The following is a 72089-nucleotide window of genomic DNA, read 5'->3' as shown; positions in this document are numbered from 1 at the left end:
TATCAGGATGACACTGGCCTCATAAAATGAATTAGGGAGGATTCCCTCTTTTTCTGTTGATTGGAATAACTTCAGAAGGCATGGTACCAGCTCCTCTTTGTACCTCTGGTGGAATTTGGCTGTAAATCCGTCTGGTCCTGGACTTTTTTGGTTGGTCGACTATTAATAATTGCCTCAATTTCAGAGCCTGTTATTGGTGTATTCAGGGATGCAGCCTCTTCCTGGTTTAGTCTTGGGAGGGTGCATGTGTCCAGGAATTTATCCATTACTTCTAGATTTTCTAGTTTATTTGTGTACAGGTGTTTATAGTATTCTCTGATGGTAGTTTGTATTTCTGTGGGATCAGTGGTGATATCCCTTTATCATTTTTTATTGTGTCTATTTGATTCTTCTCTCTTTTCTTCTGTATTAGTCTTGCTAGCAGTCTATCAATCTTGTTGATCTTTTCATAAAACCAGCTCCTGGATTCATTGATTTTTTGAAGGATTTTTTGTGTCTCTATCTCCTTCAATTCTGTTCTGATCTGACTTATTTCTTGCCTTCAGCTAGTTTTTGAATATGCTTGCACTTGCTTCTCTAGTTCTTTTAATTGTGGTGCTAGGGTGTCAATTTTAGATCTTTCCTGTTTTCTCTTGTGGGCATTCAGTGCTATAAATTTCCCTCTACACACTGCTTTAAATGTGTCTCAGAGATTCTGGTATGTTGTGTCTTTGTTCTCATTGGTTTCAAAGAACATCTTTATTTCTGCCTTCATTTCGTTATGTACCCAGTAGTCATTCAGGAACAGGTTGTTCAGTTTTCATGTAGTTGGATGGTTTTGAGTGAGTTTCTTCATCCTGAGTTCTAGTTTGATTGCACTGTGGTCTGAGAGAGAGTTTGTTATAATTTCTGTTCTTTTACATTTGCTGAGGAGTGCTTTACTTCCAACTACGTGGCCAGTTTTGGAGTAAGTGTGATGTGGTGCTGAGAAGAATGTGTATTCTGTTGATTTGGGGTGGAGAGTTCTGTAGTTGCCTATTAAGTCCACTTGGTGCAGAGCTGAATTCAGTTCCTGGATATCCTTGTTAACTTTCTGTCTCATTGATCTGTCTAATGTTGACAGTGGGATATTAAAGTCTCCCATTATTGTCATGTGGGAGTCTAAGTCTCTTTGTAGGTATTTAAGGAGTTGCTTTATGAATCTGGGTGCTCCTATATTGGGTGCATATATATTTAGGATAGTTAGCTCTTCTTGTTGAATTGATCCCTTTACCATTATGTAATGGCCTTCTTTGTCTCTTTTGATCTTTGTTGGTTTAAAGTCTGTTTTATCAGAGACTAGGATTGCAATCCTTGCTTTTTTTTGCTTTCTATTTGCTTGGTAGATCTTCCTCCATTTATTTTGAGCCTATGTGTGTCTCTGCATGTGAGATGAGTCTCCTGAATACAGCACACTGATGGGTCTTGACTCTTTATCCGATTTGCCAGTCTGTGTCCTTAATTGGAGCATTTAGGCCATTAACATTTAAGGTTAATATTATTATGTGTGAATTTGATCCTGTCATTGTGATGTTAGCTGGTTATTTTGCTCATTAGTTGATGCAGTTTCTTCCTAGCATCGATGGTCTTTACAATTTGGCATATTTTTGCAGTGGCTGGTACCGGTTGTTCCTTTCTATGTTTAGTTCTTCCTTCAGGAGCTCTTGTAAGGCAGGCCTAGTAGTGACAAAATCTCTAAGCATTTGCTTGTCTGTAAAGAATTTTATTTCTCCTTCACTTATGAAACTTAGTTTGGCTGGATATGAAATTCTGGGTTTAAAATTCTTTTCTTTAAGAATATTGAATATTGGCCCCCACTCTCTTCTGGCTTGTAGAGTTTCTGCTAAGAGATTCACTGTTAGTTTGATGGGCTTCCCTTTGTGGCTAACCCGACCTTTCTCTCTGGCTGCCCTTAACATTTTTTCCTTCATTTCAACTTTAGTGAATCTGACAATTATGTGTCTTGGAGTTGCTCTTCTTCATGAGTATCTTTGTGGCGTTCTCTGTATTTCCTGAATTTGAATGTTGGCCTGCCTTACTAGGTTGGGGAAGTTCTCCTGGACAATATCCTGAAGAGTGTTTTCCAACTTGGTTCCATTCTTCCTATCACTTTCAGGTACACCAATCAGACATAGATTTGGTCTTTTCACATAGTCCCATATTTCTTGGAGGCTTTGTTCATTTCTTTTGACTCTTTTTTCTCTAAAGTTGTCTTCTTGCTTCATTTCATTCATTTGATCATTAATCACTGATACCCATTCTTCCACTTGATCAAATTGGCCACTGAAGGTTGTGCATGCATCACATGGTTCTCGTGCCATGGTTTTCAGCTCCATCAGGTCATTTAAGGTCTTCTCTACAACTGTTTATTCTAGTTAGCCATTCATCTAATCTTTTTTCAAAGTTTTTAGCTTCTTCACAATGGGTTAGAACATCCTCCTTTTGCTTGGTGGTTTGTTATTACCAATTGTCTGAAGTCTTCTTCTCTCAACTCATCAAAGTCATTCTCCTTCCAGCTTTGTTAGTTGCTGGCAAGGTGCTGTGTTCCTTTGGAGGATAAGAGGCACTCTGATTTTTAGAATTTTCAGCTTTTCTTCTCTGATTTCTCCCCATCTTTGTGGTTTTATCTACCTTTGGTCTTTGATGATGGTGACATTCAGGTGGGGTTTTGGTGTGGATGTGCTTTCTATTTCTTAGTTTTTCTTCTACCAGTCAGGACTCTCAGCTGCAGGTCTGTTGGAGTTTGCTGGAGGTCCACTCCAGACCCTGTTTGCCTGGGTATCACCAGCAGAGGCTGCAGAACAGCAAATATTGCAGAAGGGCAAATGTCGCTGCCTTATCCTTCATCTGGAAGATTCATCTCAGAGGGGCACCCGGCCATATGAGGTGTCAGTCAGCCCCTGCTGGGAGGTGCCTCCCAGTTAGGCTACTCAGGGGTCAGGAACCCACTTGAGGAGGTAGACTGTCCGTTCTCAGATCTCAAACTCCATGCTGGGAGGACGACTACTGTCTTCAAAGCTGTCAGACAGGGATGTTTAAGTCTGCAGAAGTTTCTGCTGCCTTTTGTTCAGCTGTGCCCTGCCCCCAGAGGTGGAGTCTACAGAGGCAGGCAGGCCTCCTTGAACTGCGGTGGGCTCCACCAAGTTCGAGCTTTCCAGCCGCTTTGTTTACCTACTCAAGCCTCAGCAATGGTGGACACCTGTCCCCAGCCTCACTGCTGCCTTGCAGTTTGATCTCAGCCTGTTGTGCTAGCAGTGAGTGAGGCTCTGCGGGTGTGGGACCCTCCGAGCCAGGTGCAGGATATAATCTGGTGTGCTGTCTGCTAAGACCATTGGAATAGCACAGTATTATATTAGGGTGGGAGTGTCCCAATTTTCCAGGTACCATCTGTCAAGGCTTCCCTTGGCTAGGAAAGGGAATTCCCTGACCCCTTGTGCTTCCCAGGTGAGGTGATGCCCCACCCTGCTTCAGCTCATGCTCCGTGAGCTGCACCCACTGTCCAACAAGCCCCAGTGAGATGAAGCTGGTACCTCAGTTGGAAATGTAGAAATCACCTGTCTTCTGTGTCACTCATGCTGGGAGCTGTAGACTGGAGCTGTTCCTATTTGGCCATCTTGGAACCTCCTCCCAAAATTTTCTACTTTAAAAAAAAAAAAAACAAAAAACTATACCTTCTAGAAAAGGAGACTTCTTCACTGATTTTATCACCTCATTTCTGGAATCTTTTATTTATATTGTCTTTTTACGTTCTGCATGACTTTCTTGTTTTTATAATTTGGCTTAAAGTATTGCATTCTAATTTTTATCTGTTTTGGGGGGATATATTTTTGGTGGTGTGTTTTCATAATCTGTGGGAATTTTGTGCCAGTACCTATTCTCTCTTTTTTGACAATAACTACATATGGTTATAATCTTTTCTGTTGCTCATTCATCTGTGGATTAGTTTTCCTGGACAAAAAGGTAGAATGTATCTGGATAGCTGTGGATCTTTTATCTTTGTAAAGTGTTCAAAAATGTAATATTGTTCTTTCTGATTCTGTTTTTCTCTGTTGCTTTTACTTGACTTTCTCTTTTCTTTTGCTTCTACTGCCTCTGTCCTGTTTAATTTGGAATCTATTCTCAGCTGTTTCTACTCACTGTAGAAACGTATTCTGGAATATGTTAAATTCTATTTTCATAAGACTTGGTCTCTTCCCTTTCAGTTCCCATGCACAATCACCTGAAGGTGTGAAAACCTCTTCCAGTTTAATTGTTTTGCTGATACTGTCCCATCATGCTTTGTAGTAGGTGTCTGTTGTCATTTGGCTTTCCTGTTCTCATGTCTGATAGATGTCCATTGCCTCCCCTGCTTCCTTCAGTACACATGTGCGTGTACCATGTGAGTCTTATAGACATGGGTGGTATGTCTCCATCCACTAGTATTTTGGGGTTTGTGAAATACCTCGTCACTTAGTTTTGTTTTAGGTCCTCCACATTTAGTTTTGCTGTCTAGGAACATCTCTTTTTATAGGAGGGTTTTGGTGAGAATAAAAACTATGCTTCCACTTTTTCAGCCACTCTGTCAGAATCCTCCCAAAAAGGAATTAATGATTATTCATTCTAAATGTCTTGATTTAGAATGAATAAACAAGAATTCATTCTAAATCAAAACTTATTTAGAATAAATTATTGATTTAATAACTGTTTATTCTAAACCGATTATTTGAAACTAGTCTTTACTAAATTTTCTTCTTATCAGTAAATGGTATCGCTAATCAATTCCACAAGCCAAAAATCTATGTGTCAGCAATAATGTATCCTTTGCCTTCATCCTTCACATGTGATAGTTATGTCAACAAGACCATCAACAAATCCTGTTTCATATAGCTCCAAGATACATATTAAATTTCTTAATTTCTCTTCATCTTCACTATTATTACTCAAGTTCAAACTGCTGTCATCCCCTCCCTGGATTTCTATATATCCTCTTTTACTGGCCTCTCTGTTTTCTCTCTTTTCCTGCTACAAAAGATAGAGTGGCCTTTTAAAATTATAAATCAAATTGTTACCTTTCTGTTTAAAATGCCTATTAATACAATTTCAATAAAATAATTTTTTTCTGTAGTATAAAATCCCAATTCATTTCCAGGTCTAAAAAGTCTGTATGTAATTGGATCTCCTACCTTTCCCCTATATTCTACTCTCACTAATCTCTAGGCACAATGGTTTCCTTTTTGGATGAAATAAGTGCTGAATAGATTGGGGGAAAAAAACATGGAAGTAAAAGCCTGATGACCTCAATGAAGTAGAATAACAAGTGAGATTGCAGAGCAAAAGACTATGAAAATTAGGACATTGTGGTCAGGAGAAAAGATGCTTGCAATTACATTTTCTGTCATGAGGCAGTTTTGGGTGAAAAGTTTCATCGGCGTTGCCTCTGTGTAGGTGGTGGTCATGATGAATGCTATTGGAAACATTGGAGTTGAAGCAATTAATAAAATAAGACGCTAGAGAGTGGGATGGGCTAACTGCGTGAAGATGGCTTTTACTCAGTATGATGACAGAAGATAGAATTAAAAAAACAGTGATAGGCACTCAAAAATATCAAATTTTTGGTTGATAGGTCCACTCCAGAGGCTTTTCTGTCTCTATAAGTGAGAGATGTTATTGAAATTATTGAACAATTTCCAAAGAAAGCACTGGAGAAATATTGATCAGGTCTGAGTTTCCAGCTCTCATTTTTGTAGATTTAGTACAGGTCATGTTCTAATATTAGTATTGTCACTAAACAGTCTTTTTATTCAACAAACACTCATAGATCACATCCTGAGATAGGCTCTCTGGAGGATAATAAAATGGTTCCTGATTCCATGATTTTTTTCATTGAGATATAACCCACGTACCATAGTTCCCTCTTTTGAAATGTACGGTCCAGTGGCTTTTAGTATGTTCACAAAGTTGTACAACCATCAACACTATCTAATTCCAAAACATTTAATTATCCCGAGAAGAAACTCTGTATCTATAAACAGTCACTTTCCACTTCTTCCTATCTCTATGGATTTGACTATTCTGGATGTTTCATACAAATAAAAATATGTGACCTTTTGAATCTGATGTCCTTCACTTAACATCATGCTTTTAAGGTTCATCCATGTTGTAGCATGAATCAGAACTTCATTACTTATGGCTAAATAATATTCCTTTATATGGACTGATAAAGTAGGACTTAAATCTACTATTTTGCTGTTTGTTTTCTACATGTGTATGCCTTTTTATGTTCCTCTATTTCTCCATTACTGCCTTTTTTCTGAAATAAAACATTTCTAGTGTGCAATTTTAATTCCCTTGTCATTTATTTTACTGATTTTTGGTTGTTAGTTTCTTAGTTATTCCCTGGTGTTATAATTAACATCTTCACTTATAGCAACCGAGTTTGAATTAATACCAACCTAATTACAATAGTATATAACAATTTTGCTCCTATATGGCTTTGATTTTTCACCATCTTTGTGCTGTTATTTTCATATGAATTATATTTTTATACAGTGTGTGCCCCTCTATACAGATTTATTGTTTTATAAAGTTTTTCTTTTTAATTTTTTAAAATGCAATTTTCTTTTAAATCAGATACTAGAAAATAGTTATAAACAAAATATACATATATTTATGAGATAAATGCATACATTTATTTATGTAATCACCTTTACTAGTGCTTTTTCTTTCTTCATTAGATTTGAGTTACTCCAAGGACTCTAGTATTTCTTATAGGCAGGCTTCTAAGTGATAGATGCTCTTAGTTTGTGTTTATCTGGGGATATCTTAATCTCTCCACCTTAAGTTTTGAAGGATAGATTTTCTGGATATAGAATTTTTTATGACAATATTTTTTTCAGCACTTTAGACATGTCATCCGTTTTAACTTCCATGGTGTGTAATGAGAAATTGGCTTTTAATCTTGTTAAGGATTACTTGTATGTAATGAGTCACTTTGCTGTTGCTGTTTTCAAGGTTCGTTCTTCATCTTTGTCAACAATTTGATTATAGTATGTCTTCATGTGGGTCTCCTTGAATTTATCCTACTTGGGTTTCATTAAGCTTCTTGGATATGCAGATTATTTTTTAAATCCATTTTGAGCTTTGACCTTTTTTTTCCAGATAATATTTTTGAACCTTTTGCTTTCTCCCCTTCTTCCTGTACTCCCATTACACCAAAGTTGGTACACTTTATCTAGGAATATTAAGATATCACCAGATAAACACAAACTAGGAGTCCGTTCATTTTTCCTTTTTTCTTTCTGTTCTTAATGTTGAATAATCTCCATTGACATACCTTCAGGTTTGTTGATTCTTTTATCCCCATGGTCACATTTGCTGCTGAGCTATGCTAGTAAATGTTTCATTTCAGTTGTTATATTCTCAACTCTAGAATTTCTGTGTAAGAAGTAATTTTTCATCTATTATTGATATTTTACATTTTGATGAGATATCTTTTTTTAGGTATTGTTGTCTTTCATTCTTTGAACACACTTAACATAGATTATTTACAGTCTTTTGTCAAATAAGTACAATGTTTGATTTTCCTCAGAGACTTCTCTATTGATTGCTTTTTACCCTGTGTATGGAGCATAATTTTTTTTTCATGTCTAGTAATTTTTTTGAAAACTGAATATTTAAAATAATATGATGTAGCAAATCTGAAAATCAGATGACCCCATCTCCAAAGAGGAGGGAATGTTGTTTTTACTTAGTGTTTTTTCTGAAAGAATTCTACAAAATCCATATTCTTTATTATATGTGGCAACTGAAGTCTCTGCTTAATTAGTTTGTTAGCTTAGTGGTCAGTTAAAGATTGGACAGATATTTTCTTAAGCACTTGAAATCAATGTTTTCCTATCTTGGGAAAGGGCCTTGTGTATATGTTGGGGCATACCTTCAATACTCAGCAAGGCCTTCTTACTTGTGCAGAGCCTCCAAGTCAGCCCACAGTGACAGCTGAGGGTTTTCTCAGGTCTCTTCTGACTGTGTGCACAGACATGGGCATGTGCACAACTCTGTGCATCATGTTACCTTCTAGATTCCAAGAAATATGTTGGAGCTTTTCAATACCTTTGTGGGTATCTACTTCCCCAGGCTTTCCTTTTCAGCATTTTGGTTAGCCTATTGTTTGCCCCAACTGTTACCCATTGCCTCATACAGCCAGAAAGTTATTCAATTGTTGCTCATTGTTTTTGGAAAATGCTCCTGAGGAAACTGAATGAGCTCTGGGTCAAGTCAAAAACAGACAGCTGTGGGTATAGGGTCTTCCAGGGACCATAAGACAGGCAAAATAATGATAGTGCTTTGAAAATGAGCCTTTAAAGAAGCTTCAACACTATTTTTCCCTCTCTGGCAGCTGTCAGCTTACTGGTTTTTACTGTGATTGCAGGCTGTTGGTATTCAAAGCTACTTCAGAGCTGTGGAGGAGAGGATTGGACAGGACAAGTTAAAATGCTGCAAAGCTTGCTGTTTACTGAGATTCAAACGTTTTCATTTGTTTCCCAAATAAGTGCTCCCCAGGTTTCTGCAAACTTTTGACTAATTTCTAGAGTTCTGAGCAAGCTGATTCTGATCATTTTTGCCAGTTTTCTCATTGCTTTTATGGAAGAGAGAATTTTTTTAAGTCCTAACTCTGCCATTTTTGCTGATACCATCTCTCCAAGATTTTATCATGTAGGTTATATAACAAGTTCCAATAGATATTCTTTTGAACACATATTCATATGTTATAGTCCCTAAGATTAGTTTTTTTTTTTCCCCCAGCTGATTCTTTAAGTTAAATAGTGAGAGGAATTTAGTTCCTGGGAAGTGTGTGCTCTGGCCATAATGATTAATAATATGTAGAAGACTACTGACAACAAACTGAACATTTTTATTCAATTTTCAAAAATGAAGTTAACCAACCTCTGTCCTATTTTATGCAGTTCTGGTTTCTATCTGTTAAGAAATCATAATGGCAATAGAGAATATGCATATGATATAACATTAGGGCTTTCTAGTTTTAAAAGATAAAAACTCAAGGAAATTTATCTGTGACGAATGAATTTATGAAGGTTGTTTTTCAAGGGCTAATAGAGGCTAAAACATAGATAGATATATGTCTTAGTCTGTTTGTGCTGCTATAACAGAATATCTGAGACTGGGTAATTTATAATGAACAGAAATTTATTGTCTCATAGTTTTGGAGGCTGAGAGATCCAATATCAAGGTGCTGGCATCTCGGGAGGACCTTCTTGCTTCATCATAACATGGTGGAAGGCATCATGTGGTGAGAAAAACCAAGTGAGAGAAAGCAAGATTGGGCAAAACCATTCCTGCAATAACAAACCCACTCCCACAATAATGACATTAGTCAATTCATGAGAGCGCTGCCTCTAAGAGATCCCACCTCCCAATACCATCACAATGACAAATTTCAACATGAGTTTTGATGGTGACAGACATTCAAACTATAGCAATATATTGAATTATCATATCAAAAATATGCCTTTGCTCTCATTCCTTCAAGAAATCAGACAGGACAGTAGAAATGAATTAAAATTTAGAAAATCATTCTTACCTGAATGTAAATATTGTAAAATTTAGGTTTAGTAGGATTTGGCCCTTGTCTCTAATGCTGTATCAGATTTGGAGATTATACTTTGATATATTGTTCCATTCAGAGGAATCATGATACTACTAAAAGTATAAGGAAATACTTACTTAAGAACATTTTCTGCCATCAGCAGGATAAAGTTTGATTAAAAATCTAGAAAGTATTTTCTTGCTAATTGAAAGGAGATATCAAATCCTAGGCCTAATACTTTAGCAATGTTCATAAAATCCCTGCCAAGATTTGGCTTCCCCCATGAATCATGGGGAACTGTGATGTGCTAAGTCTGACCTTAGAAGATCTATATTGATCTAAGTGATTGAAAATAAACTTTGTTTTTAAAGTTTAATTTCGGCCAATTGAATTCCTGTGTTTTCTATGTATGTGTGTATGTAGTATGCATTTTGAGAGAAAAAAATGGAGAAAGCTTTAAGTATTATTTTTAATTCAAAACAATCAGAATCTTCAATTTCAGTTCTGAAATTAATTAATATCAGCATAAAGGACAAAAATATACATGCACTTCGTGAAATTATATTGTACTCATGATATATATGATGCAAATTATCTGCTAATTTTATGTAAAACATAAAACATTACTGTAGTGTTGCCCTGGGCACCTATGTGGTAGGGGTAGGGCGCTCTTCAGGTAAGAAGTATTGGTAGCCCATGTGAGGCTGGTGACAGTGTGAGGGTAAGTAGAAGTGGATGGAGGGGAGATGTTTAAGAAGGCAAAAACACCAACATTTGTAACCTCCTTTTCCCCACTTAATATAATTCACTTCACCCAGATTGTAAAATTTTATGGCATTAAACATTCCATTACCTTCCAATAAAATGAACTATCTTCCATGTCATTCTTTCTCAGAAAAAATGCTATGCTCTCTAGCCACACATTTGAAGAATTCTTCTGAAATGTCTTAGGAGAAAAGCCTTAATGTGGAGACCTTCATACTAAACTAACAGAATCATTTTCATTTGGACTAAATTGAATTAATTGGCAACTTTTAAATGTAGGGAGTTTCTTCACATAGAAATACAGATTTTTAAGGCTTTCCTTGAAAATGTGGGTGATCTGGCCACATGGGCTCTCTTGGCATGAAACTACCAGTTGGAGCAGAGTAGCTGCTCAGAGACCATGTGTTCTCCAGACTCTGACAGTTCCTACATATTCACAGGACCTTCCTGCTACTCCTTTTAAGTTGGCGATTTCTGCTGCAAGGTTACAAAAAAATCCCCAGTTGAAGTTATAGGTGGTTTTGAGAATACTTCTTTTCCAGTTTGGGTCAAGAGTGATGAAAGCTTTATATAGCTAATGTTTGTTCTGTGAAGACAGGGAAGCTATAAAACATTAACTTGACATCTCTGGGCCACTTGAAGCTGAGAAGCCCAGATATGTGACTCAGGAGAAAGAGAAGTGAAGGAAAGAAGAAAGAGAAGTGATAATCAAAGAATATATGCAAGGATTTGGAGGCATGGAGAATTCAGAATTGACCTCAAGTGTTTGCAGAGGGCAGCTTTTAAAAAATATATTTGCCAGTTAGAGATTATGGGAGGAGGAAGCTTGGCAGAAGTTGTTAATTAGAAATTTGGGGTCCATAAAAAAGACAGACTAATAGAGAAAAATTCCTGTAACTGGGCAAATGTTTCTTGATTGGAAATTTTTATAACTAAAGATAAAGCGATTTTTCCGTTCTCTGAGGGTAGATTTGGGACCCAGCAAGAAAGAAAGTAACCAGGAAACAAATAATTGGTGTTTCTGAGAGAGAGAAGTCTGTCTGTTTCTTTTTCCTTTCTTCTTTTCTTCCTTCCTTTCTTCCTGTATTCCCTCCTTCCTTTCTTTCTTCCTTTTTGCTTCCTTCCTCTCTTTCTTTCTGTCTCCCTCCCTCTTTCCTTGTAACCCTCTGTCTCTCTCTTTCTCTCTTTCAGTTTATTTATTTGTTTTGAGTCAGAGTCTCACTCTGTCACCCAGGCTAGAGTACAGTGGCACAATCTTGGCTCACTGTAACCTCCACCTCCTGGGTTCAAGCGATTCTCCTGCCTCAGCCTCCCGAGTTGTTGGAACTACAGGCACCTGCCACCATGTCTGACTAATTTTCGTGTTTTTAGTAGAGACAAGGTTTCACCATGTTGGCTAGACTGGTCTCAAACTCCTGATGTCAGGTAATCTGCCTGCCTTGGCCTCCCAAAGTGCTAGGATTACAGGCGTGAGCCACCACGCCCGTCCTTTCAGTTTATAAAGCACATGCTGTCTTCCTGGTGTACTTGTACGTGACTGACTGTAAAATGAGGCAATAAGTGTTTACTACTATACTGGAGGTTCAAAGTGCAATAGGAGAGGGCCTAGGTTTAACAGGGGAGAGGTAGTATGATATAAAAACAAAGGGATTTAGAGCCAGACTTATCTGGATATCATTAGATACTACAGTTTCCTAGATATGTAGCTTTGAATGAATTATCTCAAAGTCCTGCTTTCCTTGTCTGTTAACTTGGTGCATCAGCATTTATTGAGCACTTACTACATACTAAGTACATGCCATCTATTATTTTAGCTTATCTTCACAGGAGCCCTATTAGACAAGAAATATTGTCCTCTTTTTCCTCAGGAAGACATGAAGGCAGAAGTTCTGCCCCATTTCCAAGGTCACAGAGCTGTTTCAACATAGGTTTTATTGTTATTTAGGCATAATAAAGCAACAGACCAGGAGGTGACTGCTATTGAAAAGATAGTTTGCTATACTCATAGATTCCAAGAGAAGTGGCATGCCACACTGTTGGGGGTTACGTGGGGAAGCACTACATCCTGTTAGGAGGCAGAGGGGCAGAAGAAATTATGAGCAAGGGCCAGTATTGTCGTTTCCATGGGAAGGAAGGAGTGGGAAGGAAGGCAGGGTAAACAGGCTTAGGATTGGCTGGTTTGAATGATTTCAGTGGGCTTTTGGGTAGAGGGACTGTCCCTGGTTGTCTGGTACCTGGCCCTGGGGTGATTAGGGCAGTTGGAGTGTGACAGCCCAATCAAGGAGGTGGTTGGGTATATGAGCTCTAGATTGGTTGGTTTGCATTTGAAAAGCAAGCTCTCACGTTTACCATCTCTGAATAGCTAGCTCTGGGAGGGACAGACTGTCCAGGATCAGTGGGACCCTACATGTCAAAGAATCAGAATATAGAAAATTAAAAAAAAAAAACATGGTTAATATAACAGGTTTTAAGTAAGTGATGGAACTGGGATTGGATACTGATTTCTTGACTCAAGCCCAAGTCCCTAACATTCTATGATGGATGTATGAAGGGGCCTAGGTGAAGAGATTTGAGATGACCAGAGGACTGAGAATTAAAAATCTGTTAATTAACTGTAGAATTTAGTTGAGCTGATTTACTATATGAGATCAAGGCTCTGCTTCCTTGTAATTCCTTGAACAGTGGCCTTTCATTACCCTAAGTATTGTTAGTTTTCCCCATCAGAATAACAAAGCCTATGAAGTGCTGCAGGGAGATTAGCAGAGAAGATAGCAGAGAATGAAGAGGAAGAATGTGTTGGCCATTCTGACCTGGCTTTGTGGAGACAATGCCTCCTTTTCTTTTAGAAGGAATTTCCAGAATTACTAGTACAGGAAAGGCTCATGCTTTGAGGGCTCCTTTGGGCCCATTCTATCAGAGTTCCTTGAATTGAAGGGAAGTTTCTTGTCCTAATTGTTTCCTCTTAAGACCTCAGGCCTAACAAGGATCACCTCAGTTGGAAAGGGAAGATGAGCAAAGAAGGGAAGCTGGCGCCCTGTTCAGGTTGCTCTGCGACAGCCCCGACAGCCCCATCATTCGGTTAGGCCCCACCTGCTTTTCTTCATCATGGCGCCTGTGCAGTCCAGGTTCCTTGGCCAGATGTTGGAGGGAGTAAGTAGGAGGCAAGGATTAAAGAGTGAGACCCCACTTAGAACAGTACACTTAAGACAGAACTGCTAGTGTTTTTCTGAATTTGGGAATGATCACCCCAGAGTTACTTTGTAGAGAAAAGTAATTGAAGGAAAATCTGTTTTTCATTTATTCAGCAAGTTAATTGTGTCTTTACACATGTAGTTCTGAATTGTTTACTAATGTATAACATTCCTGGAATTTCACAAACTCTCTTTAAATAGTACACTTTATTTTCAGGCATAGTTCAAGAACTGAGTTAAAATCAATTTTGCTTATGAAACTAGATTCCATATTATTTATTTACTGCAACTCAATGACTTGTCATGTATGAGGAAAATATAAGCTACTTGGTTTCTTTAAAGAGTATCTTTCACTAGAAAATTTGCAGTCTTTAGAATGAAAGCTTCAGGAATATGAGTATATTTTATCTCAATATTGTAAAAGGTGGCTTTAAGAATGAAAATATCAGGGTGCTTCTAAATGAATCCTGCCAGGAAGATGGAGGGAATTTACCAAAATGACAATGATTGAGTACAAATATTGTAGTCAATACAGTAGACTCTTAAGATGGAATGATGTTCTCAGGGCAGCAGAAACATTTGAATAATAGAGCCAATAATGTCACTTTTTTAATTGGCTCCGTTACTTGGCCAATAAAGGAGTGACAACCACTGTGGCAGTGGTATGAGTTATGGGTTATTCTTTGAGGTTTAAATATGTAATTTCAAACAAGAGTCACTACTGTTTAGAACAAGCTCTTTTGCTATGATCACTCTCAGAATTTAATCAAAGACTGGTTCCCTAAAAGAATATACTGGGAGTATAGCTGAATTTTGATTTGGGAAACTTTGTTAGAAAATAACCCTCTTTGGAAAGACTGAATTAAGAGCCAATTTTGTGGCTTCACACATTTGCTTAATTTTAAGGCCAACTTGAGTCTCTTGTAAGATTTGGGTTTGGGGTTGAGTTTCGGTAACAGCTTCCTCACATGTATGATTTTGTTGGCAGTTTAGCATCTACAGAACATGGATGGATTTGCATCTAAAGACGAAACGTTAGCTTTGAGTTAGAGGATCAGGCAGACCAAGAAGAGGGAGGAAAGAGAGAGATTGAGACAGACAGATGCTAGTGCAAGGGGTTCTTGTTTTTCATTTCATCCCCTGAATCCCAGGATTAGGCTTTTCTATTGTTTTCTCTTTTAGACTGCGGTGGTCTTTATAAATTTAGTACATATGTAGTCATTCTTAATAGTCTGTCAGAAATATCCAACTAAAAGGTTTTAATCAACTTCAGAAGTTTTAGAAAAGTTTTTGTGAAGGTTTCATAATATGTTGATCGGTAAACAGGGCATCTCAGTTTGGAGCATTTTTGTTGATGGCCAGGGACCCCAAACAAATCTGAGTGTTTTGTTTATCATGTCAATGCCTTTGATTCAGTAAGACAATTCGTATATGTGTGCAGGATAAGAAAATAATGTACATAAATCCCCTCAAAGGTATTTGATCTTCAGAGGTACTGAAGAGTCCTTGTTCATTGCAGTTACAAATCTGTGATTCATCCGGTTAGCTTTGTTATTTAGGGAATGGCTCTGAGATGTCACCTGAGGGCAACATTGATGACTTAGATGGTGGGAGTGATCATGTACGTGTTGTGCATCTTGAGGCTGTTGCTAAACCTTCTGTGGAGACTGAGTAGGTTACAACAGAGAGTCACCATGCTCCCTCAGTAGCCATGGCTCAGCTCTACCTAACGTCTTCCCGAGAGGCACTGGAACAAGAGTAACTTTGGGCACATTTCAGATTTGGAAACTCACCTATGAAAAGCTCACCTATTCTTCCTGGCTTGGCAGAGTTGGGAAGTTGCACTGATGTAACCTAGCTTATCTGCCCTTCCTTTCTTTTTATTGCTTTCTCCTTTGTTATTCTGTCTATATTCCCTGTTCTATGAAATAAAACCCTGCCATCTTGGTTCCCACTAATTCTTTGATGCTTTTGACACACAGAAAGTTTGCTATGAGGAACATTATTGTCTAATATCACTCTCACTTGTGAGCCTGTTCTTCACCCCCTTTAAATCTTACCTTTTTTAACCTGGTTAAATTCCCTCTATGTATATGATACAATAAACACAGATTTTGTTAATGCCTCTACCTGGTTAGATCTCCAAAGTCATTTAGAATAGTGCAAATAATAGGGTTTTAAAATTCACAGGCCGGAGATGGAATAAATCCAAAGGTGCATTTCCTTGTACTTCAAATAGAAATAAGTGAATGTGTGTGGCCAGTGATGCTTTTCAAAAGCCTTATACAATGCAGTCATTTGAAGTGAATATTGCTCTCACTATAAATATACACACTCTCTTCGAGTGTATGTGAAGACATAAATAATTTCTAAATAGATAGGATGCTGTTTCAGCTTTTACTGTACCTTTCTCCATAGCTAACCTATTGTTTGAAAACAAAGAGAAGATTAGCAGGACTATTTTGAAAGACATTTTCACAATCATTGCTCTTGGGAATGTAAATTGCAACAAAATTTATGGAGGACAATTCAGCAATATATTTTAAAAGGCTTGAAAGGCTCATACTCTTTGAACTCAATAATTTTACTGTTTTGAATTTACTTTAAAGAGAAAAAAAATCACAAACATGCAGAAAGAATTATATTCCAGGATTTTTTATTGCAGAGGTAATAATCATGAAAAATAAGATCCCCTCTATGTGTCCAACAATTAAGAGTGATTAAATGGATTATAGAATATACATATGATGAAATACATATATGCTTTTGAAGTTTTTTTATATACAAAAAGTTAAAAGAAATAACTGACTCTTAATAATGGTTATTTCTTTGTAGCATGTGGGAAAATTTTATTTTCATTTCTTTCTTTGTTTTGTAACTTATTCTGCCTTGTATTACTTTTTAAAATGAGAAAATAGCATAAAAACCAAAATAAAGAGAACTCATTCTTCTGATTATTCTTAACCAGAATAATCAACTATATTATTAACTTGAATATTTTTCAGGAATTGTTCATCTTTGTGATGATCTAAGAACCTTATTATTTTCTTTGTTTATTCTCAGCTTCTGTTGATTTAACTATTTATTAGTCCTGTGCTTCACAGTGAATGAATGGGGATGCTAGGAAGCAGACAGACTCATAGGACTTTATTATGGGCTGGATTTGAATATAACTTTTATTAATAAAAGTTGGGGGAAAGTCTTTTAGTTCAATAAAATAATATTTTAAAAACAAGCTTGTTTTCACAGAGATCGTTCAAGTGATGAGATTACATGGGAATTAGTAGCAAATCTTCAGAGTGACTTCTGATTCTTTGTCTCTTTTAAGGAGAATTCAGGAGCGCGATCTGTATGGGTATAAAATCAACATGGCTTCCTTCTGGGTAAGAGTAGCTTACCTGAGGATTTCTTCCCTATCTGATCCTGGGGAGAAGTACTGTTGACCTGACAGAGAGGACTCAGATTTTTTTTTTTTTTTTCTCTCTCATTAACTTCCTTTTCCTCTATCCTAGTCTCTCTAAAAGTTTCTCAGCCACATAGTTGATATGTTTGAGTATTTAACAGACTTCAACTATAGAGTACTGAGCAAGAAATTACTTTTAAAATGCCTGTTCCATATAACGATAATGATGGAGGCCAGAAAATTAAAGTCATATTATTTGTGAAAAGAATCATGCTCCTTATACGTGTCCATTCTCTGTGAAGGCACTTTGTGTTTTGATCATATTAATATAATCAACAGCATGGCCCTTTTCAGTTTTATTACTGGCTTAGAACAATAGAAAATGTGTTATAAAGGATGACACAGGGGCACAGGCATCCCAGTCTTGGCTTTTATCTTTTTAAATGTCTGATGGTTAAAAAGTTTTCTTTTCATGACCTTTGCAAAGGCTGAAATGAGTTGATTTATGTCTCGTCCATTAGCCTGAGAAGTTTTCCTTAATTGCTGTGGTGAAGCCCAACATTATTTTGTTCAGGTTAGAGAGTTTGAAGGTAGTCTTGCAACTGCTGTCTCCCTCTTTGCCACTCTGTTCGGTCATGACTGCACCCAGTCTATGCTGAATGAATAAACTTCTTGGTGCTTTGTTGGGAAATGAAATTATTCTAGGAAAGGCACTCTGGCCCATTAAGATCCATCAGGTATTGGGTCTTAAAAATTAATCGGCCACTACATCAGATCCGTAATGAGACACAGTTCATACGGTCAGGGCAGGCACTGAGTGACTACATTGCTGTAATACATTTTAGAAAGCATTTAGATTGCTTAATATTGGGTACTCTGTTGAGGTAATTTGCAAGAGACTGATATACCCACTGAGGAAGTTCAATGTTTTATTTTCTCTTTTTCAATTATAAAAGTAAATGTTGCTCATTGTAGAAAATCTGGAAAATCCATTCATATTTTAAAAAAGAAAATTAGAATTACCTTTTATTCCCAGACAACCAGGTGAATACTCTCAGCACTCTGTTGTAATTTTTTCTAGTCCTTTTTCCTCTGGGTATTTACGTATGTAGCATGGTTGAGATCCTTAAGTGTTTTGCTTTGTTTTTTTTCATAAACATTGTATCATGATTATTTCTCTTAGCATTAAAAATTCCTCAGATATATATTTAGAATTTATAATATTTAATCAAAGAATCTCAAAGCCCCCCTATTTTTGGACATTTAGATTGTTTGCAGTTGTTAATTATAAATAATGATGCATTGAACATCTTGTGCATACATTTGTGCCCGTGTACAACTAATTCTTTATAACAGAGTCTTAAAAGTGGAATTTGTGAGTAAAATGATGTGTTTAAAAGTTTTTATTCTCTCAGGTATGACTAAAATAATATTTCTAGAAAATCAGATTTTTTTTTCTGGGAAATAAGACTGGGAAGTGATAAAATGGGAAGACTGTAGATCCTTCTAACATAATAATTTAAACTCTGTTGTGATATCCCAATTAGCCATAATGGTTCAGACTCTTGATAATGCCACTTCAACTTTTTGTGCCTGATTTTCTAATTTTGTGGAATAAATGCTACTACTGTTTTGTTGTTGTTGTTGTTGTCGTTTTAGAAAATTTTAAAGTAGAGTGATTGATGGGAGTTTTTAAAGTACTTTGAAAATTAATTTAAAAAGTGCTGTGGAAGAATAAATAATGCCAGTCAGTTGTTTACTTTGTGTTAGTGAACTAAAAAATCAGATGTGTGGACCTCCAGTGGTTAGAGGCTTGGCTGGGAATGCAGGAGACAATGAGACTGGCCAAAGCAGCATTTACTGTTCAGTATAATTTCAAAGGTATGCTAAGAGAAAGAAAGCTCAGCCAAGAATTTATGAGTCGGTCAGAGGCAAAGTTGAGAGCTATCACCTGCTTCAAGGAGGACAGCTTTGGATGAGTTCATATATATGCATGGCACACTGCTGCAGTCTAACTTTATGACTTTTAATGACTCCGACCACCTAATCACTTGTGAAAGGATGTGCTGGAGTTTGCCTTCACTCAGCTTGACAAGGTGATGGGAGGCATATATCTTCCTTACATGAAAACACTTGTCAGTTGCATCATATTTGGTAAGACAAGCACCAATGTCACCTTGGGGGGAAAGAAAAGTAACTCAGCTGACATCCAATGCATATGAGTTTCCAATATGCTGCAACGTAGCCTAATTTCAAGTGAAATATGCAAATACACCCTATTTTGTCTGTAGTTTTTATTTTCCTGATGCTTTCTCTAAGTGCCATATCTTCTGCTGATGGAAACATTGTGTAACTTCTTCTGAGCTGATGCATATTTAAATATGCAAGGCGAAGAATACTCAGCCTTTGAGTAGAAGAAGCAACATGGCAAGCCAAATGCAAATCTCTCAGTCACCTTTTCTTGTTTTGTTTGTTTTTATTTCATTTTTGGACTTGAGCTGCACTTATATAACCAGTTCATTTTAGTTCAAATTGCTGAATTTTAGACATTTTGTGGGTAGTAGGTCAGTGGAGTGAAGTCAGGGCTTATTAGGGTTTGGCACTAAGCTATGCGAGTGATAGAGGAGAGCAGAGGGATGACTGGGTGTGCTCTCATAATAAGTAACTGGTAAGGGAGTTGGATCACAGATTCATGTCTCTTTCTTTCCTTTAACTAAACTTTTAAGAAGAATGTTAAGGCAAATATGTTTTGTGATCCTCACGGTGGGTTTGTATATTTATTTTGTTTTGATTTCTAAATGACTTATGCATTTGGGCAGTGTACCTAAAGAATTCTAGATATAAATGCATCTCAGAGACAAATATTGTGGATCAGGTGAATACTCTGAATTAGGCCAGTGAGGTAGATGGTTTTCAGAGTGGTAGAGTCCTGTTTCCCAGGGAAAGGAAAAGGTAAGTTGAATATGGGGTGCCGTTGAAAAGGCTTCAGTGCAAGACTTGCGCAAGAATAGAAGAAAGCTATACAGGTATTTTAGTGAGACTGCATTGCCGATTGCTAAAATGGTTACACAGTGTTCCATGGAAAACAAAGAACTTTGCCCATGATCAGACTTTCCCTGATAGAATGTCCTTGTTAAATAAGGAGATAGGTGTCCCTCTTTGTGTACTTCAGAGGAACCAATCTGCCAGTGTTTAATTTGAGTCTCCTAGGTTGTTGTAAATATGTTCAGTCCGACTCCCTATAGTGTGCTTTTCTGTTTGTTTTTAATATATGTGTGTGTTGTGTGTATATATATATGTGCATTTTTTTATAGCTCCATTTTCTTACAACAAGCTGGTTAGCTGTTGCAAATTACAATGGTCAAAGGTTTCATTTTATTTCGTATATAGATTGCCTTCGATTGCTGCCAGCCACATATATTCATCACTTCTGAGTGGCTAGAGTGAACCTTTCTCCCACTGAATTGTGTAGTAGAATTCTGCCTATTTTGGAAGCAAAAATTGCTGAGCATTTGCTCGTATGTGTAGAGCAAACAAAGGTTTTGTTTTCAATTTGATATAACTTTATTTCCATTTCATTGTTTCATATCATGAAGAAATGAGTCCTGCTGATGTGCTGAGCCAATGTGTTTCCTCATCCAAGAAAAAGAGTCCCATTGTCAGAATCTGATTCTTCATCTGCTAAGTCTGGTCATTGCTAATGGAAACAGTTGATGCTTACTTTATATAGTTTTTAGAATGTCCAGGAATAAAGATCCAGAGGCCTGTAATTGTCCCCAGTAGCAGACTAAGATAAACATGCAGATAGGGATGTGATACAGTTCGATTTACAGTGCTACACATTCAGAAAAAGAGAGTTCTCTTATATTCGGAAACAAAACAAAAACAAAAAGCCCTACAAATTGCCTGGCCCATCGTGAAAACACTATCCTAGAAAATAGTAAGTAAAAACTACATTATTAAATTCATTTTAATCCAATAAGGGGCAAAATGATGTCAAGTTTATATCTGTGGCCATCCATAACTTTTTTCTTTAAAGAAAAAAAAAAACACTAATCAGCAAATGTAAGAGAAAGCTATGTGGTTTTCTATGTTAATGAAAATCTTGCTCCTTGGGGCCGTTGGCTGTATTGAAAATTTTCATTTTAAGTTTCAAGCCTTTCTTTCTGAAATTCAACTTTCATGACTATGCGATGTTGTTATTATTACTATTTCTTTTTTTAAAGTTGGTGAAAGTTGTATTCCAATGATCATCCACTTACGGTTTGATTTTTTTTTTTTAAGTGGAAGTTATTTGAGAATAAAGTAAGCATCACTATTAATCTGAAATGAAATACATGCTGGGAAACAAACTTTTGCTCATCTGCAATTGTCTCTTATATGATAGGTAAGAACAATGACCCTCTTTAGAGTTTATTATTGCGTAGCTCCTTCCATATGTGGTCCATCAGTTACATGTTTCCTGCTCCTGCTATTGTTCAGAGGTGGAGGAGGGAAACAAAGGAAACGCACTGAGTTGTCACATGACTATTTGAGGGTAGTCATGAGCAACATTTTCTTCTTGTATGAAACAATAACATTTAAATTTTGTGGTTATGTATCATGAATGTCTGACAGCAGAAACCATTGTGATTGGCAGGCAGTAGATTAAATTTATGGGTTTTAGGCTTTTTTTTTTTTTTCTTAATAAGGATACCTTGAGAAAGTCCAAGGGAAATGAAAGTCAGTTTTGTCATCTCACACAAATTTCAAAGGCAGGGGGCTACACCAGGGCTTGAAAGGTCTATATTACCCGGCTGCTGTCTAGCCATACTTGACAATGAGACATACTGTATTTGCTCACGGTGCTGGAGTTTATCATGCAAGAAGAGTAATTATATTTGAATTGTGTCAGCCAGCCACCCTAAAATGAAGGAACGTCAACGAATGTTGCTCCAAGGAGAAGGAGATGATTAGTTATAATTATACTCAGTGTCCAAGAAAAATGCTTCATTTCCTCATTCTGTTGCAAAAGGGAGAGGAAAAAAACCAACAAAAATTTTTCAGTACTTTTCAGTATTTTTGAGAACTTTTAAGGTGGTCATTTGTTGTAGAAATTTCAGATAAACTGTCTGGTGTGACCATTTAAATCTCTGGGGATTTGCTTAGTCTGTGCACAATTTTATATTCATAAAAATAGATAACATGTTATACATCTTTAGATTTTTCTTTCTCACCATTTGTGATGATCTCCTAACAGGGAAATGTTAAACAATAGGAAGCAAATTTCTTAATTCCTCTAACTATGGTTTCATATGCCAAGGTTTAAAATATGGCTTTACAGTCACTCATGAATATAGTGATTTGATCTACAGTTTTTATCAAGCAATTTGTTTGAGATGATGAGATGGATACTTTGGACCATTGCCACTTTCATTTCCTAAAATGCACATTTTACAGTTTATGTATCTTTGGGACTTTTAAGTTGGTGTGTATTATTGTATATTGTTTCTTATTGTGTAGCTTCCATGACTAGCTTAGAGTGAGAGTTTTGGGGGCATTAATTTGTTGGTCAACTTTTACAGTAGTTGATTTCAGTCATTTTTTATGATAATCTTTTGGGTAAAATTCTCCGTTCAGTAACTTTTTGCAATGTTGGGATGATCATATGGTTGATGGACTTGGGTTATCCTCAAATAAGTTATTATTGTTCTTAGCTATGAAAATTAGCTTTATTTATAATTATTGACATTTACATGGCTTCAGTAATTTACCAACACAATTTCATGCAATCATTGTTATAAGTAATGGTTAGATGGGTAAAGATAATGTATTTTTAAAGGGATAATGTTGATATATTTGCTGATAAAAACAAATTGATACTGGTAATTTTTGCACAGTATTTAATCCAGCTTTCTTAGCAATGAAGATACAACCAATACATTTTAAATATTCTATTATATAAACAATGTATTATTAGTTTTATAACTATAATTATATAATCAATATGTACCTATTTTCACTAGAAATTGAAATAATCGTGAAGTATTTTCAAAGAAACTACAATGAGAAAAGTAATTGAAATTGTCTACTTTCCATTTTAACATCTTGTTGAGTGACTATATGGATCACTCAGAAGTGCCTTGACTCGTCTTTAACAAAATAGTTTACCTTTCATAGAATTCTGCAAACTTATCAGAGGATGTGCAGTGTAACTATGTCTGATCCATATATAGTGAACTGGGGACATGACATAGTCTTCATTCAGATCATACCCCATCATTTTGCCTGAAAGAGCCAGGTTGTTGAAATAGAATTTCTCATTTATTCACATACATACACACACACACACACACACACACACACGCAGAAGAGCACACACACACACATAAATGTGTGTATATATATGCACACACAAATCACACAAATATATATATATTTTAATCTCTCTCTATGTGTGTGTACACACACACACACACACATATGTTTCTTTTTCCTTTCAGCTGCTTAATCCTAGCACACATGTAGCAAAGTGATGACACTGCTGCCTGATGTAGTTGCCTCTTCCAGGTGGTGCTGGGCATCTCAGTGCCAATCCTGATTTTGTAAGTTAGATACAAATGTGCCATGTGAGCACTGTTTCTGCAGTGAACTGTTCAGATAGTCTGCAGAACTGTTCAGATAGTCTTCGCTTGGTTTGATTTGCTTTCTTCATATGTTTAAATACTATCAGACCCATAAGTTAGTTTTAGAAATGAAATATTTCTGCATAAGATTTTAAAGATTTCTTAATTCTACTTAACTGTGGTTAAAATTATGGTTAAAATTATATCACCAGTCTATATTTTTTTGCTATGCTTTTAAAAATATCATTTCCTTTCTCTTCAGATGAATTTTCTCTTTAGATATGGCTGAGTATTGATTGTTCCTAATGTCAATAACTATAGCTACAAAGTCCTTATGTGTTTCTTCGTTTTTGTTTTTGGTCAAATACACAGAGTCGAGTCAACTGTGGTCCTTGTTCATGGCCCACTAGGTCACAGGTTGGCTTGGCTCAAGCCTCTCTTCTGTTTCATCTAATTTTCTCACTTGGTCCCTAAGCTCCTCTCTCATTCTCTTGCCCCATAGACATCTGCTGTAACATACTTAATGTGTATTCTTACAATTCTTCTCATCAATATAATATATACAATCACATATACATGTAATAATTTATACAGTTGACCCTTGAACAACACAGGTTTGAATTGTGTGGGTCTACTTATCCATGGATTTTTTTCAAGAAATGTTACACCAAGTGTGCCTGTCTCTGCTGCCACCCCTTCCACCTCCTCCACCTCTTCTGCCTCTGACATCCTCGAGACAGCAAGACCAACCCCTCTTCTTCTTCCTTCTTCTCAGCCTACTCAGTGTGAAGATGATGAAGATGAAGACCTTTATGATGATCCACTTCCACTTAAAGGATAGTAAATATGTCTTATCTTTGTTATTATTTTCTCAATAACATTTTCTTCTCTCTAGCTTACTTTACTTTAAAAATACAGTATATAACACATACAATACACAAAATGTGTGTTAATCAACTGTATATGTTATCGGTAGGGCCTCTGGTCAACAGTAGGCTATTAGTAGTTAAATTTGGGGGAGTCAAAAGTTATAACCTGATTGTCCACTGTGTAGAAGGGGCGGTGCTCATAACCTCATGTTATTCAAGGGTCAATTGTACATGTAGGTTTAAATTTATATCTATACAGTTGGCCCTCTGTATCTGTGGTTTCTGCATCTGTGGAAGGGCCAATTGTAGTACACCATTTTATAGAATGGACTTGAGTATCTGCAGGAAGTCCTGAAACCAATCTCCTGCAAATAAGAAGAGCTGACTGTATATCTACACAGACTTAAAGTTAAGTACAGTAGCCCATGCTTATCCTAGGGGGATAACAGTTTTCCATGACCCCCAGTGGATGCCTGAAACTGTGGATAATAGTGAACTGTGTGTATATACTATATTTGTTCATATACATATATACCTATGCTAAAGTTTAATTTATAAATTAGGCACATTAAGAGATTAAAAATAGCTAATATACTATTAAAATAACTAAAATAACACAATTATAACTATAAGCCAGCACCACTACTCTTGTGCTTTGGGGTCATTATTAAGTAAAAAAAGGGTTGCCTGAACAGAAGCACTGGGATACCATGACGATAGATCTGATAACCAGGACAGCTACCAAGAGACTCACAGGCAGGGAGCATCTGCAGTGTGGACATGCTGGACAAAGGAGGATTCATGTCCCACATGGGCTGGAGTAGGACAGGGTGAGATTTCACCCACTAAACAGAACAGTGCACCATGTAAAACTTAGGAATTGTTCATGTCTGGGATTTCCTATTTCATGTTTTTAGACTGCAGAAACAAACTGTGGATAAGAGAGGGACTACTGTATATCCCTGGGACAATATAGTATTGTTTCAAAATTTATATAAATGATTGTGTGCTATGAATATCATTTCATTTCTTCTAAAAAAGTAAGAATTAGGTTTATGAGCTATTTCTATATATGTATTGCTAAATGTAAATCTGCTCATGAGTTCTGACTTTGTACTCATTTTGTGCACCTGTGATATTTTCCCATTCCCTAGAGGTAGATACTCTGTTTTTTGTTTTGTTTTTTTTTTTTCCAACCATAAAGAATGCTTCTATAAACATTCCTGTACAGTAGGACCTGTGGATCGGTGAGACTAAATATTCAGCAGAAAAACTGCTGGGTTGTGGGGCTTGTATCCTTTTCCTTTTTAGGAAAGATTTAGAAAAGGCTTCCTTAATAAAGCCTTTTCCATCTGACTTTTGACTGATGAATGAACGCATGCTCATTTACGTTTTGGGATGACCTGGAATCTTGTTCCTTGCTTAGGGTTCAAAATCAGGTTAACAGATGTCTTGGAAAGAAAAAAAATGGTCCTATTGTCCCCCTTTACATAATCTAATTAGGTGACAGTATATATATTTTTTACTTTTTAAAACCCAGGAATAAAATTGAGGAGGCTTTATATTCAACTGTGTAAAGTATTTATCCTAGTATTGTAATCAGTAGGTCTGTTTTTACAAGAACAGCGCCTATTTTTGAGGATTCTGCATTTACCTAGATGACTAGTAAAATAACTTCAGCGATATGATTGGCCATTTGAATACATTTTTTTTACTATATTGCCCACTATGGGCAAAAGAGTAAATAGTAGACAACAAAAAGTGTCCAGAGGGAACAATTGTGCCTTTTGTGTGTGTGTGAACATCTGCCTGAGCTCTTCATTTTCTGGTTTGCTTGTTCTTGTCAGAATTTCTTCCATATTCTTTTTATCTCCCAAATCAATAAGTAATTTGAAACAAGTGCTTCAGAAAGTAAATTAAAATGATGTTTGGTGAATAATATTATTTGCCGAATACTTTTGTCAGCCCCCATTGCCTGAAGAGTCCCCATTTCAGTGAGTCCCAGACTATGTTGCACAGCATCTTTTGTTTACTGGAAACATAAACCTTGTACACCCAGGTAGAGGGCTCCATTTATGTGGGAAAAGCAGTTATTACACAGCTAAACTGAGAATCTCTGATTGATTTCTTATGGGGAATCATATAAACTTCTAAAATTACTTTAAGTGCTATTTCCTTTCATATTTTATTTTCCTGTCTTTCCTAGTATATCTGCAATGAAAATCAGGAAGAACTATAATAAAAACGATTATAAAGGAAAATGTGTTGTTTAGCTTGGTCATGAGAAAGCTGTTATATGGCTATTTAGATAAAATCTCAATGACCAGTTCTTAATTTAGAGGATTTGGTTAGAATTCCAAACAACATTTGTTGTTTCTTCTATGTAATAGAGGAAAAAAGTTAGCTCTCAGGCATTCTGCTTTACCACAGCTGTACTGATAACCCTCTGCCTTAACTTTAGTGGATAGAAACAGTGATTTCTTTTTCTATTTCCATTATAAATTTTCTTAGTGTATTTTTTAAAAATTTGCTGATAGTAACACTGATTTAATTGAACCCCCTTTTTACAAAACTAAGTATTTCATCAGATTTCACAGCAATAACAGGAACCAAATTCTTGAACTTTTAGTGTATGCCTTCTTTTTACCAACCCCTAACACTCCATTTGGAATTGAAGAGTCCTTTCTGGCTTGTGTTGGGCTGGGCATGGTTATTAATTCATTAGGGGAGGGTGGATGCACTCTTAGGCTCTTCTGCCTTTCTTTGGTCCTGAGAGCCATGGAGAGAGAGGAGGAGGGGTGGGGCGGGGTGGAGGGAGAGTGAAGGGAAGAGGGAGACAGGGAGACAAAGCCTGAGAGGGAGACAATGACATTAGAGGTGACACCTAGCTATCATGAGCTTCCTAAGACTGAGGGGAAGAATAATGAAGGGTTTCCCTGCCTTCTACAGCCTGAGGACAACCCTATGGCCACAGCCCCTTTTCTAATCCCATTTTCTGTGTGCTGCGTGTCATAATCTGTAAGGCACTGGTTCCAACGGAAAACACTAAATCCAAACAGTGACTGGGTCTTGTATTTATTTGCACTTTAAAACTACAATGTGCAGGAAAACTGACTCGAAAAAAAAAAAAGAAAAAAAAAAAAAAGAAAAAGAAAGGGAGAGGAACAGCAGCAGCACAGCACCATAAGTTTGTTGACATCGAAAGGGAGTCACTGGACCCAGCGAGCCTCACATTTTAGTTCTCTCATTGACAGTGGCATTTTATCAATTTGAGAAAAGTGTGTTGTCTCTTTAAACAACTTTTCATAAAAATCTCCCTCCTTTGGAATATCTTTGTTTCATGCAGTGTCGGACCCTGTGAAAGTAGTTGTCCTAGTGTCTGGCTGACTCTAAGTCCCCCCGGTGTCTGCAGGACCTTGCAAGGCTAGAGTAAAGTGACTCTCAGTGGGAATGGGGTCGGACAGTTTTCCTAGAGGTAGGGACCTGGGAGGCAGCATGTGAAAAACAGGGTTATATTCTGCATGTTATATTGTACATGAAGGTAAAGGTAAAAATCAGTAAGAAGAATCTGTATATGGAGCCCATTGTCATAGCCCCTTACCAGCTTTCCTCAACTAGCCGGGTGAGTAGAAGTCATTGGATTAAATTATTTTATCGTTTTGTAAGGAGGGAGTTAGTTGATGGTGGAAAAGTGTGGACAGTCTGTGGGCGTATCCTGAAGGTATGAATAGAATTTGTAAACCTCCTGGGAGTTAGAAGCAAAGAAGGTTGGATATGAACTAGGGTAAGAAGATGATTCATGACTGCACCAGTAAGGAGGGAGGAACAAATCAGGGGGACTGGAAACCAGGCAGATTTCTGGGAATAGCATTGGTGTCTGACTGCCTGTTAAAGAGCGTTCCAGGCAGGCCTTAAAGAGAAACTCTTGGAAAGAGTATAATCCGTCCATTTTACAAATACTGATTAATCATTATGGCTGTAAATATCTCACTAATGTAGAAAAATGGTGATTATAGTTGAAAAAAATTATTACTTAGATCTTTAGTCATTAGAATTCTATGGACAAAATGTTCACTATTTTACTCCTTTTTCATAGTTTGGGCATTAGAGGCATGTTAAGAATTTAGAACACAATTTCATTAAGAAATTGTATTTACTTTTTGCAAATATAAAAAACACCTTGTTTTGAGCTAGTTTGCATAACTAGAAATAGATTGTGACAAGGTATTAATAATATACACTACTTTTTAATAAAGAAATTTAATTTAAACAATATAAAAAACTGCTGTAGAACATGCTTTTAAGTGAACATTTAATTTAGCTTTTAACATTCTTCTTATTCCACAAACCTTCTTTCATTTGCTTGTGGATAAGTTGGGGGTACCTAATTTCTTTGTTTGTTCACTCTCTAGGGCTACAAATTTACTACATGTAATTATGCAACAATTCCAAAAGAAAATATTTGGTTATCTTTTGGTTTAATGAAATTTATTGGTTGAAGATTAGCGAGTTGGTTTAAAAACCCACAAATGCACATTAAACATTTTTCGGTAATTATGCCTCTTGGAGCAGTAATAGAAGTCCTCCACTTAAAAAAGTATGGAATAAGAATATGGAGGAAAATAATCTGCTGATCCAACCAGTGAGCATCTAATACTTTGTACAAAAAGGCTGTTTGGCTGTTAGAATTTTATATGTGTATTTTCTGATTCCTGAAGTTTAGGTATTATTAGAAATGGCTATCATTAGAACCAGCTATCAACTTGGAGGGAGTATGATGAGCTATCCTTAAAAAACGTTTTTAAATCAGCATTTTTTTCACTTAGATTATAATTAGGCATTCATATCTAATAGAATTTGCTAGTTCCCATTAGAATATAATGATTTTTACCCTTTTCTATCTGGTAGTTATTCATAAAGAAAACAAAAGTATTACAGAAAGACCATTTCAGGTCATTTATCATTGTGTGTGTTTAATGGAATTTTGGCTCATTTAGTATATTCTCATTTTGGAAGAATTAATGGATACCAGTGGATAAAAATGCAAATCATTTGTGCTTGACTAAGCTAATTTCTTATTTTTAAAATGATAATATTCTAATAAGGTTTCAAGTCACTTCATTTCAGAATAATATGAATACTGTTAATAGGCATAATTTTATAATTTCTGGTACATTATGGATACAGAATTTGGTTGCATTTCAATGTCATCCCTAACTAGCTGTATAATGTTGGACAATTCACTAAATATTGTCAGACTTCAGATTCCTTATCTAAATTGAGAATAGGGAAGAGGAATTCCAAGGTCTTTTTCTAATTCTAAAATTTCATGATATAGAAAGAAAGTACATGAACTTAACTGAATGTCTATGTAGAAAATCAGAATTACTTTGATAGGGTAATAAAATTAAATTGAACATTAATTTTGTTTTCAGACATTCAGAAATGTTGTTGAGAAAAAAGTTGAGATATCTTTTCAGTGATTCTGACCATTTCATCTGGTCTGAGTTCATATGACCTGATAGTTGCCTACTACATAGTAGCTTGCAGTAACTTATAAAATAACATCACAATTTTATTAGTTAGCAATCTATTGGTTATTGGTTGCAAAGTGCCTAAACTCCAACTCAAATGACCTTATGCAAAACATGGACAAATTACTGAAATATTGACTACTATCCAAAAATAGATGTAGCTTCAGGTATAGGTAGGTTCAGGGTTTCAAATGATGCCCAGAGGGCTTTGTTTCTCTCTCAGCCCCATTTTCCTATTGGCTTAATTTTCAGGCAGGCCACTTCTCAATATGGTAGGAAAGGAATCCCCAAGGATATATCCTTCTTAATTTTGATCAAAGAAAGACTCTTTCTCTCACAGCTAGCTTACATCAAATCTGATCAAATACTTGGCCTTTTTGAGGTAATGCTCTCATCTAATTGTCGTGATTGAGGTGGGGATAGAACATTCTCTTTGGCCAGGTGTGAGTCACATGATCACCATGGCAGGTGGATTCATCCTACCTAAACCATAGGGAATAGACTCTCCAAAAGAAAAATGAATTCTACTATTAGAAGTGAGGTGGGCAGGCCGGGTGCGGTGGCTCACACCTGTAATCGCAGCACTTTGGGAGGCTGAGGTGGGTGGATCGCCTGAGGTCCGAAGTTCGAGACCAGCCTGGCCAACATGGTGAAACCCCATCTCTATTAAAAATATAAAAAATTAGCTGAGAATGGAGGCAGACACCTGTAATCCCAGCTACTTGGGAGGCTGAGGCAGGAGAATCGCTTGAACCTGGGCGGCAGAGGTTGCAGTGAGCCTAGATTGCACCATTGCACTCTAACCTGGGCAACAAGAGCAAAACTCTGTCTCAAAAAAAAAAAAAAAAAAAAGTGAGGTGGACATGCTGAAAAGACACAATTAAATAGCAAATCTAACACAGGGCCTCAGATTTGAAGAGATTTTTGCAGTTGAAAAATTAGAGCCAAAGAGACAATTTGTCAACACCTAGGGAGAAAAAAAGCAACAACCTGCTGTTGAAAGGCTTCAACTTTTTCTTTAGACCATTCAATCAGGCAAATGTCAAGGCCCTTCCCGAACTACTTTAAAATTGATCTGCCCAAGGATTCAGAAACTTTGCTTTATTCATGCATTTATTTCATTCTTTTAATAATTTATAGTGGTGAAGCTCCAAGGTGTTCAAGATGGGTACCTCAATTTTCTTGGTTGCTAACACTAATACGTTGTTGCTAGTATTTCTGCTCCATTCCCATTTTATGTAATAAAGAATATAATTTGATATGATAGGAATGGTTTGGTTTAAACTGTACACTCTTAAGTGACTTCTGCCTATTTTTCCCAGGCAAGACAGTAGTCAAGCAAAATTATTTTATTGCCAAACATTTATAAACTAATGATTAACTGTTTATATGTTCACATTCTAATCTAGTTAGAAGGAGGTGTGAAAAGAGTCTAGGAAAATGCTGGAAATCTTAAATACATTTTAACCTTGCTTTCTTTTAATTCTCACCATACAATTTGACACTTGAAAAAGCTATGAGGAATGAGAGAACAGAGTGAAAATGTGTAGATGGGAGTTGGAAGTAGAAATAATCCTCACATAGTGAGTGTTCTACTCACAGAATTAACCCTAGTGTACAGCAAATACCAGGAATATATTCAGTCCATACTGTATGTCTTGCATTAAAAAAAAATTCTTTGCTGATTTTTAAAATTAAATGAGGTAGTGATTTTGTTCTGAACATTTTTGATGTGAAAAAAATGAAAGTAATAGGGTTTTTCCCTCCAAAAACATTTTAAATCATGGAATTTTAAATGATGTCACTGTACATTTTTAGATTACAAAAAGTTATTGAATTTAATCAATTATACAGAGCGAAGGCAAATTCAAGGGAGTTTCAATAGCTTTCTGGACAATGACATCACAAGTCAGGCTTCCAGTAAGGCAAATTGAAGGCCAACAATCAATAGCACACTGTGGGCAATAGGTAGGAACTGTAACTTGGAGTTTTAATTGCTACTTTGCTCTAGGTCATGCCTCACAGTTTCATCTAAATCTCTAGTGTAAAGAATCCCTTGTCCTCTTCTTGTTGCATTTGATCACCTAAAGGAAAGAAGGCTATGCTCCTCAGGGAAATAACTGAGCACTGTGAATCATTCTCTCTTCCTCACTCTTACTCTCATTGTAGCTCAATTTCTCTTCTGTGAAATCTAATTTTAGTGTAAATGTATCAAATCAAATGCAAAAAGAAAAGAGATCAGAATTGGTGTCCATTTGTCTGACCCTCATTTTTTCTTTCAATGTAAAGTTTTTAACCAGGAAGAGAAAAAGAGTTGATTTAATCAGACCCGTTTTAAATTTCTGTGTAGAAAAGGGAAAACCTAGTGGAAATGAAAGTTTGGAAAGCACCAGGATATGTTTGGCCCCAACCTCTGCTACTGAGTAAAAACTATGATTTTGAGTAAGTCTTGGATTCTCCACTTGGTAGTCTACATTGTTTTAACCATAGTATTTTGATTATGTAGACTCCAAGTGGGAATGGAAATGAGCCCAAAGACTGTTGCATTCTAGCACAGAAGGGGATGCATACGTAAATAACACATCTAATGTTAGGTAGAATGTGATAGCTTGTTATAATAAAAATTGTTATGTTGACATGCTTTGGGTGTTCATAGTGAGGAGAGATTATTTCAGTTGGAATGTGGGAAAGGGGACAGCAAACGATTAAAAATGAAAAGATATATACCCAGTAATGGGATGGCTGGGTCATATGGTACATCTAGTTCTAGATCCTTGAGGAATCGCCATACTGTTTTCCATAATGGTTGAACTAGTTTACAATCCCACCAACAGTGTAAAAGTGTTCCTATTTCTCCACATCCTCTCCAGCACCTGTTGTTTCCTGATGCACACGTATGTTTATTGCAGCACTATTCACAATAGCAAAGACTTGGAATCAACCCAAATGTCCATCAGTGACAGATTGGATTAAGAAAATGTGGCACATATACACCATGGAATACTATGCAGCCATAAAAAAGGATGAGTTTGCGTCCTTTGTAGGGACATGGATGCAGCTGGAAACCATCATTCTTAGCAAACTATCACAAGAACAGAAAACCAAACACCGCATGTTGTCACTCATAGGTGGGAACTGAACAATAAGCTCACTTGGACTCAGGAAGGGGAACATCACACACAGGGGCCTATCATGGGGAGGGGGGAGGGGGGAGAGATTGCATTGGGGTTATACCTGATGTAAACGATGAGTTGATGGGTGCAGCACACCAACATGGCACAAGTATACATATGTAACAAACCTGCACGTTATGCACATGTACCCTACAACTTAAAGTATAATAATAAATAAATAAATAAATAAATAAATAAATAAATAAATGAAAAGATAAAGACATTCAAGAAACTGATGACCTTTGAGTGAAACTTTGACAATCAAAAAGGACTTAAAGAATACATTAAAATTTCAAAAGCTATTTAAGATTTCAGAGATGATGGGATGTAAGAAAAAAAATGTAGTATAATACAACTAATATGAATCTAATTAAATTAATAAAAATTATTCCTAAACATCTTCATAGCAGCTATATATGTTAATTATATAAAGCTGAGTAAAGCTGTAACTTTCTATGTGTGTGTATCTGTGTGGGTGGATATGGGTTTCAGAAGCCATAGTTCAGAGTTCATAGTTCAGAGTTCATTTCAGTTTTATATTGATGAGGAATTTTAACCTCTGCTTGTTCCAACTTTTTGCTGATTAACACTTCAGCCACCCTGGTCTCCTACTCTTTGAGGTGAAGCAAGCCAATATTAGGAAACTACATTCACCTTGGAAGGTGTATACATGAGGATATGTTTTTTTTCTAGTTTTACTTTAAGTTCTGGGATACATGTGCAGAACGTGCAGATTTGTTACATAGGTATACATGTCCCATGGTGGTTTGCTGCACCTATCAACCTGTCATCTAGGTTTTAAGCCCTGCATGCATTAGGTATTTGTCCGAATGCTTTCCCTCCCCTTGCTCCTATCTGCTACAGACCCTGGTGTGTGACACTTCCCCACTGTGTCCATGTGCTCTCATTGTTCAACTCTCACTTATTAGTGAGAACATGTAGTGTTTGGTTTTCTGTTCCTGTGTTAGTTTGCTGAGAATGATGGTTTCCAGTTTCATCCATGTCCCTGCAAAGGACATGAACTCATTCTTTTTTATGGCTGCATAGTATTACATGGTGTATATGTGCCACAATTTCTTTATCCAGTCTATCATTGATGGGCATTTGGGTTGGTTCCAAATCTTTGCTATTGTAAATAGTTCTGCAATAAACATACGTGTGCATGTCTCTTTATAGTAGAATGATTTATAATCCTTTGGGTATATATTCACTAACAGAATTGGTAGGTCAAACGGTATTTCTGGTTCTAGATCCTTGAGGAATTGCCACTCTGTCTTCCACAATGGTTGAACTAATTTACACTCCCACCAACAGTGTAAAAGAGTTCCTATTTTGACATAAGGATATTTTTAACCACATGGCACATGAACCACTGATTTAGTTAAGCTGATCTCTTTGAGATACTATTTTGTAAGTGATTTAATATTCCGATTGGGATCATATATCATAGATACCAAACTACAGAGAATTCCTCTCCTTTATTTTGACCCCCAAGAAAAATCACATTTTGTCGTAATAAAATTTTGTGCATCCTAAAAGGTTGAAGTTTGGTTTAAAAGTTACAAGTCACGGATTTTACAAAAATGTCAAATGAACTAAGCAAATGGATTAATCATTTTCTTAACTGGGGCAAACAAATAAATAAATACATCACAGTCCTGGAATATATCAAGGGTGACTAATTTGCTGGCTGCTTTTGAAAGAACAAATAAGGTTCAAATTTGTAGTAAGGGAAAAAAGTGATGTTGTTAAGTTTAATTAACTAGACTTTAATTCATTATGCTATTGGAATTTCATTTGAACAATGTGATAATGAGCGGGTAATGACAACTCTGAAAAGGAATAGTGAGTGAAAAGTGCACTGGATTATAGCCCGATAGCTTTGAGATACCTTGGCATAGACAGCTGTGAGGTAGCTAAGTTCAGAGGGGCATAGGTTGGAGTCATGCCTACAGTCCCAACTGAGGCTACATATATGGACAAGTTGTTCTTTTGGATTCTCACTTTTCTTACATGCAGACTGGGGGAAATAGTAACTATTACCTGGGGTTGTTTAAGGATAAATGAAACAGAGCATGTAAAATGCCAGGCATATAACTGACACTCTATAATTTACAGGTTTTATTATTGCTGCTATGTATTATTTTCAAAAGGAGTTTTGAGATCATCTTGGATTTCCAGAACATTTGTTGATACTAAACTAAAACCAGAAAAAGTTCGGGAAAGACAGTGCTACCAAGAAGTCTACAAAATCTTCCTCATTTCTGGTGATGGCGCGAACTGGAATATCTCTTTTTGAAAATGATTTAGCAATTTTATATCTATTGTAGTAGATCTATTGTAAAATTGCTGCAGTGCAAGAATGCTCTATTTTAGAGTATTGTAAGAGAACAAGGTGATCAGAAAAGTGCTTTTGATGGTCCAGTGGGACAAAGGGAGCCCAGAGGAATCAGGAAACATCTCTTTGGTAAACACTGGAAAAAATGAGAGAAGACAGAGAGACAGAGAGAGAGAGAGAGAGAGAGAGAGACACGGATGGGTGGGGGGGAGGGAGAGAGAGAGAGAAATGCCAGTCTTCATGGAATTAAACCTTTGTTCTCACTCTTAGCCTGTTTTGACAGCATGACCTAACTACATGCAGAAGGTGGCAGACAAAGCAGATGGTGGTGCAGGCAGCTGGGCTGCTGGCAGGTGGAAACTGGGAGCAACTAATTCCGTGGTAAAGATTTTTCAAACTGAATCTTGGTCCAGTGTCCAGCATTCCACGGGAAAGGGGTGAAAATACACCCTGACGAAAACCCATCCAGAGTCAGCACATTTGAGAAGTTCCACTGTGAGGTAAGGACCAGTAGACAGCACTGACCTCAAGGAGTCACCTGAGCAGGTATGATTAGGTTTCCTAGGCTATGCCCTCCTGAATTTTCCATGCCTGGGTGCCTTCCACACACCTGTATGAGCTGTATACCATCTAGCCTTTCTGTTACCTACACTTCTTATCAACAGTTTTTGGTGTGAGAGTTTGTCCTTTATTGTAAATATATTAGTGAGACCTAAAAGGTTGGAGTTTGGTTTAAAACTTGTAAGTCATGGATTTTATAAACGAACTAGGCAAATGGATTAACCATTACTTAAGTGGGACAAAAATAAATAAATAATACATCGTAGTCCTGGAGTAGTATCAAAGGTAACTAATTTGCTGGCTGCTTTTGAAAAAAAAGTAAGATCTAAATTTGTAGTAAGGAAAAATAATGGTGCAGTTGAGTTTAATTAAAATATTGAAAAAAGCTAGGACAAGGTGTATACCATCTACCCATATTACATGAAACTATCTGGGAGAATGCAGAGAAACACACAGAGCTCAAGGTGCTGGAGTAACTGATCTAGAAGATGTCCACACGTTTTTTTTTGTTGTTGTTGTTGCAGTAGTCTTGGATCACACTACTCAATTCTGGAAAGGATCCAGAAATCCATAAAGGAGTTAAAAAGATAAGCATTTGTTTAAGTAAAGATTTACTTAATAAATAATAAATAGAACACTTAAATGTTTAATTAAATTAATAGAATATTGTGCTTCTAATAAAAATTATACATGTGAAAAGGCAATATTATTTAATGTTATATAGGAAAAAGAGGGTACAATATTTGATGTATATGATAATTACAATATGAAAAACAAAGTAACGTTTATTTAAAGAGAATATACAAAAACAGTGAAGGGAATATACAAAAATAGGATAATGCTTATATTAGGTGACATGCTTATGGGATATTATTTCTATGTTAATTTTAAAATAAAACAAGAACTGATTTATGTAGAGCTTTTTCTTTTAAGAGAAACTCTATTATGTGTGCATCTTTTGAGAATTGGAAAGACAAAAAAAAGAAATTGGTATTTTATTGTGTATAACTCTATTATGTGTGCATCTTTTGAGAGCTGGAAAGACAGAAGAAATTGGTATTTTATTGTGTATATGATAATCTCTTTAGATGAAGTTCTCAAGGGTGGGATTTATTTTAAAGTGGATTATAATTAAATAAAAAACTAAATATAGTCCCATAACTTTAAAATTAAAAGTAGAAATTTTAAAAATGAACTTCAAGGTATATGAAAGTTAACCACCTTACCATCACATCAACTAGATGTATTTATTTGTGTCACAGTATAAACAGAAATTAAAGATATTGGAGATGCAAAATATTCCTCATCTAATATTTCTTTGGGAATTTTTCACCTCTGCCCCCTTCTGTGTTTCTGGGAATATAAAAACTATTTTGACATTGTTTACTGTGTTGGTCTTCCACTCCTGAATTATTAAAACAGAAAATGGTAGAAAAAGGTGTCAAAAGATCATGTTTCTTCGGGAATATCCACTAGCTCTTAAGGGAAGTATATTTTCTAAGTCAAAAGGTTAGAAATATTCAAACAGAAAATCTGGAGGCTGATACCCATGGTTATGGAAGGGAATATTTTATCATTCGGACCAGATTTTTTTGTTCTCACTTTTCACATATAATATCATGAAAAGTCCTTCTCTGTTCAAACTACTTTTTCTTTGATGTCTTTGATAGTTTTCCAAACAACTAAGAGAACAGTTTTTTTCTTTTTGTGAAGAAGCTAAGGACCCTGTCCCCTAATCCAGTTAAAAGTATAAGGAAACTAAATAAATAATTAGACACCAGACCTAAGAATTTGCCTAAATTAGGCTTGCCAAGAATCATAAAAACCTTGCCTTTCCTTCTAGTTCTTCTTTCTTTATATTGGCCTATTTCCTAACAGACTATAACCTCTGATATGTCTCATAAGGTAATTAATGTGGAAGTTCCCTTTAATTGGAAGTGATGATTTTAGACTAAAAGACCCTTGAAATGCATTTAAAATCAGGACATTGGATTCATTCCTTTTAAAAAATTGACATTTGAATATATCTATTCTATTGAGAATATTTCTTAGTTTTTCCATTCCTGTCTTCTGACTTAATGGGGAAGTACATTCATAAATATTTAGAGATAGATGCGTTATTTGTACACAAACTTTAAAAAATGTTAACCTATAAATAAATGCATTCAAACTTGTAAAAGCATGCATACTTCATGGAATACTATGTCAAGCCTATTTTCAATAATTCAAATACTTCAAGGCAGCCATCTGACAAAACTCAGGTCAAAACATTTTTTTGAAAATGGAAAATATGTTGGTGTATTTCAATGCTAGTTTCTTCCATGAAATTAAACAGTGCCCAAATCCAATCATACAATGGGTTTTATGAAATAATGTAATATACCCTTTTTTACTTTTTATTATCAGTATTTATTTTCTTTATTGGAATCTGTTTTAAGAGTGATTGAGGGGGCGGAGCAAGATGGCAGAATAGGAACAGCTCCAGTCTCCAACTCCCAGCGGGAGCGACACAGAAGACCGGTGATTTCTGCATTTTCAACTGAGGTACTGGGTTCATCTCACTGGGGAGTGCTGGACGATCGGTGCTGGTCAGCTGCTGCAGCCCGACCAGCGAGAGCTGAAGCAGGGCGAGGCATTGCCTCACCTGGGAAGCGCAAGGGGGAAGGGAATCCCTTTTCCTAGCCAGGGGAACTGAGACACACAACACCTGGAAAATCGGGTAACTCCCACCCCAATACTGCGCTTTAAGCAAATAGGCACACCAGGAGATCATATCCCACACCTGGCCGGGAGGGTCCCACGCCCACGGAGCCTCCCTCATTGCTAGCACAGCAGTCTGTGATCTACCTGCAAGGCAGCAGCGAGGCTGGGGGAGGGGCGCCCGCCATTGCTGAGGCTTAAGTAGGTAAACAAAGCTGCTGGGAAGCTCGAACTGGGTGGAGCTCACAGCAGCTCAAGGAAACCTGCCTGTCTCTGTAGACTACACCTCTGGGGACAGGGCACAGTAAAGAATAACAAACACAGCAGAAGCCTCTGCAGACGCAAACGACTCTGTCTGACAGCTTTGAAGAGAGCAGTGGATCTCCCAACACGGAGGTTGAGATCTGAGAAGGGACAGACTCCCTGCTCAAGTGGGTCCCTGACCCCTGAGTAGCCTAACTGGGAGACATCCCCCACTAGGGGCAGTCTCACACCCCACACCTCACAGGGTGGAGTACACCCCTGAGAGGAAGCTTCCAAAGCAAGAATCAGACAGGTACACTCGCTGTTCAGAAATATTCTATCTTCTGCAGCCTCTGCTGCTGATACCCAGGCAAACAGGGTCTGGAGTGGACCTCAAGCAATCTCCAACAGACCTACAGCTGAGGGTCCTGACTGTTAGAAGGAAAACTATCAAACAGGAAGGACACCTACACCAAAACCCCATCAGTACATCACCATCATCAAAGACCAGAGGCAGATAAAACCACAAAGATGGGGAAAAGGCAGGGCAGAAAAGATGGAAATTCAAAAAATAAGAGCGCATCTCCCCCGGCAAAGGAGCGCAGCTCATCGCCAGCAACGGATCAAAGCTGGACGGAGAATGACTTTGATGAGATGAGAGAAGAAGGCTTAAGTCCATCAAATTTCTCAGAGCTAAAGGAGGAATTACGTACCCAGCGTAAAGAAACTAAAAATCTTGAAAAAAAAGTGGAAGAATTGATGGCTAGAGTAATTAATGCAGAGAAGGTGATAAACGAAATGAAAGAGATGAAAACCATGACACGAGAAATACGTGACAAATGCACAAGTTTCAGTAACCGACTTGATCAACTGGAAGAAAGAGTATCAGCGATTGAGGATCAAATGAATGAAATGAAGCGAGAAGAGAAACCAAAAGAAAAAAGAAGAAAAAGAAATGAACAAAGCCTGCAAGAAGTATGGGATTATGTAAAAAGACCAAATCTACGTCTGATTGGGGTGCCTGAAAGTGAGGGGGAAAATGGAACCAAGTTGGAAAACACTCTTCAGGATATCATCCAGGAGAACTTCCCCAACCTAGTAGGGCAGGCCAACATTCAAATCCAGGAAATACAGAGAACGCCACAAAGATACTCCTCGAGAAGAGCAACTCCAAGACACATAATTGCCAGATTCACCAAAGTTGAAATGAAGGAAAAAATCTTAAGGGCAGCCAGAGAGAAAGGTCGGGTTACCCACAAAGGGAAGCCCATCAGACTAACAGCAGATCTCTCGGCAGAAACTCTACAAGCCAGAAGAGAGTGGGGGCCAATATTCAACATTCTTAAAGAAAAGAATTTTAAACCCAGAATTTCATATCCAGCCAAACTAAGTTTCGTAAGTGAAGGAGAAATAAAATCCTTTACAGATAAGCAAATGCTTAGAGATTTTGTCACCACTAGGCCTGCCTTACAAGAGACCCTGAAGGAAGCACTAAACATGGAAAGGAACAACCGGTACCAGCCATTGCAAAAACATGCCAAAATGTAAAGACCATCGAGGCTAGGAAGAAACTGCATCAACTAACGAGCAAAATAACCAGTTAATATCATAATGGCAGGATCAAGTTCACACATAACAATCTTAACCTTAAATGTAAATGGACTAAATGCTCCAATTAAAAGACACAGACTGGCAAACTGGATAAAGAGTCAAGACCCATCAGTCTGCTGTATTCAGGAGACCCATCTCACACGCAGAGACATACATAGGCTCAAAATAAAGGGATGGAGGAAGATTTACCAAGCAAATGGAGAACAAAAAAAAGCAGGGGTTGCAATACTAGTCTCTGATAAAACAGACTTTAAACCATCAAAGATCAAAAGAGACAAAGAATGCCATTACATAATGGTAAAGGGATCAATTCAACAGGAAGAGCTAACTATCCTAAATATATATGCACCCAATACAGGAGCACCCAGATTCATAAAGCAAGTCCTTAGAGACTTACAAAGAGACTTATACTCCCATACAATAATAATGGGAGACTTCAACACTCCACTGTCAACATTAGACAGATCAACGAGACAGAAAGTTAACAAGGATATCTAGGAATTGAACTCATCTCTGCAGCAAGCAGACCTAATAGACATCTATAGAACTCTCCACCCCAAATCAACAGAATATACATTCTTCTCAGCACCACATCGTACTTACTCCAAAATTGACCACGTAATTGGAAGTAAATCACTCCTCAGCAAATGTACAAGAACAGAAATTATAACAAACTGTCTCTCAGACCACAGTGCAATCAAACTAGAACTCAGGACTAAGAAACTCAATCAAAACCGCTCAACTACATGGAAACTGAACAACCTGCTCCTGAATGACTACTGGGTACATAACGAAATGAAGGCAGAAATAAAGGTGTTCTTTGAAACCAATGAGAACAAAGATACAACATACCAGAATCTCTGGCACACATTTAAAGCAGTGTGTAGAGGGAAATTTATAGCACTAAATGCCCACAAGAGAAAGCAGGAAAGATCTAAAATTGACACTCTAACATCGCAATTAAAAGAACTAGAGAAGCAAGAGCAAACACATTCGAAAGCTAGCAGAAGGCAAGAAATAACTAAGATCAGAGCAGAACTGAAGGAGATAGAGACACAAAAAACCCTCCAAAAAATCAATGAATCCAGGAGTTGGTTTTTTGAAAAGATCAACAAAATTGACAGACCACTAGCAAGACTAATAAAGAAGAAAAGAGAGAAGAATCAAATCGACGCAATTAAAAATGATAAAGGGGATATCACCACTGACCCCACAGAAATACAAACTACCATCAGAGAATACTTTAAACACCTCTACGCAAATAAACTGGAAAATCTAGAAGAAATGGATAATTTCCTGGACACTTACACTCTTCCAAGACTAAACCAGGAAGAAGTTGAATCCCTGAATAGACCAATAGCAGGCTCTGAAATTGAGGCAATAATTAATAGCCTACCAACCAAAAAAAGTCCAGGACCAGATGGATTCACAGCTGAATTCTACCAGAGGTACAAGGAGGAGTTGGTACCATTCCTTCTGAAACTATTCCAATCAATAGAAAAAGAGGGAATCCTCCCTAACTCATTTTATGAGGCCAACATCATCCTGATACCAAAGCCTGGCAGAGACACAACTAAAAAAGAGAATTTTAGACCAATATCCCTGATGAACATCGATGCAAAAATCCTCAATAAAATACTGGCAAACCAGATCCAGCAGCACATCAAAAAGCTTATCCACCATGATCAAGTGGGCTTCATCCCTGGGATGCAAGGCTGGTTCAACATTCGCAAATCAATAAACATAATCCAGCATATAAACAGAACCAAAGACAAGAACCACATGATTATCTCAATAGATGCAGAAAAGGCTTTTGACAAAATTCAACAGCCCTTCATGCTAAAAACGCTCAATAAATTCGGTATTGATGGAATGTACCTCAAAATAATAAGAGCTATTTATGACAAACCCACAGCCAATATTATACTGAATGGGCAAAAACTGGAAAAATTCCCTTTGAAAACTGGCACAAGACAGGGATGCCCTCTCTCACCACTCCTATTCAACATAGTGTTGGAAGTTCTGGCTAGGGCAATTAGGCAAGAGAAAGAAATCAAGGATATTCAGTTAGGAAAAGAAGAAGTCAAATTGTCTCTGTTTGCAGATGACATGATTGTATATTTAGAAAACCCCATTGTCTCAGCCCAAAATCTCCTTAAGCTGATAAGCAACTTCAGCAAAGTCTCAGGATACAAAATTAATGTGCAAAAATCACAAGCATTCTTATACACCAGTAACAGACAAACAGAGAGCCAAATCAGGAATGAACTTCCATTCACAATTGCTTCAAAGAGAATAAAATACCTAGGAATCCAACTTCCAAGGGATGTAAAGGACCTCTTCAAGGAGAACTACAAACCACTGCTCAGTGAAATAAAAGAGGACACAAACAAATGGAAGAACATACCATGCTCATGGATAGGAAGAATCAATATCGTGAAAATGGCCATACTGCCCAAGGTAATTTATAGATTCAATGCCATCCCCATCAAGCTACCAATGAGTTTCTTCACAGAATTGGAAAAAACTGCTTTAAAGTTCATATGGAACCAAAAAAGAGCCCGCATCTCCAAGACAATCCTAAGTCAAAAGAACAAAGCTGGAGGCATCACGCTACCTGACTTCAAACTATACTACAAGGCTACAGTAACCAAAACAGCTTGGTACTGGTACCAAAACAGAGATATAGACCAATGGAACAGAACAGAGTCCTCAGAAATAATACCACACATCTACAGCCATCTGATCTTTGACAAACCTGAGAGAAACAAGAAATGGGGAAAGGATTCCCTAGTTAATAAATGGTGCTGGGAAAATTGGCTAGCCATAAGTAGAAAGCTGAAACTGGATCCTTTCCTTACTCCTTATACGAAAATTAATTCAAGATGGATTAGAGACTTAAATGTTAGACCTAATACCATAAAAATCCTAGAGGAAAACCTAGGTAGTACCATTCAGGACATAGGCATGTGCAGACTTCATGTCTGAAACACCAAAAGCAATGGCAGCAAAAGCCAAAATTGACAAATGGGATCTAATTAAACTAAAGAGCTTCTGCACAGCAAAAGAAACTACCATCAGAGTGAACAGGCAACCTACAGAATGGGAGAAAATTTTTGCAATCTACTCATCTGACAAAGGGCTAATATCCAGAACCTACAAAGAACTCAAACAAATTTACAAGAAAAAAACAAACAACCCCATCCAAAAGTGGGCAAAGGATATGAACAGACATTTCTCAAAAGAAGACATTCATACAGCCAACAGACACATGAAAAAATGCTTATCATCACTGGCCATCAGAGAAATGCAAATCAAAACCACAATGAGATACCATCTCACACCAGTTAGAATGGCGATCATTAAAAAGTCAGGAAACAACAGGTGCTGGAGAGGATGTGGAGAAATAGGAACGCTTTTACACTGTTGGTGGGATTGTAAACTAGTTCAACCATTATGGAAAACAGTATGGCGATTCCTCAAGGATCTAGAACTAGATGTACCATATGACCCAGCCATCCCATTACTGGGGATATACCCAAAGGATTATAAATTATGCTGCTATAAAGACACATGCACACGTATGTTTATTGCAGCACTATTCACAATAGCAAAGACTTGGAATCAACCCAAATGTCCATCAGTGACAGATTGGATTAAGAAAATGTGGCACATATACACCATGGAATACTATGCAGCCATAAAAAAGGATGAGTTTGTGTCCTTTGTAGGGACATAGATGCAGCTGGAACCATCATTCTTAGCAAACTATCACAAGAACAGAAAACCAAACACCGCATATTCTCACTCATAGGTGGGAACTGAACAATGAGATCACTTGGACTCAGGAAGGGGAACATCACACACAGGGGCCTATCATGGGGAGGGAGTAGTGGGGAGGGATTGCACTGGGAGTTATACCTGATGTAAATGACGAGTTGATGGGTGCAGCACACCAACATGGCACAAGTATACATATGTAACAAACCTGCACGTTATGCACATGTACCCTACAACTTAAAGTATAATAATAATAAATAAATTTAAAAAAAAAGAGTGATTGATTGGATTATGTTTATTGCCAGCTAAAACTTGCATTTTCTTTGTCTACTAGTGGAGAACCAATAGAAAGAGGCAGTGGCAATGCTAATGTGAACTGAGTCAATATTAGTCTTTTGATCAATTAGAGTATATTTATGTATATAATTTTTGAAAACTACTTGCAAGCTAAACTAGTAGGAAAAAATGAATAGATTTTATTTCAATGGAAGCAAACTACCACACCTATCCTTGAACTATTCTTTGGTCTGCCTTCAAAGCATGTGAAGTTTGGTTGAAAGAAAGAAAAATAATTGGTTTGCTCTGAATCGAAACTTAAGTAGGGTTGAGGAAATGGAATGGTTGCTACTGAGAACAGAGTTTCAGTGGATTGACTACTGTCCTAAATTATCTAATAAATACAGTCTACACAGTCATAGATTTAACCATGTTTATTCTATTGGATGAAAAAGATCAGGCCCCTCTTTCCAAACTCCTCTGCATTTAAAACCTTCTGGTTTGATCCCATTCCGGAGTAAGGAAGTCTTTAGTCTATTTTGGGTTTTAGGAAGGAACCCATTAATCCAAAATAGTTTATCATACTTGCAGTGTGTAAAAATTTATTTGACACTAAGCAAGTTAAATTTCTAAGGTCTCTGGCTTAGAGCAAACTCTTCATGCAGGTTACAGTTTAACGTCACACCACCTAAGAGATGAAGTTACCTATTTGTGCACAAATTATGAAATTCATACATAATAGAAACTGAAGTTGTCTAAACTTCTTGGAATCAAGGATGAATTGAATGTTTCCCCCCCCTCCCCATTCACTCTATTGCTGTCCATGGACTTTTTAGACTTGCAGTGCCATTTTTAATTTGAAAGTTCAGGTCGATTCAACTAAATGTATCAAGAGCCTGTTTGCTTTGTGCCGTATGTGCCAGGTACTCTGCTGGATACTCCTGGTGGTTTGTAAGTGATAGCCAGGAATCCTTGGCAGAGACTCAAGAGCCCACAGCAGCCTTCTGAATTGAATTGAAATTTTTTTATATTGAATTTCGGCAGACAGGGAAATTTTTTATTCAGGAGATTTCTCTTGTGTAGTTTTCTCATAGTTAAAATATCACATGATCTTATTATTGCAGAACAACATGCTTTCAGTTATGAGCTGGTTTCCTTATGAACATACAATATTCTTTTCTCTTATTGGTACAAGATGTTTCAACCCTAAGAATGTCTTGATTTGCATTTCTAGTTGCCATAATTGGGTTGTTTTTCATTGTTACAGTAGATTCCAAGGAAAATCCATGTACTGGGTGAGCCAAAGGCAAACTGGGGTACTTTATTTTTTAAAACCAAAGGCTCTCATCTCCTAGTTAGTTCTTGGTTTTTTGTTGACTATAGTAACTGAGTTGTAGGTCCAGCCCCTTGTTGTTATAAGGCTAAATTTTATGCTTAAATATTTCACAAAGTACATCATAAATAGTAATTAGACTTACCTTGTCATTGATACATATAAACCTCTGGGAAGAAAAGTGTTCAGTGCATAATTAGTATCTAATACATGTTTCCTGTTATTATTACTGAACCCCCTTCACTTTGTGGTTGATTATGGCCCTTGTGGGCATGTTTCTCACCATAGAATATAGGCACTATCAAATATGTGGTTTTGTTCACTGACTTATCCAAAACACCTAGTAGAGTGCCTACCAGAGTAGATACTCTGTAATTTTTTTAAATGAATAATAGATTGGTCTCAATCAGGCTGCCCGCCTGCCATCCCAGCCTTTGACTTCAACTTGACCCCAATAGGTTTGCAGCTATAATGAGTGATCAAACACAATCCAGACAAATGCTGTTAACACTCTCCTGTGTTATTAGGTGCTGTGATGGCAAAGATATCACTTATTTGACTGAAAGTCATGGTCAAGGGAACTCCTGGACTTGAGTGCAGAGAGAGCGTGAAAGCTATACTCCTGATAGGAATTTTAATGAAGTCTTCCATTTTGGTTTCTATTGGCTACATTTTATTAAAGCTCTTTGTTTCTGGGTACTTTACATTACAGATATTGTCTTGGAGGGGAAATTATAAACAAAGGGATTATATATTACATGTCTTTGTTATAATTGATAAAAGGATTTATATAAAATAAATATATATATAATACATAATAAACAAAGGGATATTATATATAATACAAATATATATTATATATTATAAACAAAGTGATATATAATATATAACTTAAATATATAATTATTAAGTTCATAATTAATGTATTTATTATTTCATAAATAATATATCAAATGCAAAAAATGAAGTTTATATATATTTATTTTAATCCTACCTGGTATTAAGATGATAAATTTTAAAAATGAAATTAAATATACATATTTAAGTTGATGTGTCTATATATATTTAAGTTCCTTTTTAAAATTTATCATTTTAATACCAAGTAGTTGAAACTTAGAGATAATGACAAAATATTAAAGGTTTTAATACATCTGAAGTCTGTTCCAAAGCAAAACTGGGAGCAATTATCTTCTAATTGTGGCAAATGAAGAGAAAAGTCATTTCAGGACAGATTTGTTTTTCAGTTTAAGGTGAAAACACTTTTCTGGCTCATAGAGCATATGCCTTCTTGCAGCCCTTCAGGAATTGACTTGTTGAATGTTGAGAGGCTAGCACAGTTAATTTGGCTTGCCACATAAAAATAGAAATCTCCTGTTTTCTTTGTGGTGCTTCTCAGCAGACCATGTTTCAGTTAGATTATTTTTTTAATTCTAGTTTTCTCAAAGGTTTCCAAATTCTAGTCACTCTTGAGATTTATATTGCCTCTAAAGTCTAAGAATTTTTAGATTTGTTCAGTGTTAAAAATAAATGCTGGATTTATTTCATGACTTCGTATAATCCCCTGTGATTTTTTCTACTGTTATACATTTACCAATTACTGTCCCCGCTTTTAAGTAAAGTTTTCATTTATGACTCAATGGATTAGCATTATTACAATTATATTGTGTTTCGTACATTTGCTTCCATTCACCATCCCTTAACTAGTTTTTATTTGTGTTAATCACTAACTTTATTTTATTATTATTATTATTATTATTATTATTATTATTATTATTTAGAGATGGGGTTTCACTGTGTCACCCAGGCTGGAGTGCAATGGCACTATCATAGTTCACTGCAGTCTTTAACTCCTGGGGTCAAGTGATCCTGTCACCTTAGTCTCCTGAGTAACTGGGACTGCAAGTACATGCCACAACACCTAATTTTTTAAAAAAGTTTTTAAGAGATAGGGTCTCACTGTATTGCCCAGACTAGTCTAAAATTCCTGACTTCAAGTGATCCTCCTGCCTCAGCCTTCTAAGTAGTTGGAATTGCAGGTGTGAGCCACCATGCCTGGCTTCACTAACTTTGACCAAAGTCATTAGGATGGCTGGATTTGTCATTTTAATTTTTATTCTGAAAATTTAAATCTTCCCATGTCCCTAGGACAGTGAAGTGAAATCTGGCCTCATCTCTTGAGTAGCTTATATTTAAACATATGTTTCAAGGTATGATGTGTTGGCCTTGCTGAGTTTACCTAGAATTAAGTATTCTTCTTTTATATTTTTGTTATTCTATCAGTCCTAATTCTTATTAATCCATGTTTCCATTGCTCCATTGTTCCTATTGACTATTAGGAATGATCACATTGTATTATTTTGATCTATGTCTCACAAACGAGATTATAAATATTTCGAAGATATAGACCATTCCTTTTCAACTTTATATATGTAATATGTGGCTTATACTAGGTATTCAGTTATATTTTTGTTGAAAAAATAAAACTGTGGCCAGGTAGTATTTGTTACTTAAGTTATGGACTCTACAGAGAAGTATGGAAAAGAATAGATATTACGAATGAATATTATTACATTTTAAAATATAAGACACATACAAGTATAAAACTCAGAGCTCTGGTGGATCATTGAAAAACAGGTCGTCCTGTGCTGCTTTCAAGAAGGCCAAACATAAATTTGATTAGAAATTATGCTATTATTAACTCTCAGTTTCCATTTTCTGGGATTATTTTACTGATGAGATTAATTTAGACTGAAGTTCTTTTTTTTTTTTTTTTTTTGAGACGGAGTCTGGCTCTGTCACCCAGGCTGGAGTGCAGTGGCCGGATCTCAGCTCACTGCAAGCTCTGCCTCCCAGGTTCACGCCATTCTCCTGCCTCAGCCTCCCAAGTAGCTGGGACTACAGGCGCCTGCCACCTCACCCGGCTAGTTTTTTGTATTTTTTAGTAGAGACGGGGTTTCACCGTGTTAGCCAGGATGGTCTCGATCTCCTGACCTCCTGATCCACCCGTCTCGGCCTCCCAAAGTGCTGGGATTACAGGCTTGAGCCACCGCGCCTGGCCGAAGTTCTTATAGAATTATATTAAATACACTTTTTTTGCTTAGGTTCAAGGCTAACCCACATTTTACTGAATATTGTATCACATCTCACGTATTAGCTAGTATTTTAGAGTTGTAGGTTACTTTTAAATACTTCAGTGGAAATATATTCTATATTCTTCTTTGATAACTATTCTGAGTGTTAAGAAGAAACATATTTTTAAAGATTCATTAGAAAAGTGAGCCCCGGAGGTAGATACTGTGAAAAAAATTGCTTTCTCTGTATAATGATGTAGGGTGCCTAAAAGACTTCTTAATTGCATTTATAGTCACCTGTAGTTCTTCAGGGCTTAAAGAACTGAACAAGGGCCAGATATTTGCTAAAAATAAAGGTAAGTTTGCAGTTTCCACTTTCACCTAGGACGTAAACAGCTAGAAAGTATGCCACCTCCACCCAACCTAACAAGGAGAAAAACTCAGAAAAACTCTAAAGTTGTAGCTTTTCTTGAACCTATAAGAGAGTTGAGGTCACAAGGTAACCTAAATTCCAAAGAGTGACAATTCCATGGAATATGAACTATCTTAACTACTGGAGGAAGAAACAAGGGCCACTCAAGCTGGTAAGAAGAAATCAGTAAAAATTTTAACCAATCGTTCAAGGCCAAGTGTGGACTAGCATGCCAATACGAAATAAATGAGTACTTGCTCTCTTAGTCTCTTTGGGCTTCTATAACAAAATACTATAAATTGGGTAGCTTATACACAACAGAAATTTGTTTCTCATGGTTCTGGAGGCTAGGAAGTCCTAGATCAAGTTGCCAGTAGATTTGGTGCCTGTTAAGAGCCTTTTCCATATAGATGTCATCCTCTTAGTGCATCCTCACATGGAGGAAAGGGAGAATGAGCTACCTTGGGCCTCTTTCATAAGGACCCTAATCCCATTTCTTAGGGCTCTGCCTCATGACCTAATCACCTTCCAAAGGCCCCACCTCCTAATACCATCATTTTGGAGGTTAGGATTTCAGCATATAAATTTTGAAGAGGGACACAAACATTCAGACTATAGCACACTCACTAGCAAGACCTTTTCTATTAGGTTTCACTGGGTGCTCCTGAGGGCAGGACAGGAGACCACAGAGACCACATTTCCTTGGGGCATAGGCATACAGGAGGTGACCTGTGGCTCCTAGGGAAAACCTCAAAGCCTCTCTCACCCCTTTTTGGGTCTCTTCTCTCCTGTGAACAAAACCCCTTAAGCCACTGAGGCAAGGGAGCAAACACTTACACTCATGGGGCACAAAGAATGATTGTGGCTGGGAGAAGAACAGAAGAAAAACTCTATGTTTGTGGGAGAACAGGAAAGCAGGCTGGATTCCACAGGGATAGCCAGCACTGGTCTGCTACCACTGGGAGAGAGCAGAAAATGCCTGCCCAAGATAAACCACAGATGCAAGTTCTTAGAGACCAATAAAGAGATATAGACTCCCATACAATAATATTGGGAGACTTTAACACTCCACTGACAATATCAGATAGATCACTGAGGCAGAAAATTAACAAAGATATTCAGGACCTGAATTCAACATTGAAACAAATGGATCTAATAGACCTCTATAGAACTCTGTACCCCAAAACAAGAGAATATATATTCTTCTCATCTCCACTTAGCACATACTCTAAAGTTGATCACATAATTGGATATAAAACAGTTCTCCACAACTGCAAAAGAACTGAAGTTATACCAAACACACTCTTGGAACATAGTGGAATAAAAATAGAAATCAACACAATGAAAATCGCTCAAAACCATACAATTACATGGAAATTAAACAACATGCTCCAGAATGACTTTTGGATAAATAATGAAATTAAGACAGAAATGAAGTTCCTTGAAAGTAATGAGAACAAAGATACAAGGTACCAGAATCTCTGGGACACAGCTAAGGCGTGGTAAGAGGGAATTTCATAGCACTAAAATGCCTATATTAAAAAGTTAGAAAGATCCCAAATTAACAACCTAACATCACAACTGAAAGAATTAGAGAAACAAGAACAAATCAAACCCAAAGCTAGCAGAAGACAAGAAATAACCAAAATCAGGGCTGAACTGAAGGAAATTGAGACACGTAAAACAATTCAAAACACTAGTGAATCCAGAAGTTTTTTTGTTTTTTTTTTGTTTTTTTTGTTTTTTTTTTTTGAAAAAAATTAGTAGATGGGCCACTAGCCAGACTAATAAAGAAGAAAAGAGAGAAGATCTAAATAAATGCAATTAGATATGATGAAGGGAATGTTACCATTGACCCCACAGAAATAAAAACAAACATCAGAAACTACCACAAACACCTCTACACATACAAACTAGAAAACCTAGAAGAGATGAATAAATTCCTGGACACATACACCCTCCCAAGACTGAACCAGGAAGAAGTGATTTTCTGAGTAGGCCAATAATGAGCTCCCAAATTGAGTAAGTTAAAAATAGCCTACCAACCAATAAAAGCCCAGGACCGGATGGATTCACAGCCGAATTCTAAAAGATGTACAAAGAAGAGCTGGTACCATTTCTACAGAAACTATTCCAAAAAATTGTAAAGGAGGGACTCCTTATCAACTCAATCTGTGAGACCAGCATCAGCCTGATAACAAAAACTGGCAAAGGCACAACAACAAAAAAAGAAAACTTTAAGTCATTATCCTTGATGAACATCGAAGCAAAAACTCTCAACAAAATCCTTGCAAACCGAATCCAGCAGCACATCAAAAAGCTAATCCACCCCAGTCAATTAGGCTTCATCCCAAAGATGCAAGATTGGTTCAACAAACGCAAATCAATAAATGTGATTCATCATATAAACAGAACAAAGACAAAAAACACACGATTATCTCCAAAGACACAGAAAAGGCTTTTGATAAAATTCAGCATCCCTTTATGTTAAAAACTCTCAATAAACTAGGTATTGAAGAAACATACCTCAAAATAATAAGAGCCATCTATGACAGACCCGCAGCCAACATTATACTGAGTGGGCAAAAGTTGGAAGCATTCTCCTTGAAAATCAGCACAAGGAGACAAGGATGCCCTCTCTCGCTGCTCCTATTCAGCATAATATTGGAAGTACTAGCCAGAGCAATGGGACAACAAAGAAAGGGCATCCAACAGAAAGAGAGGAAGTCAAACTATCTCTGTTTGCAGATGACATGACCCTATATCTAGAAAACCTCATAGCCTTGGCCCAAAAGCTCCTTCAGCTGATAACCAACTTCAGCAAAGTTTCACAGTACAAGATCAATGTACAAAAATCCCTAGCATTCCTTTAAACCAACAGCCAAAATGATAGCCAAATCAGAAAAGCATCCCATTCACAATTGCCACAGAAAGAATAAGATACCTAGAAATACAACTAACCAGGAAGATAAAAGTTCTCTACAATGGGAATTACAAACCACTACTCAAAGAAATCAGAGATGACACAAACAAATGGAAAAACATTCTGTGCTCATGGATAAGAAGAACCAATGTCATTAAAATGGCCATACTACTTAAGGCAATTTACACATTCAGTGCTATTCCTATTAAACAACCAATGCCATTCTTCACAGAACTGGAAAAAACTATTTTAAAATGCATATAGAACCAAATAAGAGTCCAAATAGCCAAGGCAATCCTAAGCAAAAAGAACAAAGCTGGAGGCATTACATTACCTGACTTCAAAATATGCTACAGGGCCATAGTAACCAAAACAACATGGTACTAGTACAAAAACAGACACATAGACCAATGGAATGGAATAGAGAGCTAAGAAATAAGGCTGCACACCTACAAGCAACTGACCTTCAACAAAGCTGACAAAAACAAGCAATGGGGAAAAGACTCCCTATTCAATAAATGGTGCTAACTGGCTAGCCATATGTAGAAGACTAAAGCTGGAACCCTTCCTTACACCATATACAAAAATCAACTCAAGATAGGTTAAAGACTTAAATATAAAACTGCAAAATATAAAAACCCTGGAAGACAACCTAGGCAATACCATCCTGGACATAGGAAGGGGCAGAGGTTTCATGACAAAAACACCAAAAGCAATCACAACAAAAGCAAAAATTGACAAATGGGAACTAACTAAACTAAAGAGCTTCTGCACAGCAAAAGCCACTATCAACAGAGGAAACTGACAACCTGCAGAATGGGAGAAAATTTTTGCAAACTGTGAATCTGACAAAAGTCTCATATCTAGCATCAATAAGGAACTTAAACAAATTTTAAGCAAAAAACAAACCCATTCAAAAGTGGGCAAAGGACACAAACAGACTCCTTTCAAAAGAAGAAATACATGTGGCCAACAAGCATATGAAAAAAGCTCAATATCATTGATCATTAGAGAAATGGAAATCAGAACCACAGTGAGATACCATCTCACATCAGTCAGAATGACTATTATTAAAAAGTCAAAAAATAGGCTGGGCATGGTGGCTCATGCCAGTAATCCCAGCACTTTGGGAGGCCTAGATGGGTGGATCAATTGAGGTCAGGAGTTCGAGAACAGCCTGGCAACATAGTGAAAACCATCTCTACTAAAAATATAAAAATTAGCTGGGCATGGTGGTACGTGCCTGTAGTCCCAACCACTAGGAGGCTGAGGCAAAAGAATCACTTGAACAGGAAAGGCAGAGGTTGCAGTGAACTGAGATCACGCCACAGCACTCCAGCCTGGGTAACAGAGCGAGACCCCATCCTAAAAAAGAAAAGAAAAGAAAAGAAAAAGTAAAAAAAGAACAGATGCTGGCAAGGTTGCAGAGATAAAGGCACTCTTATACACTATTAGTGAGAGTGTAAATTAGTTAAACCACTGTGAGAAGCAGTGTGGCGATTCCTCATAAATCTAAAAGCAGAATCAACCTAAATGCCCATCAGTGACAGACTGGAGAAAGAAAACATGGTACATCTAGACCGTGGAATACTATGCAGCTGTATAAATGAACAAGATCATGTCTTTTTTGAGAACATGGATGGAACTAGAAGATATTATCCTCAGCAAGCTAACATGGGAACAGAAAACCAAACACTGCATGTTCTCATTTATAAGTGGGAGCTAAATGATGAGAACTCATGAACACAAAGAAAGAAACAACAGACACTGGGGTCTATTTGACGGTGGAGAGTGGGAGGAGGAAGAGGAGCAGAAATAATAACTATTGGGTACTGGGCTTAATTCCTGGGCTATGAAATAATCTATACAATAAACTCCCTTGACATGAGTTTACTTACATAACAAACCTTCACATATACCCCCAAACCTAAATTAAAAGTTTTAAAAATGAAAAAAACTCTCTCAAAAAATGAAGCTTACTTTTTCATACAAATGTTTATATAAAATTTTTATACAAAATTTCAAACAAAAAAATGAGAGAATTCATGCCAGTTGAACTGCCATATAAGAAATATAAAATGAAGTTCATGCAGGAGTATGATACCAGGTAGACATTAGGATTTATTAAAAAAGAAAGGCAAAGTGCCAATAATAGTAAAAATAAAGGTAAATGTAAAATGCATGTATAACTTATTTTAATCACGTTAAAAGATAATTGACAATTTAAAGTGAAAATAGTAAAAATGTACTGTAGGGTTTATGATACATGTAAAAATAAAATGTATGACAACAAAATGTAAGTTATAGGAGAGAGGAACTGGAAATATACTGCCATAAGTTTTTTCATTGTATGTGAAGTAAAAATATTATTTGAAAACAGTATATGATTATTAAAGATACATAGTGTCAACTTTAGGGCAACCACAAAATCTTTCAGAAGAAGATGTAACTAGTAATCCAACCATAGAGGAAAAAATTAAATGATAAAATATACATAATCCAAGTGATTGCAAAAAAGGGAGAACATCTGGGAAATGGAGAAAACTAGAAAGGTGGTAGATGTAAATGTCATTATATCAACAATTACCTTAAAAGTGATCTAACACACTGATTAAAAGGCAGAGATTGTCAAATTAGAGAATAATGTAAGACTGAATTATTTTCTGTCTATAAGAAACCATTTTAATATAAAGATGTAGATCTGTCAAAAGTAAAAGGATGGAAAGAGATATGCCATACAATCATGAATCAAAAGGAAGTGACCCTATTGAAATCAGACAAGATAGACTTCACTCAAGATATATTATCAAGGATCAGGAGGGACATTACATATTGATAAAGGTGTCAGTTCATGAAGAATACATTGCTATTTTAAATGTTTTTGGATCACAGTAGGATACATGAACCAGCAACTTATAGAAATACAAAAATCCATAATTGTACCTGAAGATGTCAATACTCTTAGTAATTAATGCAACAAGTTGAGAGAAAATAACTGAAAATACAGAAAGTATAATAACTGTCAACTAATTTGACCTAATTGACATTTTACATTCATCAAAGTAGACCATATTCTGAGCCATAAAACAATCCCAACAAGTTGTAAAGAACTAAAATTTTACAAATTGTGTTCTCTTTGAAGTTTTATAAAGAATTGAAATTTTACAAAGTATGTTCTCTAATTTAATTATGGGGAATTAAACTGGAAACCAATAACAGAAAGATATCTGGAAAATTAGAAAATATGTGATTAAACCTAATGCTTTTAAATAACCCATTCAAAAAGGAATTTACAATGGAAATGAGAAAATACTGACAATGGAGTGAATAAGCAAATATAAACTATTAAAAATTAGAAGTGCACCTAACTGATGAATAAAATAAAAATTATAGCATGAATTTCTTATATTTTTTAAAAGCACTTTTACATCAATATTTAAAAATTTCTTCTTCAGAAACTAGAAAAAAAGAGCAAATTAAGGTCAAAGCATGCAGAATGAAGTTTTTATATGATCCCCCCCAAAAAAGAAAGAAAACAGATGAGTAAGAGACAAATTGATAAATTGATCTAAAATTTAAAGATTTAATACCAATCAAAATCCTAGCTGAATTTTTTTTTTTTGGGAGGGAGGCATGGTACTTGATAAGCTGATATTAAAATTTATATGAAAATGCAAATGGCTGCAAATAGGCAGACACTCTTAAAGAGAAAAACAAAATGAGAATATGATCTCTATTGGTTATCAAGTATAAAAGCTATATTGATGGAGCCAACATGGAATTGGTGCAAGAATTGCCAAGTGGGCCAATGAAATAAAATTGAGAACCTAAAATTCAGCTCTCACATATATGAATCCTTGATTTATGAGAAAGCTGGCACTGCAGGATAATGGGAAAAGGGGAAATATAAAAGCTACTAGGAAAAGTTACATATTCGCCTCAAAAAAGAGTAAATTGGGATCCTACTTCATACTATATATAAAACTAATTTTAGACCTACATATTTGAGGGAAAATAACAAAAGTTTTAGAAGTTAACGTCTGGGATTTCTTTGTGATTTCTAGTTAAAGAAGCAGTACTGAAAAATATTTGCTTGAGTTCCAATAAAAAAAGAGATTACTTTGGCCTAGGTAATGATTTAGAAAGTTTTTTTGAAGAAGATCAAGTTGAGCTGAGCCTCGAAAAATTGGTAGGATTTGAACAGGTAGAAATTATAGGGAAGGATATTCTAAGCACAATCAAAATGTAGACTTTGGAAAACAATGATTGTGCTGATTTGGCTGGAGCAGAATATCTGTATTGAGAGAGCTGGTGGGGGAGATGGCCAAGGGCCAAGAGTTAGTGGGCTTTGAATGCCAGATGAATTTGGTATTTACCTCATGGGACAATGAAAATGAGAATATAACATAATGCAAGTAATAACATGGTGGCAGTGTCAAGTATGGATTGAGGTGAGGAAGTAAGAAGGATGCAACTGTTGTATCCAACCCGGAAAAGGTGGATACAAGACCTTCAAATATTAATATTACCAATACTGTGAATAGATCATTTAATGTGGAGGTGGATGAGGTGATGCAAAGGTAACTAAGATTTTAACTCAGAGTAACTGGAGGATTGATGGGAGATGTTTAGTAACAAGAGGAACATAAGGGAGAAGATGTTGTGGAGAAAATAATAAATACATTTGGAGCATGTCACACTTAAAGAATGAGCAAGATAGTCCAGGAAGAAATGTTCAAATGGCCATTGGAGATGGGTAGTTTGAGCTTAGGAGATTGATCAGGAGAGGAGATATTTGTGTACATAATGAATATAATGATGTTTAAGGCTGAATACATGAGGTTTCAGGATAAGTGCTCAAAGAGAAGCCTGGTTTTAAGCCTTGGGGAACACCCACATTTAGGAAAAAAGAAGCAGCAGAAAAGGAATCTGGGACAAGGTGATTAGAAACATGTGGAAAACCAGCAGAGACTGGATTTCAAGAAGAGGTATTGTTAACAGTTTTGAGTTGCGACAAATTGGTAAAGAATGAAGGCAAGGCAATTGCCTTTTGTGTTTGTGGTCAGGAGATGACGGATAACATCAGGAACACAGTTTCAGTGGAGTGGGAGATGAGACCAAATCTTCAGGGGCCAAGGAGTGTGTATGGGAGTTCATTCCCAAACATTTTGTAAACAAGAGAAAAGAATGAAATAGATTACAGATAGAGGAAACAAAATGTCATTTATCAGGCGATTAGCTTAAATTTATCGTCAAAGATGGAAGGAGCCTTAGAAATTATTTAATGCAGAGACAATTATCTGACTGCCTGGGGGACAAATGTGATCTTCAGGCTGCATTACACCAGCAGATATTTTTTGCTTGGCCAATAGAGTGCTTAAAAAATTGAATTAGTTGTGAACATTTAGAAATGGGAAGATGTTACATATAAATCTTTAACTTCTAGCTTCTCCTGAAAAAGTTGGAAATTTGGCACTTCTGGGCCCATACTAGGCACATACCATTTAATTAGCTGGAGATGAATAGGACATGACCCTTTGGAAGGGCATGCATTCTTCACTTAACTGCAATCCTTACACTGCTGGGTCTCCCCATTAAACTATCTGCTGGATCCTTTAGGTATTTGAGTTGGTAGTCCCTAATTAAGTCCAACTCTCTCATTCCATAGACTAGGAGACAGGTCCAAAATGGGAGAGTGACTTGCTTCCAAAGTCACATATCTGGTGGGTGGAAGAGTTCATTTCAGAGCCCAAAACTCCTGATTCTTATTTCAGTAGTTCTCCTCCCATATTAACTCACTAAGTGTTTCTCTAGCTTGGTAGTCTCTTGAGGACTGGTCCATGGCATTCCACCCTTTTCCTGGATTCTAGCATTGCCAGATGGCACCTACATGATTTGTTTGGCTCTGCCCCAACCAGGTTCTCGATACTTTTCATGTGGTCCAGATGGTGACCAAAGCTATTCCTTGGACAAGAAGTAAACTCTACTCTATGGTCACCAAGTCCAAGCTCACTCTTTTTAGAACTTGGCATACAACAAAGCTCATAAATTCCCCATAAGGTTTCTTTTATGGAGATTTTTTAGTCCTAACTGGAATATGTTAAACAATGACTCTCATGCATTCCCTCCCAAACTAGAAAATGAAGTTCAGTTCACTGAAATTAGTACCAGATCACACTCTCCAATCCCTCCACCCAAGATCTATAGTTGGTCTGTCAACTGAATTTGAGTACTGTGTTTAGATTTATGTACTTTCTGTCTTAAGAATAAAGTTGTTAGATAATGATCTTTCCTATTTTCCTTGTAGATAGGAAAATTCATTAATTTTTCAAAAGTATTTCTTTAAAATTTAGGAGAGGTGATAACACTATTTAAAAAACCAAACTGCATTGTTAGCTGGAGTATAAATAGTCTCTAACCCACTCACTCAAAAAAGATTTTCAGAAATCCTGGTGTAACAGCCACGTTAATTCCTTTCTCATTCCCCACGCCCCTCTCTGTCCCTCCACCACTTAAAATGTATAGGCTTGGCACATAGACAGAGGGCCTGAAATATGTTTGACTATTGGACTTTAGTTAGACTGTCATTCTGCTTAATGTTAAAGATATGATAGCCCTGTGACAATTCAGAAATACTGCTGTTTCAATGAAGCATGACTCCTGAGATAATTTAGTGTTCCAAACTAGCCAAATCTTTCCTGAGCATATCTTTTTTATGTAATGCCTTGCCAAATGCAGCCTATATTAGCCAAGATACACTATGGATATGACATCTTTCCATTTTCTTCCTCTAGAGCCCCTGATGCAGTAGGCTGTAGTCTTGTCTATTAAGTTATCATTTATAATAGTTTTACAACCTGTTTCTCACTGTGAAACTTAGATCACCATATTTCCAGCCTGTAATATTAGCTTCTTTGCTGCCTGATGCTCTGACACATCTTAAAAGTTTCATGATACAGTATCCACTGCCAGTATATTAGTCAGGTTGGGTTAAGTTGTGGTGCAGTGATAAACAAGCTTGGGACTCTCAGTGGCTTAGTAAATTAAGGTTTACTTCCCTGTCCGATGTAGTTGAAGTTGCTCTCCTTCATCTTGCTATGCTGCCATTTTCATTGCATAGTCTCCGTTGTTGCCTTTATGGATGACCATGCATTGAATTTTATGAAATAGGCATGAAAATGGTATATCACTTCCTTCTACATATCACTGGCCAGAACCCAGGTACCTGTAATTAACCCAACTGCAGAAAACACTGGGAGTTTTATTTTTCCTTTCCTTTTGGAGAAAAGGATCATAAGATTAGTAAATATCTACCCAGTCTTGCTATAATATGGATCCGAATATACATCGCTTTAACTGTAAATAGCATTTTTGTTTCTTTTAAACTAGTACCTTGTGACAAGAGTATGACATAAACTTTAAAGCTCTAGAATTCAACTCTGTGATTTGACCAAGCAGATGAGATAACCAAAGGAAAACCTTGTGATGAAAGAGATCAGAGTCTCAAACATCATCTGTGTGTGGTAGGTACCTTCTAAACAAGAAAATAAAAGCATTTAAATGTGTATATGAATTTGTTAGAAAATATAAATGTTTGTTCCCACAAGAAAGAATTGACATATATGAATGTGTATGAGTATGCCTACTAATTACTAACAAGTGATCATGTCTCTCTATCCCAAGGGCAATTCCAACCAGCAAACTAAACTACAAATCAATAACAGCGTCATTTCAAAGTTATTGAAATAATTTTATAATAAAAATAATTCTAACCAGCTCACTAAGAAGTAAATAACATGCTTAATTGCCCCTGCGTTTAAATATCAATTTTTTAAAAACTTCAATTTTGATGGTGATATTTTTTCTATGGAGTTTATAAACTCAACTTTTGGGACTTATATATTAAATATGTTAGTTCAAAGTTAAGATTTTAAAATGCATTTTATAAACATGGAAAGTTTAAAAATTTTAGTTTGGATATTTCCTTGTGTGCAATAAAGAAAAATATCTCTGGACACATTAAGTGTGTATATGTACACGTGACTAGTAAATTTTTAAAAAATAATGTGTTTGCTTAGTGATGAACAACTATTTTCAAAAGAATGTATACGGATCAAGAATGTTATATTTTAATCTAAGAAAAAATTCTGGCTTTGCCCTAGAGCAAAAAAAGCTAATATTTTCGATGTCTATAATTTTCTGATTTTTAATTTTTGTCTTTACTTTAAAAATGCCTTGTTATACCACTATCTGAACTGATAATAAAAGATTTGTACTTATAATACATACATATTATGCTTGAAGAAGTCTCTTGTAATACAAATATGCTGTTGTTTTTCTAAATAGCCAATTTCAGAATCTTAACAAAGTAAATCTATAGGCATTGTTACTCTTAAATTCTTTGATATATTTGTTACATTAGATCAAAAATATTGATCAAAATATAGATCATTTCTATTTCTATCAAGAAATACATAAAATAATTAAATTTAATCTATTTCTCTAATAATTTAAAATTTAAATTTTATATAGTATATTTAACTTGATGTTAATTGGGTTGCATTATTTTATATTTCTACTTTGAGGGAAATAATTGTATTTATGTAAAGACCTTTCAAACTTGGTCTCTAACACTAATTTTTTCTGAATTAGAAAGTAGTGATGTTAGTAAAATTCCCCACCAGTAGGTATTATTTTATAATATGCTTGGATAAGATTTAAGTTTATTTTTAAAATCGAAGTTACTAAAGCATTAAATATGAATTTAAATAACAACTTGGTATGATAATATATGATAGTATATTAATGTTAATAAGAAAATATTATACATTACATAGGAGAGAAACTGATAGGATAGAAAAAAGGAAAACATGAAAAACTTTTATATTGGGATAAAATGAGATAAAGTGATGTTAGATTTAAATTGATGCATTCAAAACTTTATAGTCTAAGAACTCATGTACCACTGCACATAATTTGGTCTATTACTAAACTCACATGTAATTCAAGTGTGAATTAAACATTGTGAAAAAAATTAAGAACTCGTGTCATTGCACATAATTTGGTCTATTACCAAACTCACATGTAATTCAAGTGTGAATTAAACATTGTGAAAAAAATAAAGAACTCGTGTATCATTGCACGTAATTTGGTCTATTACCAGACTCACATGTAATTCAAGTGTGAATTAAACATTGTGAAAAATTAATACTGGAATGATTACAATCCCATTACTATAAAAGCAGGTTTACCTCAATTAACTGTAGCCTAAGAAGAATCACCCTTGGAAATAGAATGCAGAATCTCTATTGATAAGCTGAAATGTTAGCATTGGTGGTTATAGACTAATATGATCATTCTGTTCTTCTTGGTTAGGGGACTAATATGTAATCCTGGAATAAAGAAATGAATAAATTTGTTAATCCTATAAGAAAATAAAAAACATTAATCAAACTGAAATGTCCTATACAAGAGCTTTAGGAACCATCCTGCCCACTGACAATGACTTCATATGATGTTTGTAAATTTGATTCCATGTTTCCAAACAACCTCATTTATAAATTAAATTCATTAACCACTTAAAGAAGTGTTTAAAACTTTAATATAGCTGATTTTCTCTGATACTTCAAATGCCTTACAAATCTGGCAAGAAACAACTTTCTGAGCATTTAATCTGTTCCTACAATTTTAATAAATCTTGTTAATAGTGTTTTTGGCTATTATGTAAGTTGTTTTTATATATGTATGGTAACACATTACATTGCTTTATGTATGCTTCAACTGTTATGATGCATAGTATGCCTAGAAAATCACATTTATTATCCAATAATTGAATGAGGCACCAAATAGGGAATGTAATCTGCATAGAAATCTATTTCTAATTGTAAGTGTTCTACACAAAGTAAGGAATTTCTTAGAGTCACTCAAGGGCAAATAATTTGACTACATAATTAGGTGGGCATATTCAAATGATGGCCCCCTAAAGTCAACTGAAATATTGTCTTATTGTTAACCTAGAAGTTTTATTGTTACTGGGGATATTAGTGAAGTTTTATTAAAAATGAAACTTGATTGTTGGTGGTGCAATTGTCTGGATCATCAACATGGGGGCTATGTTGCAATATGATGATTATAAGATCATGATCAATGAAACAGATAAGAAAATGCATTGTTTTGTAAAAGCTTGTATGCTAGTATCACTAAGCAGGTGGAGGAGTGCAGAATTCCATCAACTTCAGTGACGCAGGATGGAGGTTAAATGTAATGTATAATTTAATCTATAATTTTAATCTCTAAGTGGGTGAAGAATCTTACAACTCTAAACAGCCAACAAAAAGTTGTAAATGTTACTCCAACTTTCTAAGACTTGGTTTCCTCTTTTGTGAAAACAGAGATAATAATAGGATGTTGTTCATAAGGGTGCTTGAAGGATGAAGGAAAGTCATCTACATGCCGTGTTTAGTAGAGTACAGTAGCACATAGTCATTAAGCATCCCGCTGCAGCTGCTGATAGCAAAGGTGGCTGTTGATGGCAGCATTGTTGTTAAGTAGCACATTAGGCAGGTCAAGCAAACACTTCTTTTGCTGCAGAGAGACATGATAGAATGTGCTGTGTGTGGGATGGACTTCTTTCTATTGCTTCCCTCAGAGGACTTGGCTTTCCTCCATCATTCTATTAAGTCTCTTACTGTTTATGTTTTTCAGAACCTAAAACAAGCCAATGTATTTTAGTTTGGATGCCTTCCTTCTCCCTCTAACTGATACTCCTCTCCTATCTTTTCTCTCTTCAGTTCCTGCCCATTTTGGTGGTAATTCTGGTGAATGTCCTTTGGTTAAGGCTTTGTCTCCTGTTGGGTCTTTGGTGGAGAACATTAGGGATAAGAGGAGCTTTTCTTATTTTAATTGATTAAGGAACCTAGAGTGACAACTAGGCAGCTCTAGTGTCTTTCCTGTACTTACAAACTTTCTCTCTCTCATTGTGGACTTTTGCTTTTCAAATCAATGGCTCAATCATTCTCATTTTAAACATGTACTTTTTTGTTTCCTAACACCCCTCATTGATAAAACATCTTATAAGTGAAAATTTGCTTAGAAGGATGTTTCTTTAGTAACTCCTTTTGTACTTTCTCTGCTCTCTTTTCTTCGTCTTTTCTTTTCCTACAGGGTCCACTTGCTACCCAACTCTAGCAGATAGTATTCATATTAATGCTATGTGAATGATGGCCCTGTAATCATGCAATTAAGTCATCTTGCTCTCAACCCAACCTGTAGTTCTATTAAAGCAATATTCTACAGAATCATATAAAATATTAGTAACGTGAGAAAATGTAAATGAATCATAGATTCCTAACATAGAGATATTGGAGAGATATTGTCATACAGGTATTGATATAATTTTGTGAAGTATATACAAATGGTTACTTTTAATGACTACAGGTCCACTGGACCCCATTTTTCTCAGCAAGAAAATACAATTGAAGTCTTTGGTAGTGGTATTCTACTCGACTTCTGGGTCTTGTTTGCCACTATATCCTTAGAGAGTGCCTCACACACCATAGGTGATTTATTGAAAGCTTACCAATATGGTTGAGGACCTTACTCTAAAACCTTTTCTCTTCATGGTTCACCATGTGTATAATCCTGTGGGTGATTGCATCACAGAGAATAACAATAATTATTAATCATTTTAAGAGCTGCAAGTAGCAGCTTTGGACAAAGTTATTATTAAGATGGTTATTAAAGTGACTCATATGATCTTCAACTTCTACACTTGCTTTCTATCAGTAGCAGTTTCAGATGGTTAGTGTTATTTCCTTTCCAAGCCATTTAGATATTTTTGTTTACAAACTTGCTAAGATGGTATGCAGCCTGTTCTGTCTAACTGAGGTCAGAGTATCTGAACCACTAGAGTAAGCATCTCAGAAAGTGGTTATATATGTATCCCAGCTTGCAAGTTCTTTGTGGAAATCATCCAATCTTGGACTAATTCTTGCTGTCTCCACCACACCGTCATAGTCAACTGCTTTTTACATTTTTAAAGATGATTAGACAAAGAAAATTCACAGAATATTTGCCTACTTTAAATACCTTCTGTTTTTACCTACATCACAGATGACAGTGAAAAAAAAATGAAACAAGAAAAAGAAGAAAAGAATTGTAGATATTTAATACATTTCTTTTAAATGTTAGGTTCACCCTGACTTCTTTCAGGTTGAGGGTAAATGAGTTTGTATCTGATTTGCGAATGCGTAGTATAGCTCAATTTTGCATTCTTAGGTTCTTGTATTTGTTGGTATGTAAAACATGAATGCAGTAGTGAAGATTACTGGAGCACCTATCCTATGGGTCCCTTTCTCTTTATAAGACTAAATAATATTGACTCATAATCCCCTATTTCATCGCATAAAGGCTCATGATACCACGGAGGATGTTAGAATCTTACTTGTGTTCCCAAGGAAATGCTTGAACCATCCATATCCACTAAAGGAGTGTTTTCCTGGCAGATGCTGTTCTGGGTTCTTGGTTGTAGGTCGATATTGATCCATGAAGCCCAGGCTGGCAGGGCATGACTTAGGGTGCTGGAGCCCCCTACTCTCCCTCACCACCCTCACTTTCCTCTCCTTCCCCAGCTAGTTACTTCTAGACACACTACCATGTCTGATTCCTGCTGGGTATAAATACATACTGTCATTTTCTCTGAGAGTTATTACTTGGGAAACACTGCTTTAAGTGTTAATATGATCATATCTAACTTTTTCTAGTCAGAGAAATATGAAATCCTATGGACTGTTGGTATATCCCAAATCTGAGAGAGACACCAGAACTGAGAGGATAAAGGCAGACTGTCAAGTGTCCCAGCAATCTGCAAATTAACACAAATACTGCCCTTCATTCACACATGACTGGTGCAGTGGAGCCCTGAATAAGTTGGCTGTGGAAATTGTAGAAACCCTTAACAGTTCCCTCAATAAAACATTTTGGGGGACTTCTTTTTCAACATTGAGATGGGGGACAACAAAGGATAAAGGTGTGTGGTTGGATGCAAGCAAATGACATCCATTATCAAGTACATTTTCTCCGAGTCCCCCGTTAAAAGCAACATTCTTAAATGCAATCTTTTCTCTCCTATACTCGTGTTACCTTAAGTCAAGGCTTAATTCAGTGCCACTATGTAATGATCCTCTGATGGGCCACAAAAAGTACATTTTCCCTAAAGATGTTCTATGATCCCTTGTTCTCAGAGGGCCAGATTTAATTGTTCGCTTTGGTAGTAAGAAGCCATTAAGTCTGCCAGTGCTTCTTGTCTTCAGAAGTTGTAGTTAAATATGCAGGTGTGGCTGAAGGGCTGCTCAGGACTGTATCCTGTGCTCTCACGTCTGTTGGTTTTCATTATAGTCTCATATAAGGAGACCTGTAGAGGTGGTCCTTCCAGTTAAACAATTCAGCCCTCATTTCATGTAAATCCTTCTTCAATAAGTAATGTGGCCCTTCTCTGTTCATGGCTTATTGTTTGTCTTATTAAAAACTGTTGGTCAGGGTAGTTATGATCTTCTGGCACAGCACATTAAGTGAAATTAGTAATTAAGAGAAAGCTAAGAAATGTAGAAATTCAGAGGTGTTCCACATTTGTACATTCTTATATGATCGTGGCCAGCAGGGAGTCAGGTCTGACTACTAACACTTTTGGTAGCATAAATCCTTGTGTTTTTGTGCTCTGGAGAAATAATTGTAACATGCCTAGGAAATTAATACATATTTCAGGTTCTAGATTATGGACCATTGTAGTACCAACACTACAAACCCAAACCCGCCCATGCTCACAGATTGCTGCTATTACAGCCCCATTTGTCAGACCATCCTGCAAATATTGACCATCTCAGAATCCTCAGTCACAAAAACCAAGAGGCAGGCTTACTGTGAGAAGATATGGATGTATCATCTGCTCCTTCCCAGTTTTGTAAGGGTTAAGAGCCTACTGGACTAAAGCATAACATGGTTCACTTCTTCATAACGGTCTCTAATTAAATAGAGGAGGTTGATGTCCCTTCTTCAGAATGCGCACATTTTACCATTGAACAAGGAGTCCACTCTATTAAGGCTGGAGAGGATCAAGCTATGCGTCAGGGACAATTGTCTAAGACAGTGTTCCCCGCTAAGGATTGTGAAGTAGCACGGCCTGGTGATGCTCCTACTGAGCCTCAACATGAAGAGACTGGCTTCTGTAGAAATATATTCGACAACATATCTTCTGGCATACAGAATTGTGTGCTTATTTCCTTACAAGATGGCTATTTTTCATTGGGACTGAGTTTTTGGTCTTTTTTCCTGTGTGTACGTTTCTGATATGGCATGCTTAGGCTGTTTGTTTAAATTAATTTTTGCTTAAAGGAATGTGATAGAGAATGTGAGGGCATTTCTGGCATTCTTTGGAATGCTCTGGCTATTTGAAAGAACATTCCTGCCTTCAGCTTGATTGTTTTTGGCTGACAGGTGCTGACTCTCCCCTTAATTATCAGGGTAACAAAGAGATGTGCAGTTCTCATCTATCTTCAATATTAGAAAAACTTGGATATGTTAGCTTCGCTTATTAACAAATAACATTTGGCCAGCTTTATTTTATGCCATGCATGGCTGGTCTAATCATCAGGACACATTTTTGATATAACTACTAATATGATCATTTTACAGATGAAAAATCTGAGGCTGTAAAAATTACCCAGTTGTTCCAGATGACACAGCTAAAATGTGTTGGAGGATTCAGTGTTCAGGCTTCTTTGAAACCAAGGCTTCAGCCCACAGTTTTCAAGATTTATACATGTTTGGTACATTAAAGGGTGCAACCTATAAGCTTACTTGTGAATTCTTCGGAGAAGCTAGTGATTCTTCCCTTTTGGGGAATGGCTTGTTGTTGTTTGTTCTTTGTATGCCAGCACAGCATATTGGACTATGTTCTTTAGAATAATGCATCGTTTCATTTAATGTATCACTTTCATTTGTATGAGGTACTTTCACATCCATGATCTAATTGGCGCATCATAGCACTGGATTTGATGCTCTGCTCACATAAATTAACCTGCAATGTTCCCCGTAGGAATGCAGTCTCCCTCCCCTGCCAGGCATACTCCCTCTTATTTCTTTATGCCCAGGTTAGCTCTTAACTTTATTGTGACACATTTCCCGAATTCCTAAGGTACAGTCAATTTCTCACCTTCTGTGCTCTTAACTCCTTTAGAACAGTTATCAGATTGTTGCTTAATTATTAACTTACATGTCTTCTTCCCCTCATGGGGCTCTAATCTACTCGAAGTGGGGATATTATCTATTTATCTTTATATTCTCTGCATGTTACATGGTTGTAAGTATACTTATATACAGAGAAATGGTAGGGAGTCCAGGAAGATGGCAGAAGTGAGAAGGGAATCCTGTTATTCACAAGAGTTTGATAATAACACCTCACTTCTATCATCCAGGAGAGCACTTGACTTAATAGCCTATATTTCTATGATAGAAGAACTAGTGTATAATAGGATGCAGGTTTGGAAGGATCTGAAGCTTACACAATTTGGAATACATTCCTTAAAAATATAAAATAATGAATATAAAATTATATAAAAGGTAAATATTACAATTAAGAAATCACAAGAAGTTGCCAACCAATAAAATCGGAGAAATGCCTATATACCTTAACTTCCAGAAAAATAATACAATGGTTTTTATTAATACAGTGCCTTGCAAAATTCCATATTATCTTTTTACCCTACTTTTTGGCTACGTTCTTTTTTTAATCACTTCTGCATAAGACAACAATTTTGTAATATTTTTTTCATAAAGAGAATACACAAAGAATTCAGTCTTTTCTCTAACATGGCTGATTTAAATGTATGTATTATTAATAATGTAGAAAAGTTTGTTTCAGATTTATAGCTTGTTACTGTTAATGCCATACATTTTTAGGGTTGCTGTCAAATTTGGGAAGACTTCTATCAAGTTTCTTTCACATGTAAGCCTCATAATTTAGAAGAATTTTCACAGACTAGCTGCACCTTCATGTCATGATGCTGCCTAAGTTGGCAGAGCAATTAAAATACATTCCCTTTATGATTGTTTTAATAAAAGATCATTGAACAAATTGATTAGTTTTGTCTGTTGTTAAGGAGGACTCCTCTTACTACAAACTTTTCTCTAGGTTTCCTTGAAAATGTCAAATTTAGTCAAGAACACCAGAGAATGAGGAAGATGACATGGCCATTGTATTTCACGACAGGGAGTTTTTTGTGGATTTACAAACATTGTTGTCCACAACCTTTCATTATGACATTGGAGAGAGAGAGAGAGAAAGTCCATATTCCTAGGTGAGCAGGAGGAAGCAGGTGTTGAGGAAAAAAAACAAAAGGAGGCAGTGAATATAGACTATATATTTGAAACTTTTGTAAAGTAAGAAAAAGTAGTAAGAGAAAGACCAGTAAGATTAAATAAAAAATTGTGAGAGAAGGGCCTATTTGCATTTTTAAGAAAGAGGAGCTTGAATGCAGATTCATAGATTCGTCTTATCAGCTCTGTGTTGGCTGTGATGCAGCTTCCCAGGAAGGCATTGTTTGTGGGAGAGTGTTAACTGGCATCAATCACCAATGCATAGAAATGTTCCTTCTAATAACTCTGTCATGCACTTGTCAATCATAAGTTTAGATAAACTGGCCGGGTGCGGTGGCTCATGCCTGTAATCCCAGCACTTTGAGAGGCTGAGGTGTGTGGATTACTTGAGGCCAGGAGTTTGAGACCAGCCTGGTCAACATGGTGAAACCCCATCTCTACTAAAAATACAAAAATTAGCCGGGCCTGGTGGCGGGCACCTATAGTCCCAGCTATTCAGGAGGCTGAGGCAGGAGAATCACTTGAACCTGGGAGGTGGAGGCTGCAGTGAGCCTAGATGGTGCCACTGCACTCCAGCTTGGGTGACAGAGCAAGACTTTATTAAAAAAGGAAAAGGTTTAGATAAGTCAATATTTTAAGTTATTTGACTTGTAACATCTTGCAGGTGAATATTAATGATATATTCTATTAATGTATCACTTCATTTGTATGAGGTACTTTCACATGCATGATCTAATTAGTGCATCGTAGCTGTCAAATTATTTGTAAATAAATAAGTGATGTCCAGTTTATAAGAAACAGGTGAGACTTTAATATGCCTAGGGAAACATTCGAAAGAACATACAGTTAACAGTTTTGGGAACTGAAAGAAATGGCATTGGGAGTACCTTCCTCTTCTTGACAATATGGAGAGAAGGGACTGATGGGGATACTTATGGGGAATTTTAAAGTAGTTTTGTCTGCAATGTGTGATGAATTTCCCCTCCCTCTTTTGTGTCACCTAAAAAATGCTTGGAAAAACAAGCTTCACTGTTCCAATGTTTTTACATCAAAGGATTCTTTAAGGGGGAATAATGAGCATGCTTTAGTGGGAATAAGTGGGTGCTTGAGTAGAGAGTGAAACTGCAGACTGAAATTCAATAGAAACAAAATGGGACAGGGAACTCAAAGATGTGTTGAGTTCTGCATCCGGGTGGGTGTGGGCCATGGGCTGGAGCGGGAGGATCAGGACAAAGCTGATCTCTGGATTGTGCCTGTTTCTCCAAGGCGGAGTCTGAGGCTTAGAGAAATTATATGACTTACCCAAGGTAGTTTAGAGCTGATAATTGGAGGTGGACCACGGACTTGAACCTTAGTCTTCAGGCCTTCAGTCCTACATTGTCTCTGTAACTGTGGCCTGAGAGATAGTGTACCAATGCAGTGAAGAGTGTGGATTTTAGAACCAGGCTCCTTAGGTTTGAATCTCAGCTCTTCCACTTATCAGCTATATTATCTTGGGCAAAAGATTTAATCTTGGCATGCCTCAGTTTCCCCATTGGAAAACAGGGATGATTTGTCATAGCTTTAAATGAGTTACTCCTGGGGAATCCTGCAGTAGGCACCATGCAACTATCTGTAAGATAATTAAGAAATTCCTCTCTCATGACCTGCAATGTAGAAGACAGTACTTTATTTGTTGCCCCAAGCGTATGTTGCACTTCATTGCCTCCTCTCCACCTACATCCTCACCTATGGTATACACATCTGGTGTCTCCTCAGCTCTGCCTTCACTGAGTCTTCCCTTTCAGCTCTGTGGGCTTCAGGAAAGGATAGAGTGACCCAGTTAGAGGCAGGCACTAGCTGCCTTCAGTGCAAAGCCAGCAGAGGCAGAAAGGGTGTTCTAGCTCATTCTGCTGCTTTGCCCTTGCTTACATTCACAGAGACATTTAAGTTTCAGTTTGTATATTGGCTGGTCGGAAATGATTGAAAATGCTACCCAGGCACAGGAGAAAGTAGGCTTTTTTGTTTTGCTTTGTTTCACCCTTTGGACATTCTAATATTCCACTCTTACTGGCCCGGAAATTTGCCACAGGTTTTCCAAATCTGTAATGATTCCCTTTCCTCTCTCTTTTTCAATGTTTTTCAGAGCAAGTCTTCTTATTTGCTGAATGTGGATGGCTCCTTTTTTTCCCTGCCCTATTTGTTAAAGGAAAAACAAATGCATTTAAAAAATCATAATTTTCTCTCTGACATTGTCCAGCGATTCTCAGTTGCTTTGTTATTTTTTGATATTTTCCTTTGCTAGCCTCTGATATCACAGTACATGTGGGTGTTGTCAGCGGCTGTTAGCCAATCCATGAGACAGCTGGGTGTTGTCTCTTGTCTTTGCCTTGTGTCACAAAGGTGGCACTAGTAGAGGGCCTTCATAGACTTTTTCTGTGGGAAGCCATGACTGCTCAGACAAGTTGTTGGCTCACTCAACCATAAAGGGCAGTGGGGCAGGCTCGTTTTACCCACTGCTGGGAGTGAAAATCAGTACCTGGTTTTGAAGATAAATATGGCAAGATGTATGCATACATATTACAAATACATACCTATTACTTAATACAAAGTACATGTTAAGTTTTAAAAGTTTGCAGTCCCTGACTTGGTAATTCCATTTCTGGGAATTCTTTATTTCTAAGGAAATACTAAACAAGTGTACTAAGGTTTCTAAACAAGTGTACTAAGGTTTCTAAACAAGTGTATTTATAAGAACGAGTTGTTTATAACAGCAAGAAGATTGGAAGCCACTCTACTGTCGATTAATAGAGGCTTGACTAATAAGTTATGGTACATCTATATAATGGAAGGTCAGGCAACTGTTTAAAACCATGATATGGGATATAATTATTATGTATAATACAGAAATTTTAAATTTTATTTAGCTATGGGAAAAAGGATTATATATAATGCATCTTTAGAATTTGGTATATTTACCTGTGTATGAATTTTTATATGCTTAGAAAAAGCAAATATATATAACAAAATATTAACAATAGTTATTTCATATTGTGGGATTATTGATTTTAATTTTCTTATTTCAGCTTATTTTTTCTAATTTTTCATACTAATAGTGTATGTTACTTATGTAATAAAAATGACTATGAGGAACAGTTTGTATATGACAAAGCGTGTGTTGTAAGCTGTTCTTCCCTGAATTCTTAATAGAGAAGTTTACACATGGGAGCAAATGTTCATAACATTTCACTTGGTCAAGTGGGGGAGAAGAAAGAGGCAAGATAGTTTGTTGAAGTGCTGCCTCAGTACTCAGAAAGCCAAATTGCTTCAGTTCTGTCATTTTGTTGGCT

Source organism: Macaca mulatta, chromosome 5, assembly GCF_049350105.2.
Source record: "Macaca mulatta isolate MMU2019108-1 chromosome 5, T2T-MMU8v2.0, whole genome shotgun sequence".
Lineage (NCBI taxonomy): Eukaryota > Metazoa > Chordata > Mammalia > Primates > Cercopithecidae > Macaca > Macaca mulatta.
The sequence above is the reverse complement of the archived record's forward strand: the minus strand, read 5'-3'. Positions refer to the sequence as shown.